This window comes from Microtus oregoni, unplaced genomic scaffold, assembly GCF_018167655.1.
Source record: "Microtus oregoni isolate MIOR12 unplaced genomic scaffold, Mior012 000181F_ref0000086, whole genome shotgun sequence".
NCBI lineage: Eukaryota > Metazoa > Chordata > Mammalia > Rodentia > Cricetidae > Microtus > Microtus oregoni.
The window spans coordinates 361,722-433,810 of NW_024544839.1; the positions used below are offsets into that span (position 1 = coordinate 361,722).

General features: G+C 43.0%; 2 protein-coding genes across 4 annotated transcripts; one reads left to right on the forward strand and one right to left on the reverse strand.

Annotated features, from left to right (window-relative positions):
* Positions 1 to 7,982: 7,982 nt before the first annotated feature.
* LOC121445376 (spindlin-1) lies at positions 7,983 to 57,483 on the reverse strand. Of its 3 annotated transcripts, none has more exons than XM_041647502.1 (6): positions 57,331 to 57,483; positions 35,275 to 35,481; positions 30,246 to 30,294; positions 18,090 to 18,343; positions 13,759 to 13,992; positions 7,983 to 9,484 (listed from the first exon to the last, which is right to left on the reverse strand). In XM_041647502.1, the coding sequence occupies exons 2-6, from the start codon at positions 35,324 to 35,326 to the stop codon at positions 9,285 to 9,287; spliced, it is 789 nt and encodes a 262-aa protein (XP_041503436.1). In that variant the 5' UTR covers positions 35,327 to 35,481; positions 57,331 to 57,483; the 3' UTR covers positions 7,983 to 9,284. The 3 variants fall into 3 exon arrangements, with proteins under 3 accessions (XP_041503436.1, XP_041503437.1, XP_041503438.1); XM_041647503.1 differs by lacking the exon at positions 57,331 to 57,483 and adding an exon at positions 56,809 to 56,981; XM_041647504.1 differs by lacking the exon at positions 57,331 to 57,483 and adding an exon at positions 56,585 to 56,751.
* Positions 37,747 to 38,051, forward strand: LOC121445377 (40S ribosomal protein S27-like). Its single transcript, XM_041647505.1, has one exon. It carries the CDS (start codon positions 37,747 to 37,749, stop codon positions 37,999 to 38,001), a length of 255 nt encoding a protein of 84 aa, XP_041503439.1. The 3' UTR covers positions 38,002 to 38,051.
* Positions 57,484 to 72,089: the final 14,606 nt, after the last annotated feature.

Here is a 72,089-nt window from a genome sequence, read left to right on the forward strand (position 1 = left end):
TTTTTTTTTTTAAATAATGTTTTGTTTGGATTTGGTATAACTGGCTTCATAGAATCAAGAAATGTATTCAGTTCTCATTAATGAACCATCTGAGGTAAATTTGTAATTCTTTATTCTTCCTGTCAGTTCTAGACAGGCCAGACCAAAAGGATCTAGACAGAGTCGTCCTGTCAATAGACCTGAAGCTTTTTCTTTCCAGTCCTCTTCATCTTCCAGAAACTCATCAAGAAGGAGTTCTGCAAACACTGTTTCCCTGGGATGTCTAACCTGGGTATCTGACAGGACAAATGCATCAAGACCTGAGAGGACAACCCCCAACCATCAGGTCTGGAGCTGATCCTGACTCAGGTCAGGTCTAAGCCACCACACTTCTTTCTCCAGTGTAAAGAAAATATGAAAACAGCCTTGGTTCTCTGAAGTCCCTATAACGTCTTTTCCCCTCAGGATGTATTAGCCTTTTTGCAGTGAGTTTCAGATCAAGCTGGCATCTCTACAAGTGGGAGTGCTAAGAAGGACGAGGATAAGCAGGGTAGTGCATCAGAATCCCTGTACAAAGGAGAGGCCGAGGCAGGGTGGGATAGAGTGAGAACCTACATCCAAAAGCAGGTAGTGGTGTTCAGTCACCTTGAATATGGCACCCAGCCAAACACACACCCCGGCACTTCATTCTTCTGACCCACTTGGATACAGTAAAACCAGAGTGGTTTTAAAGGATAAGGAAACACGCGCCAGCAAGCTGGCTTGGTGGATGAAACTGCTTGCCACACACGCATGAAGACCTGAGTGAGGAACCCTAGAACCTATGAAAGCTGGGTGCCGCTGGGTGTGGTAGTGGGCGGCACATCTGTAATCCATGCTGGGGGAATGCAGATGGGTGGGTCCCAGAAGCTTGCTGCCAACCAGCCTAAGAAAACAGTAAATTCTACATTTAGTGAGATGATGTATCAAAAAACAAAGATGGACAGTAAAGTGGGTTAAGAGAGAATGTCCCCCATAGACTCTAACATATGAATACTTACTCTAGTCAGTGACACTGTGTGGGTAAGTTTAAGAGGTGTGGCCTTGCTGAATGAAGTATGTCAATTGGGGGGAGGGGGGCTTTGAGGTTTAAAACACACGCCCAATTCCAACTTACCCCTCTTTGCTTGTGGTTCAAGATATAAACCTTGTTAGTTCAGTTGCCATGCCTACCTGCTGCCGCCCCACCATGATGTGATGGACTCTTAAGTCTTGAACCCTAAGCCCAAATAAAGCCCCTCCTTCTACAGGCTGCCTTCACTTTATCACAGCAACAGGAACAGAGCACTGTCGGGAATGCCTGAGCATGCTGGTGTGGAGGGCTCTGCTACTCTGCATCAGGAAGTGGTTGACTGCTGCCAGCACAGCTCAACGGGCCATCTATCCAGCTTGAAAGGCAGCAGTGTTGAGAGCTATGTGGGCTCTGGAGGCCTGGCTCAAGAGGTTTCAGATGGGGGGGGGGGGGGGGGAGACACGGACAACATTAGCAACAGGTTGAGACCACTCGTGATATTTTGGCAAAGAAAGTGGCTTCTTTGTGCCTTTGTCCTGAGAACATGCCCAAGGCTAAATTTAAAAATAACGGAGTAACCTTTTCAGTGGAGAAGAGCTCAAGATAGCCTCATATTGACCGTCACGTGGTTATTGGTAATCATTCTTATGCAAATCTATAATGAAAAATAGCAAACAGGACAGAAAAAGAAAATGTAAAATGAACAGACCAAGGAGAAAAAGATCACCAGAAATTTAATGCTGCACCGAGGCTTGTGCTGAAGGAAGTAAGGGATTAAGATGCCCAACATGTGACAGCAGCTGTGGCTCAGTGGGCAGAGTGCTTGTCATCACATCCCTGGTTTGAGTATCAACACCATAGAAACCTGGCATACTGGTGCACATTTGGGATCCCAGCACTAACGAGGTGAAGGCAAGAGGATCAAGGTTGTCCTTAGCAATATATATGTGTTCAAAGCCAGACTAGAATATATCAAGCATTGACTGTCTCAAAAGAACAAACAAAGTCCCCTCAAATGGTGCAAGAAACAATCTCAGAAGCCATTTCTGCTCACTGCCTCTGAGGGAAAATGGTCCTACACTTTGTCAGTTCACATTTATCTGTGGGACAAAAAGTAATCTTCAACATTCAAGTTGAAAATTCACAATGGAGACCTAGCAAGAATAGCCGTATTTATTTTGTTCCATTAAAGTTTTTTTAATTTCTAATAATTTATTTTAGTGCACTGGTGTAAGATGTCAGAGTTCCTGGAACTGGAGGTACAGACAGTTCTGAGTTTCTATGTCAGTCCTGAGAACTGAATCCAGGTCTTCTAGAAAAGCCCATTAAGATTTTAAGTGAATAAAACTATTTGCATATGCCTGACCTTTGGGAGAGAGCACTAGTAAGGGATGTAGCTCAGTTGGCAGGGCACCTGAATGTGATGGCAACACTCGTATTCTACCACAGGAGGTAGTTTGAGGTCGTCTGAGAATTGGAGGTGAGGGATAGGGATATACAAAGTGAAAAGGAGAGAATGAATAAACCAAAGCAGCAAACAAAACAGTTTTAGCATCTGAAGAGCACTGAAGTCACACAGGGAGACCATCAAGACGGCTCAGTGGGAAGGTCCTGGCTGACAAATCTGACACCTGACTTCAGTGTGAGGTCAGGACTAACTCCCACAAACTGTCCTCTGACATGCACATGGCTGCTGAAGACTTGGAGGACATTAACATCTGAAACTCTACCCTAAGCAAGTCTCAACAGTTCCAGCTGTGCTTTCTAAACCATGAAACTGTTAATCCTCCTGAGAGGCAATCTACTGTCTTCTCTTGCAAGGACCAAACATTTGCTGTTGCTGTTGCTGCTGCTACCTGCATACATGGTTCACATGACCAAGCCCCAGGGGAAGAATATGGCATTTTACAATTACACCTCAGAATTTTAAAATTAAAAAAAAAAAATTAAGCACTTGAGGTATCCATTAAATTAGAAAGAGACTGCAACAAAGCGGCTAGTTTTCCAGTTGGGAAGAGGAGAAGAGCCACAACAAATGCATACCATTGATTTTCAGCCATCAACATCCAATCTAAGGTAAATGTTGACTCAGGGAATTTTCTTCTAGGAGCTTCTAGGAGCACAAACTTTCAAACCTCTGCGAGGATGAGCTATTTGGAATCTACCAGAGGGCTGACACAATGGATCAAGGGGGATGCCGTGCTCTTGTGCCACACCTGGAGGAAAGCGGCTCTCCTCTAGAGGTCAAAATGCCACTCTGAAAGGCTTCGGCCTCTAGCCAGGTGCCCCCACTGTCAGCTTCCACAACTACCTGTGGCACAAGAGTACCTCCCCTTCCCCCACTAAAAACAAAACTAAAGGACAGGTTCCTGGTAAAGAGCACACACCCAGAGTTAACACAGCACCAAGACAAACTGCAAGAACAAGCTGCAGGTGCTGTCCCTCTTCCCGGCTGTCCCAGTGAATGCCAAACCTTACAAAGTCCAAATTCAGGGCAAGAAATTTCAATGCTATTTTGCAGGTTTGAATCTGTATATAAAGACAATTCAGAAGGCTGCACCCCAATCCTGAGTCATCAGCAAAGTTGTCTATGTGAATTTCGAGGTTTAATAATAGCCCCCAACCCTTTCTCATCAGTTCCAATGCATAAACAGAACTCTAAAGTCATGTATACAATGGGCCACTCTTACTCTAATGGACTTTGGGTAGTTCATGCAGTACCTAAAACCTAGTTCTCTGAGGAAGTACAAAGTGAAAGGAGCTATGACATTTCAACACTCAGCTGAGCAAGCCTACTCAACTATTCTGACAGCCAACGGATGTCAGGACATGCAGGTAGAGGATTGTTCATGCTGGGCTGGCAGGGACAATGATATCTCACTCGACTAAGTAGAAAACACATCATTTTAAGGCAATCTTAGGTGTCGAGAAAATATCAGACCCACCTGCTACATGGTTTACTAAATCCAGTCTTCAAAGGCAGCTGTCAATCTGGAATGGCTGCTTCTCTGAAACACTGCAGGCTGGAAACTGGTGTAGGACATAGGACAAACCACTCAGCATAAAAATTAGTACGAGAAGGCAAAGCCTGGGCCTAAGAAATTCACTTCTAATTATATGATATAAAAACAACACTGGACTAGGTATGGCGGTACATGCCTGCAATCACAGAACTCAGGAGGTGGAAGCAGGGGGATTAGGAGTTTGGGACCAACCTGGGCTACATGAGAGAGTCAAAAAAAGGGGGGGGGGGAGCTGGAGAGATAATTTGGTCTGGAAAGTGTCTGGCGCAGGACTTCAATCTGGATTTCCAGAACACATGGCCGGCTAGCCTAGCTGAACTGGTGACTGCAAAGCTCTTCTGTTTCAAACAGAACATGAAATCAAGATACACCCACCTGATTCCTACCTCCAGGTGCACCCCCACTAACAAGTACACACAGAACACACACAAACCCAACTGAAGAACACACACAAACCCACCCGGAGAGCAAACGGATAAAAAGCAACTTTGGAACAAGTTCTTAATAATATAGAGAAACAAAGGCCTGGATTCTAGAGACCAAGACAACTTTAAATTAAGTTCAAAATACTTTTTTTGCCAGGGTGGTGGTGACTCATACCTTTAAGCTCCGCATCTAGGAAGACAGTCATGAATTTAAGGCCAGCCTGGGCTAAAGCGAATCTTTGCCTCAAAATACAGACATACACATATGCATCAATTCATGTGTCTACAAAAAGGAGCTTTAGAGGATATCATAATACTGATGACTGAAGTGGTTGGCATTGAGAGAGAGAGCTAGACAAAACAGGCTAAGTCTGCACGCCCCTAAAATCCTGACACAGCCCCCATGCCTGTCCTGCCTTCCTCTGCAAAGGAGGAAGGAAAGGACTACTGGTAACGAAATGACAAAACAAGCTATCAGCGAGGCCCTTTCTAAGGATCCATTCAAGTCTTAGTGTCAAATGATTTCACCACCAGGTTTTAGCTGCACCAAGAGAAGAAGGGAGAACAAGACTCCAAGTTTCCCACAGGGTCACAGTTTACTCAAACACAGACGTGATTTTCACTGCCCTTCGGTACCCAACCTGCAGACTAAACTGTTCCTTTTTCCAGAAAACATTTACTGAGTTGCACCTTCAGTACCCATCAGTGAGCCATGTGCCTTCAGCAAAGAAAGTTATGAAAGCCAGACTGAATCCCAAAGCCCATTCCTTTCTCTCACTGCAGTTCCCCCACCCAAGAGCCTGGCAGGCCTGACCCTCAGCCACGCAGTAAGCACTGTGGCTATGGCAGCATCAAGTCCTGAAGCCACCAAGTACCAACTATTCTAACAGCAGAGGAATGCATGGATTTCCCCAACCAAGCCTTAAACACGAGTTCCGTTTGTCAGAATTAGTAAGAGACATTTTTTAAAAAAAAAAAAAAACCTATTTAAGAACATTATTAATTCTCTACTTAGTATGAATTAAAATTACCAAGAGACAGACACAGGTAATAAAGGCATCTTGTACTACCAAGTCTCAATGACTGGTATTTAAATATAAATGAAAGCACTATAGTCAGTAATCAAAGGATGGGGAGGTTAGAAAATATTCAAGACACATTACTGAGTTCTATGTATAGTAAATTTTTAAGTTTAAAGTCACAATTAACTAACATTTCTCATTAATATCACTTAGGTGCACGGAATGCTGACAACTTCCTTCCAGTGACTGGACTACTGTCACTGTTTAAGCAAACGTACATTTCCTTCTGTTGCTGTCAAGCCTGACATTGCCATGTGTGGAAACGCCATCTGACTTCAGAAAGAGATTCAACACAGCAGCACAAAGTTCAGTCAGAAGTTGCACATAAAGGGTTTATTTTGAATGTTTTAAGGAAGGATAGAGTTACATCATAATTATAAAAATTACTTACAGAATTAACAGTTGTACTGTGTATACTTCTAAATGCAGAGAACAGGGAACTGTCTACACGTTGTATAAAATAAAGTTAAAATTAAAAATGAATTCAAGCTCAAAAAAATGAGGTCATTTATCTAGTTTTAAACGTGAACACGAAGACCTCTGAACTCTACTCATTCATCCGAACTGCACCAATGAAGGAGAATACACAGAGTGCAGCATTCCCAAGGAACACAGAAATTTCAACCATGATTATTTTGAGTAATTTTTCCTGTGTCATCTTTGGAGGACTCTCATCTCTTGGACAATCAGCGTAAGTGTTTTCAGGCACTACAATCTGTGACAATCAGCGCAGTCTTCTTTCTAATGGGTCAACAGTGTTCAGAGATTCAGGCCCAATGCACTTCGGGGTTTGGCACATAAAACAAGAAAAGAAATGAAATCTGGCTTAGAAGCAACTGTGATTTTTAGAGCGTGCACAGTCCCTTCGAGTGCTGTGTGACATATACAACTGGAATCACCTTCTGTCAGCGCTACGACTGCTTCACCAGTGCGTCTTTACCCTACAACCACTAGAACAGCACAGTAAGCAAATATACAGGAAACCAAAAGCAAATCCAAAGAAAGAAAGAAAGAAAGAACCTAAGTCTCTTTAACATGCAATTTTACTTAGTTACACTGAACATTCTACTTAGAAGAGAGCATGCAAAAAAGGATGGTCTGCTTTAAGGTTCTTCTCTGAAGTTTACGTGGCAGCCTGACGTCACATACGCACGCACACACGATACGATACTAGAGCAGGTAAGTGAGGAAGGCCAATAAATTTTATACACAGATTCACGCCTTGTGTTGCCACAAGCCCCATAATTTTGGAAATTAATGTTGAACTCCTAAATGAGGAATCAACATTCAGATACCAGAACAATGCAAGCAATGCATGCAGATCTGAACTGTGAGCCTAAGGGAAGCCCGAGGTGGCAGGCTCAGGAGGAGAGTGGTGGAAGCCACCAAAAGAAAAGAGTGGGGGAGGATGGAAAAACAATAAAAATACAAACAAACAAACAAAAACCTTCCCCTTCCCTCAGCCTCACGTAAAGGCAATAAAAAGAATAGTGATCAAAGTTATCAACATCATCATGTTGTATTCCTCTGGACCAGGAGTTCACGGGTAACCAAACTAATGTGGGCTGCTTGCAGAAAACCACAATGCAATCATCAGATAACGGCAGACACGTCTAAACAGATCCAGCCCTAGGGACATTTCGAAATGAACACTCCTTTCCAGTCACCACACTATGTTCTGCACTCACCCACTTGTGGCACAGATGTCAGTATACGCCCTAGGAGTCAGACTCAGCTCAGATTTACATGCACGACGACACCCGGTCACATACGCTAGAAGCACTGAAGACTAGGGTATATCACACTGCATTGAGAAGCTTGTCCCTGGGTCCCTTTGGGAAAACACTGAGCACAGGGTGATTGCAGCCAGGGACAGAACTGAGGTACTGTGTTAACATGGTGAGCAGTTGTGACCATCCAGAAGCATGAGGTTGTTAGCCTCTGTGAAGACTACATACATGGGTATCCAGTAACCATGCTCCTTGAATCATGGAATGATTTCTTACATCAGGAAGAGCCCCAACAAGGTAGCAGACCTACACTAGGCCAAAGCTCTGGTGTGTGCTTGACAGTATCCACATCTGTCCAGGCACAGAAAGGATTTTCAAACTCTACAAAGAGACTGGTTTTACAAATCATCTTTCTCCCAGCTGACAGGTCACTGGGGATCTTCCAAAACAAGCAAGACCAAGCAGATGTTAGGTGAGCCAATCAACCACATTTTCAGTTCCATCTCAGCTTCAAACAACCTTACAGAACAAATCACAAATGCACCCAGTGGCCAAGAGCTGCTATTCACCCACAAGCCAGCTAGCATGACAGCCTTCCACCATAACATATAATGCACATGCAAAGCCCAGGGCCACAGAGGGAATAAACCCGCATGAACAGCACACCTGGAGCAAGAACAGACACCGCCACAACAGGGTCAAGGCAAGAAGCCATATTTGTCCAACATTCACTGGAGAGGGAAGGGCCAGGAGGAAGAAGAGCAGGAAGGGAAGGGGAGAAGAAGAGGCCTTCTGACCACAATCATATATCAACAGTAACAGTAATAAAAACTAAAAAGCCCCAGAGAACTTAGCAGAAGGCAACAGTGCCATACTTTAAAACTCACATTTCTAATACCAATGTACTGTTTTTGCAGGAATTTACCACATATACAAACCACTGTTATATTGTTGCCTTCTAAATCCATGTACTAAAATCCTGATGACTGGAAGCATACAAATAGACCAATGTGCCGTCCACAAGCACATTGACATTGTTCCATGTGAACCAAGGACCTGGGCTTTATTTTAAAAGTACTTATGATTAAAGAGTAACAACAGCAACAACAACAACAACAACAACAACAATAATAATAAAGGAAACAAGAAACAAACGAAACATAGAAAACAAAGCTTCGAATTGAAGGCAGCCTTTTACCCAGATTTCTTAACAGTTTACTAAATTCTACTGTGGGTTGTTGACGGTTTATGGCTAATTTATACCTGGACTCATAGCTAAAAGCCTCCAGATTAAAATGGTACTCTGAATTCTGACCTTTGAAACAACCTAATGTCCCTGTGTGCTTTCCGTGCCCAAATTTAATTTTAAACAAAGCCATATTATAAATACGACTGACTTGGGTCAAGCACTCCTGTTGAACTGGAGAAAACATTATCACCCCCCCACACACACACTCCACAAGGAAAGGAGTGCCAGCGGTGAGTGCCTGTGTGTGTGTATAATATATACATAGGCACACAGATGCAGATCTAGACAGGTAGCTATAGATACATAATCTCTCAAAAAAGGCAGTAACAAAAATAACAAACTATGCTTGCATTGTGGCAGCAGAATAAGACAGTGTGTCAAAGTGATGGGGAAAATGGTTACAACTTATCCAGATTTAAATGACTATAATACTAGCTTAACTTTTACCACCTTGCTTGTAACCCCCAACAGACAGCCTTCTTGTAAGGGGGAGGACCCCCTCACACAGATGCCTTGAAGAGGGAGGACTCCCCTCACAGATGCTCTGAAGAGGGAGTACTCCCCTCATAGATGCCTTGTGTTCGAATCAGTCTGCACTATTCAGAACAACACCAGCTCTGCTGGTGGAGATTGTGGGTTCGCAGGGACATCTAAGCTTTCATTAAACTGGAAAGCAATCAAGTCTTTATGTCTACAAATTATACATTTAATAGTTCCACAAATTTGGCAAAGCTTGTGATGACATCTAGGACGTTTTCACCAAATCGTAGACGTAAATATGGAAGTCATCATCAAACTTGATGAAATAGACAGAGGGTTTGGCCTCTACTTGGTGGATGACCATGCCAGTCCTTTTCGAGCCATCTTCTTTGGCATATTCCACTTGCTTGCCTACCAGGCTGTCCACAACTTCTCCTGGCTCCCTTTCTGCTGGAGGCGAATCATCTGTATTTAAAAGAAAAAAAAAAGTCAATATTTAGATATATCACTACTGCATTTAGCAACAAATATAAAGACTTAAGATATCCTGAGTTCATCACGATCTGGTCAACACTTTCTTAAAGGGTCACTCTCTAAATATTTCAGGCACATGGTCAACGTCCAAATTAGTCATCTATGAGAACGCACCAAAATGGCCAAGGCAGTCCAGAAATTAATAGCTGAGATGTACTTTAGCAAAACACCACTCACATGGTTTACTGTGAACCTCATCCAGACAGATAAATGAATGATTTTAAAATTATAACCCAAACTCCTTGGGATCAAATTAAATTATAACTGCAATTTTCTAAAATTAAGCTTAAATGGCTTTGAAATAGACTTTCCTGCAGGGCTTCCTGAGAACATGCTGCTCGCTTAAAATGTTGAGGCATCACTAGGGTTTACCTGTGAGTCTGAAAGCTCCTTCTCCTCAACTTCAATGCATTCTAACCATCTTCCACGCAGTTTCAGAATAATTTTAATAAAATCTCCACACTTTACAAGCAAGCACTAGGTGAACTCCACCCAGACCAGGAAAACAGAACAACAGATCTCTGAGGACGGCCCAGGTACCTGTACCATCCATCCACAAGAGCCTCAGGTTGCAGTTACCTCTGGGAAAACACAGAATGACAACAAGCCACCACTAACCAAAACAAAACAAAGTGCGGTGGGGACACAAAGCAGTCACTAGACATTTTAAAGCACTCCTTAGAGGTTCAGAGAAGAGCCACGCTTTTAGAGAAGCAGATGGGCTTCAGGCTGGCCAGATCTCAGGTGAGCAAACAGTCTCTGTGACCTCGGCATGACTGAGGTACAGAAGTCTACTAACACAGCTTCCTAGTGTGGTGTATGTAGCATGTCTACATTAACATCTCCCCTCCAACTACAGCAAGCCACTAACTCAATGACTATCTGAGACCCACCACAGTGATTCTGGTACAAATACACAATATAAACTAAACCCTGCACATGATCAGTTCTTTTAAAAGCAGAGTGAAAAAAGAACCTTCTCCTCAAAACTTCCTTTCCTGCAGGCGGCACTGCTCTATATCACCTCACATTTCCACAGAAACTTCCAAGTTTACCAAGGGATTCCAAAAGCATGATGCCAGCTGATTTGACAGGAGCTCCGAGGGTCTACACTTCTACTGAAGCTTACTTAGCCAGCAAAGGGACCGGATTCAAACCGCAAGGACATGGCTGCTTCAGAGTTTACCAGAACATCAGTACTATTCTAACAGGAGATAACCTCCACACAACTGACAAGAAACGAAGAAGTTTGGGAAGGCACGAGAAGATTAAGAAGTGGCTGGAAAAGTTGTAGCATTATGTGTGGAGGCCTTGCACGTCTATTCTTAGCACAACAGCACTTGTTTTGATGGATCTTCCTCTACAGTTGGAGAATGCTTTTAAAGAACACTCTTCAGAACATAAATCCTAGAGTATACAAATAATTTTCTTTGTAAAAATGAACAAACTTTAATAAAAAATTAAGTAGTCATTCCAGACCAGATAAGCGTTATCAGTAAGTTCCTTAATGGACTTCTTCATAGAAAAACGTCTTTTAAAAAGAAATTGAAATGACCATCATAACACTAACAGTGTTTGCTAACCACAATGTCTCAGGCCACGCACGGGTCCACATGTCTGAGGAAACAGTCCTTTCAGAAAAGGTTCAGCCTGATGTAGATGGAGGTTTATGCCTACAATCCTAGCTCTCAGGAGGCTGGGATAGAGAATCTTGAGTTTGAGGTCTTGGTTAAATAGCAAGACACTGTTTCGAAACAAAACAAAAACTAATTAATAAATAAACAGGATTATCCAAAAATCACATTAAGAAAACAATTCCACTTATAGTAACTTAAAAAAATTTCTTAGTGGCAAAAGAAAGGAAATGTTTAGACTCTGAAAATTATAAAACTTGGTTGAAAACCATCACAAAGCTCAAAGTTTTAAAAAGCATCCTCACTTGCAGACTGAAAGACTTGCTACTATTTATGAACATGAGAGGGCAGTATATTCTGCAGACAGACAACACCGATGTCATCAGCACCCCAACAGAATTCTTTATGAAAATTAGCAAACTAATTTTAAAATTCATATGCAACTGCAAGATACCGAGAACAGCCAGGACAGTCCTAAGAAGCAGTAGAGAGGGGTCTCGTACTTCTGATGTCAATACTTACTACAAAGCAATGCAATGAAGACAGTATGGGATCTGCAAGGACAGACATAGAAACGGGAGAACAGAACTGGGGTCCAGACACATTCACGTATCCACAGCCAAATGATTTTCAACAAGGTGCCAAAACCATTCTATGGAGGAAAGAATAGTCTTTTCAACAAGCAGAGCTAAGTCCAAGGGAAGCTACATGAAAAAGAATGAATTGAACTCTTACATCCTCACTTCACGCTATACCACATTTTAATAATAATAAAAATCCAGTTACAAAATTTGCAATGTTTAAGACACCAAAAGCAAAATTAACAAAAGAAACAGATGAACTGGGCCTGAAAGTTAAAAACTTGGGTATCAAAGATCAATCAAAGAAGTGAAAAGAGAGATGAAATGGCAATGCACACCTGTAATCCTAGCACCCCAGGGGCTAATGTAGGAAGATGGAGAGTTTGAGGCCTGTCTGGACTGTATGGCAAAGTGCAGGCCAGCCTAAGAGACATAGCATGACTCTGTTGCAACTCTGGGGGACATTGCCAAGTGAAAAGAGAGCCCACAGAAGAACATAATAAACCTGATTTCTAATAAAAGACTAGTATCTAGAATGCTGACTCTGAACAATCATATCACCAGAGATACACAAATGTACAGTAAGCACACAAAAATCCCTGTGATATCAGTAGTCACCAGGGAAACAAAGCAAACCACCCAGGAGACTACTTCATCCTCACTAGAGGAACTATTAGGATGAATTTTAAAGACAAGAGAGTGCTGGTGAGAACATGAGGAGAGCAGATCCTCACCCACTGTTGAAGGCAATGTGAAGGACACAATAAACAATGAAACCTGGAGTTGCCACTAAGACCCAGCAATTCCACTTCAAAATCCCACAGAGAATCTCAGATGCAAATGTTTATAAAACACCAATATCCATAGAAACCAAAACATAGTAACAACCCAAATATGAATCAACAGCTAAACAAATGAAATAGGGCATACTCCATATAATAATTTATACTTGAACACTATTTATAAAGGATGAAATCCTAAAGCATGGTCCAACACGAGGAAACCCTGGAATCATGTGAAACAAAAAAACTAAGTCACAAAAGGTCCCATAAAATCCATTCCCGTGGAGTCCACAACAAGAAAATGTATCCAGAAAGTCAACGTATCCACAGCTGCTTAGGCTGTGAGTAAAGATAGGGAGATGAGAAATAAAAAAGCTGGGCACAGTGGAAACAGGGCGATCAGGAATTCAACTAAGCAGAAAAATCAAGATGTGCCTCTCAAAAGGTGGGGGGTGGTGACGGGCGGTTTCTGATGGGACAGTGTTCTGAAGCAAAACCTGCCTGGGCACAGGGATGCATTCCTGTTAGTCCCAGCATTCTGGAGCCTGAGGCAGGAGGACTGAGTTTAAGGCCAGTTTGAGTTATAAAGTAAGTTCTGGGTCAACTTCTGCTACATGAGACTTTCTCAAAGAACAAAAACCAAGCTTCCAAAACCAGGTCACCCCACATTAGCTCCACCATTCTCACTTTGTCTGTGATCTAGCTGCTACAGAAAGTTCCCTCCCTGGTTCAGTTTTGTTTTGTTGTGTGCTAGGAATTCAACTCAGAGCCTCATTCATGCTTGGCAAGCCCCATCTGCAGCACTGAGTTAAGCCTCCAATTAAGTTTTCTGAAACTACTATTCTCTGAAGTCTAATATTCAGATTAAATTATCACTGTAGATGACCAGCTGCAAAATAAATCAGGAAGAAGTAGGAAAAGCCAGACTGACAGTGAGAAAACAGCTGCTATCTATAAACAATGGAATGGATTTACCTGATCCGCTACATGGTCACATACTTTCCACTAATAAAAAATCCCATTGTAGTATTTCTAAAAATTTAAATAACCTTTCCAAAAGACTTAACATTTTTATCATCTAAAACTCACAAGAAAAAGTTTGTACACACAAAAAACACACCTGCAAACCCATTACTCAAATACTTTAGCTAAAATATTAATTCCTTTCAAATCACCAAACCCAAAAGTTGCTGATGTGGCCAACTTACTAGAATCAGGCATGATGCGGAGATCGCCTTCTTTGTAATCATCTAGGAGCTGGTACATGTACAAGACAGGGTCTTTCTCATAGGTGATGTAAAACCATGTGTTCATGACAGGTGCCCGTGCCAAGACCATCCCCCTCCACTCATCTTTAGAGCCATCCTCTGTTTCAAACATGTGCTCCACTGCTTTGCCAATCATTGTGTCCGCTAAGTGTGCGTCGCTGATCCGAGATGTGGCTGGAATTAAAAGAGCAAAACACTTGAGCAAGTGTTTACTAACAGAGACAAGCTTTCCCCATGCAAATCATTAGTGAACATGAGCGTGGCCAAGAGATCTAAGCAGCTATCAAACAAAAAGGCAGGGCTGGCACACATGTGGACTAAACAGGAAGAAATCTGGCCTAAGGTGAACAACAATCTGTTTTGTTCTTATTTTTAGATTTAGTTCCTCAGTATTACACCTAAACCACAGGTCTTAAGTAGTTTTTGTTACTGCTTATTTTGCAGTTACCTAAAGCTATGAGTTAGTATCTGATTCACAGATAGAAAGAGCAGAGTTCCCACACAGCACATGGTGCTGACCCTTTCTTAGTAACATTTGATGAAGTCCTCTGAACTCTCCATGAGTCCACCCACCTTCACATAAATAGCAAAAATTAATAACACTTTGTTATTGTCTTTAAAGAAACTGGGAGTTCGCTTATCACTTTATTTTCATGTTCTGTAGTTATTTACTCTTATGCCTACAATCTAATCTCCATAGTAACCAGAGTGAACACTGCACTATCTAGAGAAAACTGTCATTTATCATTTAAAATTTTCTCACTTTGTTGCCATCCTTCAGCCCCCAAGTCCATCCTCTCTTCGAAGCATACCCCATCTACCCAGACAAATTTTCTTCCTTCTTCAGGGGACAGGCTATTTCCACAAGGTCTCTAGAGCTCAACAGGACAACCAGGGACAAATGGCACCACCAGTCTCATCATGTGTTGTTCTGTTCTTATTTAACAGTCCTCATTACCTAAAGCTGTCTTACTTTATGGATTTGCTGACATTGTAGGTATCTGGACACTGCGATGAAGCAGAGGCTTGCTCCCTGTTTCTAGCTCTTAGCAGTTTCAGACTGCCTGTGTGGTATTATGAGATAGCCCGTGTGTGTGTGTGTGTGTGTAAAAAATTGCCAGGCTTTCTGTTTGCGTGCTGTTTTTAATACTAGACAGGTTATAAGGGGTCCTATTGACATTAAGGTCTCACCAGTCCTCACATTCTAGACAACTGTCTTTCAAAATAATCAGATCTCCTCTCTAGTCACTTATCTAGTTTCTCTATTAAAATCAAAAGGAAAAGAAATTCAGATTTTCTAGCTAGGCAAGTATACTGCTACTCAATTTAATTAGGACACACACACAACCTGTTCATGGTGTTACATATGTAACAGTAATCAGAAACAGCACAAAATCACACACCGCCCCCCAGGACACTTAAAACATACAGGAGCACATACACATCAATGGCTTCTTCAAGCCAGCAATCAATAAAAACTATTAAAAATAAAAAAAACGTATTTTTGCAAACCTTAATACCTAGTTAAAATGTCTTTTTTAAAAGTATTTTTTCTTTGTGTATAGATGAACACAAGTATGTTTTGGGGTATATGCAGAGGCGAAAGAAGGATGTTGGAGCCCTTAGAACTGTTGTGATAGGCACATGCTGGATGTCTGTCCTCTTCAGTGGATATGGTCCTCTTAATTCTCAACAAGCATTCTTAAGTTACTAAGCCATCACTCTAGTTCCCTTAATGTGTATTTTTTTTAAAACAACTTCATTCAAACTATTGTTTCCAGTTATGTGAGATCCAGCCTCACAATGATGTGAGTTTCCCCCAGATAATTCTAGATGCTCACCTAATACTACAAAGTATGCAAGCAGTAACTCCCTAGGTCAGCAGCAAGAGCCTGAACCAATTACCATTAAACTCTTCAAACTGTTTAAGCTGTTACACTACAACTCAACAACAACAACCACACAAAATTCTTCTGATTAAAAATATGAAACTTGAAGAAACATTTCTCCAAAGATGATATACAAATAGCAACAAGCATGCAGGGACAACACAGCCTTAACTGTTATCCTTACACCTACAGATGGTTACTATCAAAACAGAAATCACTAGGTGATGGGGGCAGAGTTGGAGAGTTGAAGCCGCTGTGCATTGCTGCTGGAGCTGTAAGCCTCAACAACACAGGGAACACTGTGGCAATTCCATTAAGAAAACATGAATTATAAAACCCTATAATCAGACAAAACCACTTCTGGGGGAAACCACCCAAAGGAATAGGAAAGTTTCAGGGAAGTCACAGATAGCCACATCCACAGCAGCTTCCAACATGGAAAGGGTCATGGATAAACAAAATGAGGTACACAGGTTTATACCAGAGTATGACTGCCAGTGTTCAAAGGGAAAGCATTCCTGCCATGTGCTACTTTGTGGAAGGATGGAGTAAGTCACAGAAAAAAAAAATATCCAGAGTGGTCAAATCCCTAAAGACAAGAATGGAGAGCACATGTACAAAATGATGCAGACAATAAATTCTGCAATTTTCTTTATCAAGCTTGGTTCGTGTGTGTGTGTGTGTGTGTTGTGTGTGTGTGTGTCTTGTCTGTCTGTCTGTCTATGTGTGTATGCATGAGTTATGCAGACTTTTCCTGTAGAAGAAGGAACTCCACATTGCAACTGTGAATAACTGAGGGTAAGGAGAACAAATTCTTATCTTAATGTTGGGGAAATAATAGGGTTAGGGACCTTGAGGGTCCACAGACCTTGCCTTGGGAACCACTGACACCATCACATGCTCTTCAGTCTCTTTACCTGGCTTTTTCACCATCTCTAGTATCACTATAATTAAAATTCAATGTACACACTGAAGTGGGCTAGAAGACTGTTTCCTCCTACACAGAACACAAAAGGCAAGTAACTTTCTAGATTCTACTCTCATAGTAAACACAAAAGTTAAGAGTGCATGTCTAGTCAAGTATGGTTGTTTGCATCTATAATCCTAGCCCTCCAGAGTCTGAGGCAGTGGACTACTTACTAACTGTATTGGACACAGTATCTTGCTAATCTGAACCACCATTTGGACTCCTCTCTTCAAAGTGCTTTAATTTACAACTATAATCCATGTCCTCTGGCAAACGAGACAACCCAGATCTATAAAGAATACACACCACCCTTGATGACATACAGCCCGGGTGCTCACAAGATTTGCTCCTGTCCTATGAGTATTCACGAGAGAAGCTTTGCCCTAGAAAGCAGATAGACTGAAATCCTGGGTCAGAAGATGCCTACCACCACGCAACACCACCAAAGCATGCAGTTACAGTTTTCTAAGGAGCCAGTAAGGCATTTAACATCCACATTTCCAGGAGGAAGTCTGACCTCAGTTACACCAGGAGAAGTTGACAGCCAGGTGTGTGGCACATGCCCACCATCCCAGCTAGTCAGTCAGGAGGCCGAGACAAGAGGACCGACCATATGAGCTCATACATTAGAGACCATGGGGCTCAAGTGAGCTGCCCTATAAAGTGTTGTAGCCTTAGATCCTATCTCAAAAAAATGCTGAAAAAATAGGATGAAAATGTAAAACTCTGTGAAAATGTAACTTCACAGAGAATGAGAAGACTTTTCAGAACTGTGGGGCCTAATTTTCAAATGGCACAAAGACTTAAAGGCAACTTTCAAAGAATATACATCAGTATTTTAAGAAGCAGCAGTTAGCAGCAGCAAAACATTTTGAAACATATACTTTTAAGTAATACTAACTTGAGAATGTTCTACTTAAAATTGCCATCAATAATCATTACCTTTAACTTAAACTTTGTGCCTTAAGGAACATTTATAAGGTAACCCTGAGACCACAGGACAGAACAAGTTTTCCCCTTGCAAAGCTTACTGAAAAATGGACTCTCATCCTGGATGCTTCCAAGGACATTTAGTGTTTACCATAGACAACAAGCCAAAATAACCTACTATTTCCTGAGCTGTCAAGTCAAGGGGCCATGTCAGTGAGCCAATGAACATCACAGACAAAACGAGCAACTGGAAAACTGGAAATCTCTAGGTCAAAGATCCATCTTTATATCTGTCATAAGGCCCTTAACTGTGGTTTCAAATCATCTTCTCCGGGTCAGTTTCTGTGTTTGTAAGTGGTACATGTTTATCAGAGGTGTTTGAGGTCTGACAGAAGTAACAAACACTAATAATGAGAATCAAAAAGCATTCAATTGCCACTTTTTAAAATAATAAGGTTTTTAAAAGAATAACTTTAAAGACTTACCAACTCTATCAGGGAGGACTTCAAGTGCAGAAACTCTTTCATCTTTATTAAGTTCTAGTCCATAAACACAGTCAAATCCATCATACTTTATAAGATACAGGGAAGGATTCACGGGCACCTGGTCCAGGACAGTCCCCTTCCACTGGGTGATAGGGCCGTTGCCCTCTCTCCACCCATGCTGAATCCTGCAGCCTACGATGTTCCGCCGGGGCTGGGACACAGGTTTGCTTGGTCCCACACTGGTCCGATGTTTTCTGTATTCACACATATAATGTATTATTCTCACAAATATGCACATCTGGACTCAATACAGTAACTAGCTTGCATGTTCATCATTACACATAACCCTAAGGCACGGGCAAACTCCTTCTGGTGAGCCAGAATGACCACAAGTTTCAGGCCAGTCTGGACTGCAGAGCCAAATGTGCTGCAAAAACGAAGAGCTAAAGAGATGCCTCAGTTGGTAAGAGCATCGGCTAATCTTGCAGATGACCCAAGTTTGTTATCCAGCCATCTATATGGTGAATGTCCTCTTCTGGCCTTCTCAGGAATCAGGCACACATGGAGTGCACAAACATACCTGATGGAGGCACTCCCAAACACAAAATTAAAACAAAACAAAAAACCCCACCACTTAACATTTTATTCCTTTTTATGCCCTGGTAACCCTGAAATAAACTAATCAACACACAGTTGGACTACAGAGTTCGCTCAGAAGCACAATTTCCTCACATACTAGAATAATTCACAAGCACCTTATAACAGTTTATGACAAATAATAATGTAATATTAGAAATACTGCAGCAACATCAAACCAGTGATTTAAATATTTACACAAAATGCTAATACTTTGGTTGTTTGTGTGTGTACACACATGTACATATAAAAACATGTGTATCCATGTAGAGGCTAGAAGTTGCTACCAAGTGTCTTCCTCTGCTGCTTTCCACATTATTTTCCAAAACAGTCTCTCACTGAATCTAGAATTTGCCATTTAGGCTAGACTGGCTTATCAATGAGTTCCCAGGATCCATCTATCTTAGCCCTGCCCCTAAACTACGGGGATTACAGACACATGCCCCATCCGAGGACCCAAGCTTAGCTCCTTATGCTTATTCAGAAAGCACTTTACACAGTCATCTTCCCAATGCCCATCCTGGCTCTTGATAGGGGGTGGGAGGGTTAATTACACTCTGAAATACAAATACAAAGGATAAGACTTGGCTTGGATATAACTTGGGCCAAACCAACTTGACAGATGTTGCTGTGTGCCAAGAGCTGAAGAGGATCACATGGCATTTCATAATTTCTTACAAATTTACTGTCATTACAATATATTATATATATACATATAATAAAAAGGCATTTACTGTTTACAAGCACTTAGCCCTGACAGAGGTCCCGGAAACAGTGGGTCTGTTGCAAACATAAAGAAGGACATCTGAGGCAATTAAGCACTGAGCCGAGAGGGAATGAGAGCTGAGGCAAAGTGGACCAGGAAAGGGATTGAGGCCATGTGTAGAACCTCTAAACCAGACACTCCCACACTCTCCTCACCATCTTCTGCCCTCAGAACCTTCTGAGAAAGCAGCACACCTTCCTCCAAGGGAGGGAGAGTCATGTCCCCTGGCCATATGAGTACAAAAGCCTAACTAAGCAGGGAGTGACTAGAGTCAGGTAAGAAAGTCCAGAGACAGGATCACAGTAGACACAGGTGGTTAAAGGGAATCCTGTTTTAAAGAGGACACCCAAGCAGAGCTAAGGAAGCATAGGAACTTCTAAGGTCACCTCCTCTCCAGCCCAGGAATCCTGATGTACAATATACAAAAGTAGCTTAAAGAAGAAAGAAAAGAACATTCTTGATTGAGTTTTGATAGGTAGTAGAGGTTAGCCAGGAAAATATATCCATGTAGTAGATAAAGCTATTACCAGCACTAAGCAAATAACAGAAGCCAGGTAAGAGAAGCAGTCCAGATGATTGTGCCAACAGGTGCCTGTTTCTGGGGTTGTCTGAGAATGTTCTGGAAAGAGATCAGTATTTGAACTGCTGGGCTGAGGAAAAAGAATGTGTCCTCAGCAGTGCAAACAGGCTTCATTCAATCTGCTGAGGGGCTGCACACAACAACAAAGAGGAGCACACCATCTTTTTATTTCTGCTAGTGGACCCAAGCAGGAACATAGTTTTCTTCTGCTCCTGAACTAGATCTTCCACCAGTGGCTCCTGGTTCTCCGATTCTGCATCAGAACTTTACCATCAGCTCCATAGTATCTCTAGCTCACGGACTGCAAGGGAAGGAACTTCCTTGCCTCAATATTACATGACTCAACTTTTCATAATCTTTATTTCTATCTCTTATTGGTTCTCTTGCTCCAGAGGATCCTGACAGAGGAATATGTATCACAGAATGGAAAAGTTGAGAATGAGACAATGTGAATACAGCTAGGCAAGGTAAGGTAACAGACAACCTGAAGGTTTTGGTGATGAGACAAACAGAGAAGAATCTGGAGAAATGACAATGTGGGGGCTAATACAGAAATGAGTAGAGAAAGGCAGCAGGAGGCAGAGACTGAGGAATAAACACATGGCAGTGGGGAAGGACTTCAACAGAAGTTGTCCACAGACTACAATCAAATGCCAAGGACCAAAACTGCTCCAAGTTAAACATCTCAAAGACTATATCCCTGGGAAGTCAGAAAAAGAATGGCTCATGCTGAGACATGCCACATAAAACACATCCTTTGTACATCCAGGCAAAGACACCAAATCACATGTACAGTAAAACAATGAAATCTGGACAGCAGCATGTTATGCCAGAAGAATGAACTTGGGGCTCCTCTGGGAAAGAAACAAAGAACCAGAAGGGCAAGCTGACTTCCAAGCAGAAAGACCACAAGTAGAAAATTGTAAGCATGTCCAAAAGCAGGGAACACTCTTTTCATCTCTATGTGTCCCTTAAATGTAGCACTAAAGGCTGACACACAGCTCAACTCAGGACTGACAGGGAGTAACAGATACAGTCATTGTAGAACAATACAGAGGAAGAGAGGAAACAGTGATCCTTGAACAATGAAGGGGTGCTTAGGGAGGCACATGTCAACCACAGTTGACAACCCCCAAAGTTTCAGACAGTGTAGCACCATCCTTTAATTCTAGCACTCAGACTCTGAGACAGGAGAGTCAGGAGTTCTAGGATAGCCTAAACAATACAGTAAGACCCAGATGCCCCCCCCCCCAAAAAAAACCTTAGCCAGGAATGAAGACACCCTCTGTAATCCTAGCATCCAGGAGGCCGAGACAGAGGAAGCCAAGTCTGAGGCTAGTCTGGAGTACACAGGGAGCTCCAGGCTTATCCTACGAACTAGGCAAAGAAACTCCCACTAACTACCTTTCTAATAATACCAACATTAACAGCATATATGCACACAAGCATGAGCACACCACAATACATTTGTGGGGGTCAGAGTTGGTTCTGTCCTTACACATTACATAGGCTTTGGGAATTAAACTCAGGCCACCAGGCTTGCTTAGCAAGCATTTGTTCCTTCTGAGCTACCTTACTAGTTCCCACATGATCACTTTTTATATTGCTAATTCAGGGAAAACGACTACACCCTCAAGAATGAGCAGCAATGGAGGGTATGATCCTGGCAGAACTCATAGGATTTGAGCTCCCCCAGCAGCAAGAGGAAGTGGCTGAGACGGCTACAGTAGCACAGCAGCTGGCTCTGATGGGATTACAGTGTGCTGTTGCATGCTGAAAATAGTAATCTTTAAAGTCCTTTTGTGGCCAGGTGGAGGTGGCACACGCCTTTAATCCCAGCACTCAGGAGGCAGAGGCAGGTGGATCTCTTGTGAGTCCGAGGCCAGCCTAGTCTATAAGAGTAGTTCCAGGCTACAAAGAAAGCCTGTCTCAAAAAATCTAAAGGGGGTGGGGGCTGTGAAATTTTAGTAGCGTGACTCACAGGTCAGTCTCATAGTATCTGAGAAGACAAAAAATATGCAACTGCCACCTATTCTGACACTGATTTAGCACAATTCCCGACCTCTCTCTCACAGAACCAAGATGATAAAAAGAGAAGAAAAGCTTCAATAAAGCTGTCAAAAGTTTTGTAACTACTAAACAACACTCAGACCCTCAGACCCAAGAGGACTACTAAATACGTGCAGTTTCTAGGGACAAATATCTGCCCTTCTAAGGGATTACACTTGTCTTAGAACACCAGAATCTTCTCATCGACACTTTTTACCTTTGTCTTCATGCAACCCACTCACAAGCCTTCATTCAATTTTTATAACCATGTCCCAGAGAACTCCCCTGTACAGGAACAGGCTCACAACAGAGGCTGTGGGAAGTACTTCGCCGAGGAATGGATGTGAAGGATTCCACCAGCACACATACCACTTCCTAAACCCTAAGTAACAGACATTGTTATTTCCGCTTAAAATTGCTTTGTCTATTCAGGATTTTTGGTACTTCCACATGAATCTTGAGGGTGTTTTTCCAGTTCTGCAAGGAATATCACTGAGATTTTAATGGGGATTGCACTGAATCCAGTTTTTTACAGGAGGAATTCTGTCAGTCCAAGTAAATCATTAAATAAAACAGGAAGTCAGTATCTAAAGGTAGGTAGGCCTTTTCCACCTTATTCTATTTCACTCCAAATGTTTATTCTAATGCAAACCATAGTTGGGCACCATTTTGTTTTATTTTTGATTTATGTGCACATGTGTGGGTGTATATAAGCCATGTTTGTGTGTAGAGACCAGAGGATGGCTGGCAGGAATTAGTTCTTTCCTTCCACCATGTGGATACTGGGGACAGAACTCAAATCATCAATCAGGTTTAGCAACAAGTGTCTCTTTTGGCTATGCCATCTCACCAGCCCTTTTCAATTTTTAGAGACAGAGGGTCACTCAATAGCCCAGGCTGGCCTTGAACTCACATTGATTCTCATGCTTCAGAGTCCTGAGTGCTAGGAGCACAGGTATACAGTACAATGCTGTGGACGTCTGAATCAAAATGGCCCCATAAGCTCATATATTTGATTGAATGTCTGGTTCCCAGTGGATTACTTAGGAAGGATTAGGAGGTGTGACCTGGTTGGAGGAGAGGTGTTACTGAGGGTGAGCTTTAACTTTCAAAAGCCCATGTCTCACTCTTTCTGTTTTAGGTATGTAGATAAGATGATGCAAGCTCTCAGCTACGACTGGTGCACCTGCCTGCCACTGCTCTAGCATGCTTGCCTAACCTGCCACAACACTCCCCACTATGAGAACCAGGACTAACTTCTGAAACTTCAAGTAATTTCTCAAATAAATGCTTTTGTACAATAACTAAGACATATGCTCAGTTCAGGGTACCATTTTTTATCTGTTTACAGAGGGAATCCTTCTCCTGGATAAGTAAGGCACAACATACCAAAGCCTCACCATAAAAAACAGCAATACCTCAAGGAATGTGACTAGGGCTTTACTGAAGGATAATGTTCAGCAGTACATCTTACTGACCAAGTAATTAAGGTCTATCCCTACACTGAAATAACTATACAACTATTAAAATTATAGGAAAAGAGACCCGGGATGGAGCTCATTGGTGGAGTGCTTACCAAACATACACAAGCCACAGGTTTAATCACCAACTTTATGAAAGAAATCTAAAATTATAAAAATTAAAAGATATTGTCTCCATTTGCTTGAAACATTTTTTTTTTAATTTAAAGATGTTTTAAAAACACAAATGTAAGCCAGAGTCTGCTGCTAACTCCAGGGTCTTTCTAAGGAGGGTGGAGATGTATTCAGAGTCTGCTGCTAACTCCAGGGTCTTTCTAAGGAGGGTGGAGATGTATCCAGAGTCTGCTGCTAACTCCAGGGTCTTTCTAAGGAGGGTGGAGATGTATTCAGAGTCTGCTGCTAACTTCAGGGTCTTTCTAAGGAGGGTGGAGATGTATCCAGAGTCTGCTGCTAACTCCAGGGTCTTTCTAAGAAGGGGAGAGATGTATTCAGAGTCTGCTGCTAACTCCAGGGTCTTTTTAAGGAGGGTAGAGATGTATGCAGGTTGCTTGCAGGCCTTGTTTGAGGGTCACTACCCTGTTCAAGCAATTTTTTGCATCTCTGTGCTTTGTCTACTATATAATGAACTCCAGACAAAGAAGAAACAGAAGGGATCCAAGAGAATGTAACATCTTGTCCCAAGAACTAAGCACAATTTAGTAATCAGATTTGTTCAAAAGCAAAATGGATAAGAGGCTATCAATCTGAGAGGGCTCAGGGGTAATGGGATAGAGGATATGGATGGAGAGGGCTGGAAGAAGAAAAAAAAGGGGGGGGGAGTGATGTAACTATATTTTAATTATAACTACATTGCATAAAATCATCAAGTAATTAATAAAAATATTGTTTAAAAAAGAGAAAGACAGCTGGGGGAGGGGTACACATCTTTTAACCCCAGCACTTGGGAAGTGGAGGCAGATGGATCTCTGAGTTCAAGGTCAGTCTGATCTACAGAGTAAGTTCCAGGACAGCCAGGGCTGTTACACAACAAACAAAACCCAAAGAGTCAGAAAAAAAAAAAAGGAAAGACAAAAGAACTCAAAGTTGGAGTGTAGGGAAATGAGGGTAGAGAAGATGGATCTCTGGGAGGGGAGAATATGATCACAATACATTTATGAAATTCTCAAAGAATTAATAAAAACTAATAACTTAAAAATAAGCATTGAAATAGCAAATTAACACTGAGATCTGTTCTAGAATCTAGTGGCTAAGAGACGACCCGGTGGGTAAGGAGCCTCCTGAACTAGCAGGGGGGAAACAAGCCAGCACTCACATCCCTGGAGCAAGATGGCTAGACTAACTGAACTGGCAAGCTCTGGGTTCAATGAAGAACTCTGTCGCAATATATAACAGAAAACACCAGCACCTACATGCACACACATTCCCCTCCCCAAGCATGTTGCCTATACATACACAATGCTGCAGGACTGATGCAAGAATATTTGCTCTTATAATGAAAGAAAACTCATTTCTCTCAATATTGGAAACAAGTGACAAATGAACAGAAAGCTCAGTATGAAGCTCTCAAAGGAGAAACCTTTGGGGAGAGAGTATCTTTCAAGTGAGACAATGTAATACATAAAGGGGAAGGAAATAATGGAACAAGAAGGATTAAATGGGTCAGGGATGAGAGGGCAAGGTAGAGAAAGGAATGTGAAAAGGAATGATGAACATTAAAGGCCTTTAAAAAACCATTTATCTTACATGTCTGTGTATGTGCATGAACCCTCGGGGATCAAAGAAGGTAGTCAGACTCCCCAGGAACTGCAATTAGAAGCATTGGTCCTAATCCATGTGGCTGCTGGGAGCTAAACCCCATTTTCTAGCAAGAGCATTTAGTGCTCTTAATTGCTGAGCCATCTTTCCAGCTCCAAAACCAACTAAGAAAAATAACCCAGCAGGTGGAAGACTTATACAGTGGAAGCTTTATAAGACCAAAGACATTAGAGAGTAGAAAGATCTTCCGTGCTCACAAACTGACAAAAATCACACTGTGAAAACAAAAGCTGCTTACAGACTCTGTGCATTCCCCATCAAAATCCCAGTGACATTCCTTACAGAATTAGAAAAAGCAATCCCCAAACTGATATGGAAGCAAACAAAGGTCCCAAATACCAGAGCAGTACCACCTAAGCAAAATAGTAAAAGGTCCCCAGACCACACTCTTTCATATGTGGTCCCTAGATTTTAAGTTTTCCATCTCTGAGGGAGTACAGCTAATACTAGAAAGTAGACAGTGAGAGAGGCAAAAAAGAGATTTTTTTTTTAAAAATATTTTTATGGTTTATTTAACTTTATTTTATGTGCATTGGTGTGAAGTGTCAGATCCCCTGGAACTGATCTTCAGACAGTTGTGAGCTGCCATGTGGGTGCTGGGAATTGAACCCAGGTCCTCTGGAAGAGCAGTCAGTGCTCTTAACCACTGAGCCATCTCTCCAGCCCCCAAAAAAGAGATTTTAAGAGTAGATTGGGGACAAGAAAAAAATACGGCATAAAAGCTGAAGAAAGGGGTCTGAGGGAAACATGGTAGGGGAGGACAAGAATCAAACAAAATGAAGTACATATGAAAATCCCAAAATAAAATCCATTACTAACTCTAAAAAGAAAATAAAAAAGGAAGCCAATATTTAATATACCATGTGTATACAATAAGTTCTATTAGTCAGTCTGCCATATACTGAACTTGGCTGCATGGATGAATTACTGGTGATTCTTTCCAGTCTAGTTGGTACTGTTATGCCAAAGCAATTTTTTCTTTGGATTCTACAAAATTTAGAAGAAAATAGTTAAATAAAAATTGTGGTCTTTTTGACAGATACAATTAGAAACTTGTTTCTCTGGCGGCTGTTGTTTTATGTAATTTCTAGGTGTAAAATAACAGCACAATAGCAAGATGAAATAGAAGTTATCTTCATGAAAGTGACTATCAGTTCATCTACACACTGAGGAACACCACTGTACATGGAGTTAACTCAAGGTGACAGAACGGTTACATGTTGTGACAGATTGAAGACCATTAACATTGTTGTCCTCCCAGATACCTTGGATACCTCGTGGTTGCCTGTCTAACCTTAGTATTTATGACACAAATAACCCATTTTCAAGATGAGGAAGAAAGCAGAAAGCTCAATGAATACAGTGTGGTAGTTAACCCACTTCTAGACATAGCTCAATTATTGATTAGTTGTCATGCTTCAGACAGGTTTCTTAATCTCTTTGGGCATCAGTTTTCACATCTGTAATAAGAGCTCATGACTCCAGCTCGACAAGGGTACCATGAAAATGACATGAGACCACACCAGAGATCAACAAGGAGGGGTAGTGAGTGATGCTCTCCATTAATGACTGGTGCTTCCATCTTATTTACAATTTGCTCCTTGAGTATGTATATTCCTGTAGGTGATACATATGCCTGAGCATGTGCATGCACATGTGTTAGAAGCTGACACCTGGTGTCTTCCTCTGTTTTGAGACAAGATCTCTCACTGAACCTCCCCTCCCCAGCACTGGGCTTACAGATGTGCACTGCTGCAGCTGACTTTTTACAAGGGTGCTGAAGTTAAACTAGGGTCCTTCCTATGCTTGCTTGCAAGGCAAACTTTATAAGCAAATTAGTGGATTGGGTATGGTAGTGCACGCCTTTAACCCCAGCACTTAGGAGGCAGAGGCAGAAGGATCTTTGTGATTTAGGCCAGCCTGTTCTATATAAATTGCAGGTTAGCTAGCGATTCATACTAGAGGGACTTTGTATTGGGGAGGGGGGATTAAACAAATTAGTAAAACACATGACACCCCTTTTCAAAGACAGTTCCTTGAAATGGAGATCTATCCCCCATTCAAATGGAGGAGGGAGAGTTAACTTAATATATAAGAATAAAAACAAGCCACTGCAACTAAGTTCATTCAGATGCTTTCCCAACTGTATTTTCACTCAAGAAAACTTTAACAGCAGCCCAAACAACTTTATGGAACAAATTCCAGAAAGGTTTGCTTGATGTTAGCCTCTTAAACCCAGCAGGTATTCAGCACACAACTACTACACAGATGATTTCCACTAACATCAAAATGAAGAACACAGCTATAGCAATTGCCTAGCCTGTTAAGGCCCTGGCTTAGATCCCCAACAGGGACAATGATCAAAAGACACACATGCCATTTCCTCTGTGGAGATAACTCTTGAATTTTCCTAGCATGGCCTGGGTGAATGTGTGTGTGTGTGTGTGTGTGTGTGTGTGTGTGTGTGTGTGCGCGCGCGTGCGTGCTGGCTGCAGCTCTCCTGATTTTACCTCAGCATCTAACTGTAAGGGTCGCCCTGAGTCTCCCCACACTGTGGAGAAGGAACAACAGGACAGGGACTGTTGAGGATGGAGGAGCGAGAGCTGAGGAACTCAGGTTCTGTTTTGTATTTGGTTTTTATTAAAAAAAAAAAAAAAAACCTGTTGTAGGAAGAAGCCTATGTTGAAAAAGCGAACCACTCACTGATCTGCTTCAACCCTTGATTTCAGATATGGGCAAGCTGTAGCCATAACACAAAGGAATCTGCAAAGCTCTGTGTCCCTGCTGACTCCATCCAAGATCACTCAAGACATTAATAGCCAGCACCCAACAAGGTAACTTTGGATTTGCAGTGAAAATTTCATTTCACCTTCTGGAGTACAACAATGCACTCAAGGCTTCAAAGCTTCGGATCTTAGCCTATGAAGGCAACAGATGACGTTCCCTACAATGTGGAACAACCAACATGAGTTTTTTTGTTGGTATGCCTATGGACCCTAAGCTGTGCGCTGGGGGAGGAGGGGGGATAATTTATTTTTTCACAATTTCATACATGTCTACCATGTATCTCAACCAATTACATTGATAGTTTTAAGCAGTTGGTATTTATTTCTTGTGCCTGAAGGGGTCAAACCCATGAGACAATAAGTGCTCAGCATTACTTAGGAAAGGCAACAAGAAATCCCTTCCATGAAATGCATCCAGAACACAACTATGGAACCAAACAAACGTAGTCCGACTTTCATTTGGGCTGCCAGCTCACAAATAACAGGTAGACTTATTATGAAAGTTTGGCCTTTAGTTTAGGTCTGTCTCACCAGCTCTTATAATGTAAATTAACCCATTTATATTAATCTATGTCTGGCCACATGGTGTTACCTCTCTTTCCAGCTTACACCTGGTGTTTTCTCTCCTACTGGCTGGCAACTCTGCCTTCTACCAGTGTTCTCTCAATCTCCAGAAGTTCTGCCTAACCTCTTTCCAACTACTGGCCATTTGGCTCTTTACTAAACCAATCACAGCAATATATCTTCACACAGTATACAAATATCCCACAATAAACAAAAGTCTAAGGTAAGTCAGTCAAAGTTTAGCCAATGGTAATTACTTAAAATAAACACTGTACCTTAATATTCTTAACTTCTTTTAGGTTATTCTATTCTGAACGAACTACTTTGGTCTTACAATGGTGGTATTTTACTTGTCCCTCACCTACTCACTGTCTAATATTTGTGGTTTGTATTTCTGCCTTACTGTTATTCTCTATTTGAGGCAAGATACTGCTTACCATTTATACCACACTAATGTGTAGAGACACCAAATAAATGATCACATCACTGGGTACAGCAAAAGCAGGAAGATGATGAGACAAGGTAAGGTCAATTCTGTCCTCAGGGAATGGCACACTTACCTAACTTCCAAATTTTTGTTTTCTAGGTCATTTCCTAAGATGACCATTATATTTATATTATGCACTCATCTGAATGAGAGACAAGTCTGGTTCAATCATCAATCATTACTGAGGGAACTCTTGTTTTACGAGACCTCCCATGGCCAAGAGACCTCCTATTCTCTTCAGCTCCACTGAGGCAATGAGGACTCAAATATCCACTGTGAATCACTTGGGAGCAACTGCTGCAGGCTGCTTATGCAATGGGAGGAGGAGGAGGAGGGCCTTCATCAGTAACTTACATCCCTTACACTCAAGTCAGTTAGAGTGGCACATCCGTGACACAGGCGTACAGTCACCACTTCATGGCGACTACAGAACTAGAACACACTTGGCTAAACACACGTCTACTGCTGGGCCTGAGGACATATGCTAGCACATATGTAACCACAGCAGTTTGGAGTCTGAGTCAAGAAAATTACAAGTTTTAGGCCAGCTCAGACTATACATTGAGAAGATCATTAAAAGAAAAAAAGAATAGTAAAAAGATGTTTAATTCTATTTTAAATGAATATGCTTTCTATAAATTACAAGTACAAAGAGGAACATGGTAGCTGGTTAGGTGGACCCTAGTATCATATATGTCTGCTCAGCTTCTTGGCTAACAGCTATCAAGACCTGTAGAGGTCTTAACATGTGCGTATCCGTGTGTATGTCGCCCCCTCTCCGTCCACCCATGCAGCTGGCTCGCATTAAGATAGAGGACAGCCATGACTCAAAGGCTTTTAACAGCTGAAGTGCATAGCTGACACACTTCATCCAAACCAAAGACAGGAAGTGGACAGGGGTGATCACACACAATTACAAGACTTTAAGAGGAGGTGAGCTAAGAGGTAGTCCTGGTGCTAGTGATCCAAACACAGATGTGAGCGTGGCTTACTTGTGAGATGTCCTCTTCTTCATCATGTTTACAGATACTCCAGCATGACCTGCAAGAGAGGCAAATGACAGTCAGCAAAAACTGGATTAAAAACAAAAGCCTACTGCATAAATCCTAGAACAGGTCATTAACCCCCAACATATTAGAGCCACATGTTTATTTGACTTCTGAAAAGGAGATACTGAGTAGACACAATGACAGTCCCAATGGTTCTTTGCTTCCAGATCAGACATAAAAATAAAGCCAGTTACACATACAAAATTAATAAGTGACAAGCCTGACCACAGGGAGAGCTACTTAGAAGAGAACTCCAAACCTCAGTGAGCTGGGGAGTTAGCAAGGGTCCACACTCTGGCTAAACAGGAATCTGGATGTAAGCAAATCCTGAGAAATCACAAATCGATAAAGCTATTCAAATTCCATCTAGGCACTTCTTGGACTAATGAGGCAATCAGAAACAAAACAAAATAAAAAGACTGAAGAAATTCACAGCAGCCTACACAAACAGAATATCAAAAATCCATCCTCAACACTTGCTTGATAAACTTAATGCTTTTTAAAATGTAAAATATCCAACTACTTCTCTTAAAAGTTATAAAACAAAAAAGGTCTAAGTATCTAACTCAAGACTGTCAGTTTGCTCTCCAACACATAGATACACACACAGTAACCCAGCTTGGTGCCACAAGCCAGCAAGGAGGTTATGACCAAAACAACATGTTTAGTTGTTTTTGTTTTACATTTTAAGGATATTAAAAGGTAAACACATCCAACTGATCCCTAGACTCAGGAAGTATCAAGAAAACAAGTGAAACCAGGATACAGTAAGTCACCCCCACTGAAGACCCACTGGGGTGACTAGCAGGCTATGTAGATCAGTAAGGTCAGTCCACAGTGACGCAAACCCCCCAAACTTACAAAAAGAAATAACTGAGAAATGAAACCAGCCCTAGAGATCCAGATACCCAGCACATGGGAAACTAGACCGCAATAAAGAGGAGCACGGGAAGCAATGGCAGATGGGGCTGTGATGAAGCACATGCGTGCAGGCTGATAGACAAGCACAAAGGCAGCTGTGCACAGTACCCCTAAACTAACTTCTGAAAACCACTGGTGATATTTTCACAAGTGCAAAACAAACAAAAAACACTTCTAAACAAACACATAGGTACAGGGAAATTAAGATTTGCTGTAAAAAAAAAAAAAAACCAACTTAAACCAGACAACAGTGATTCAATCTTCAACCCACCTATTGAGAGCCAAAGTATCTTTCTGTCCAGCAGCACCAAACAAGGACTGAGATAGATTTAAACTTCAGGACAAATAATGTCACCATGGATCACAAAAGACACTTCAAAAGTGGTATGGTTAATTAGTCAAAAAGCCACAATAACCTTAAATACACACAAGCCTAATTACAGAATACTAAAATCCATGAAAACAGGAAAAAAAATCACATCTACATAATATACACTTAGTTATGTAAACTCTCTTCTCTTGCCAGGTGGTGTTAACAGGTGGGGAGAAAACCAGAAAGGACAAACACCTGAGCACCACAACAGACAGCTTGAAACCCATGTCAAAACGTATTTCCTCTGGATCCCAGAGCAACATTCACCCAGATACACTAGCCATATGCTGAGTCAGATGAGTCTAATAATATACGTAGGTATCCTGAAATCATACAGAATGTATTTGCTTACCAGGTCACAGTAAACTACATAGAAACAAAACAGTCCTGACAGTGGAACGCGTGTTTCGAGCAGAATAAACACACAGACTGAGCTTAGGGGCCACAAAGCGTAGCACTTTCACTCGTCGGATGCCTACGTAAGTGGGGCCAAATATGAAGAAGGTGTCAACACAAGGCAGAAGAATGTTTTCTGGGAGGCTTCTTCACTCTGTGCAAACCCCCTTCTCCCTTCCTTAAGTGGAGCCTCTACAGCTTTTCAACACTAAAGCAGACACTGCAGCTCGCAGAGACAAAGTGGCATGTTGGGACCTGGTGCCAGGAGGGCCACCTGGACTCACTGAGGCAAGAACAAGATAACAAGAAAAGGAAGTGTGTGAGAGCGACAAAGTCAGCCAGAGTCAGCCAGAAGTGGGAGCAAACATCCCAGGCATGTCCCTAGACACCTGTGACCAGGTGCAAAGGAAGGATTCCTCAAGGTATGCTAGAACTATATGTAATGTACCAAACATTCCCACCCCTCTCCCATCCCATAGTATCCCAAGCCTCATAACCCATCCCCACCGCTCATGACCCTACTCGCGGCATGCTGGCTTCTAGAAATGGGTACCTCAAATGCCACACAGCCAGGCCACTGTCTCTGACCCTTGAAGAAAAACTTCACTGAAGCAGGCTTTCTTGGACGGCCAGACCCCAAATGGTAACACGGAGACTTTTTAATCTATGTGCTACCCTGGGGCTCATGTACCTATCTAAGTACTTTCCATCCCGCTTTCTCCATGTCTGTCCCCTTTCCTCTCTGCCCACCAGCCCTGACCTAATCAATCAGGTATCTCAGGCAGGCAAGGAGAAACAACAACACATCTTTACATAATAAACAAATATAGCATAAACAAAAGCAACACATAGTTGAACAATTATTCTGCAACACAAACAAATGTAGCAAATTTTTACTTATTAAACAAATACTCTATTCCAGAACAGTTCCCTGTACACCATGTATGATGTCAGTGTTGACTTTCTCACTGAGACCCTGCTTTTTCACTGGGTAAGAAAAGGTAACTAAGCATATGCCAAAATAACTGTCTAATCCTAGATATAAAGAAATGGTTGAAGCCACACAGTGAGACTGAGGCGCTGGAGAAGAGCAACATGGCTGCCTGGGATCATCTGAAAAATCAGAGGTGACTGGGAACAGTGCAGTCAAGGGACTGATGACGAGTGAGAGACCATGCAAGGAGTCCCTAAGCTCCTTAAAATTAAATTGCAACCAAGACAATCGGGTCATGCTCATAAAGAGTTTAAGTTGCTCCTCTGTCCTTATCACAAGCAAAACACTAAAAATCTCAACAGTACTTCTTAGACTGAGCAGAGTTACAAGACAGCAACTGTCCATAAATTAGAAAGAAGGAGAGAAACAGAAGATGGCACCTAGGCAGTAAGACCCCATCCCCCATCCGGGAAACTGTGCAGGAGGAACCTCACAACTGATGCTGCTGGAGTTACTAGAGCCCGGTCAGACAGTGGGACTGAGGCTTACTTGCTCTTAAAAAGGGCCTAGACTTTAGTTTACCTCTAAAGGCTGATAATCTGGACAAGCTGCCTTGTGCTCCTAAGGCAGGGTGGCTGAGATCACACACGGCATTCATGCCCAAGAGGTTGAGCAAATCATATGACCAGGGAATGAACTAATGGAAAGAATGAACAACATACAAAACCAGATAGGTAGGAGATGAGATGAAATCATTTTTTAATAAAAGAAGCCAGGCATGGATGCACATCTACAGTCCAGAAGTTGGCAGCAGGGGCAGGAAGACCACATGTCAAATCAAGATCAGCATAGTCTACATGGTAAGTGCAAGGCTACCCATGGTGACATCTGTAAAAGCTGGGCTTCTTTAAACTGAAAACACTCTGCAAGTTGGTCACAGGCCTGAGCAACAAGTTCTGGAACATAACCTCATTTAAACTTTATCATGCACTTCTTTCAATGGTCAAATGCCTAGAAGGTTACTACTCAAGAATTTTATTTATCAGCACAGCAGGTTGGTAAATGCCTTTGATCCTAACCCTAGGGGCCATGGACAGGAGGATCAGGATGTTGGCTGGCTCATTTACTAATTTGTAAAACATTCTGTAAGGTTATTTTGTTGTTGTTGTTTGGGGAAGAGAGGGTTTTAAAAATCAACATATTTAAGCTGGACAGTGGTGGCACATGCCTTGAATTCCAGCACTTGGAAAGCAGAGACAGGCAGACCCCCAAGTTCTCCAGGCCATCCGATCTACAGAGCAAGTTCCAGAACTGCCATGGATACAGAGAGAAACCATGTCTCGAAAGTCCACCCCCCCCCAAAAAAAACCCTACACTTTTATTCTTGTTACTTTCTTTCAGCCATGTGCCAAGAGCCCCCCCCCCCCGCAAAATCAGAACAGATTCCTGTTTCAGGGCAAGGGTGCAGGCTTAGTTTTTGGTTTAGTTTTGTTTCTGAGACAAGATTTCATGTAGCCCAGGCTGGTCTGGAAATTGCTATGGAATGGAGAATGGCCTAGAATCCCTGGTCTTCCTGACTCCACTTCAGAGTGCTGGAATTACAGAACTCTTTCAGTTTAGATTCACACCAGTGGACTTGTTCCAAATAAACATTCGAAAAAGTGAGTTAAGATCCCCCTTTCATCCCAAAGCTACTCAATGTCCTAAATCTCACTAAATCCAACATCCTAACATTTCAGTTTCTTCGAGTAAAAATATTCGGGAGGCAGAGGTAGGCGGATCTCTGTGAGTTCGAGACCAGCCTGGTCTATAGAGCTAGTTCCAGGACAGGCTCCAAAGCCACAGAGAAACCCTATCTCAAAAAACCAAAAAAAAAAAAAAAAAAAAAAAACCTTGATTTTATTCTATTCTTAAACAGAATCTTGAAATTCACTTGTTAATTTTGCCAGTTACCTATAAATTGCTAGGTTATGCAGAAAACCGTATTTAGCATGGTGGTTCCCTTTTTAGGAAATCAAAGCTCTTCCTTCACATGCAGCAAGGTATAAAACACCAGGAATGGAGAAGAACACACTGCCAGGTACTATGTGAAATCGCTGTTCTATGTTCTAAAATGTACACCAGGCCGGGCGGTGGTGGTGCACGCCTTTAATCCCAGCACTCGGGAGGCAGAGGCAGGCGGATCTCTGGGAGTTCGAGGCCAGCCTGGTCTACAAAAGCTAGTTCCCGGACAGGCACCAAAGCGACAGAGAAACCCTGTCTCGAAAAACAAAAAAATAAAAAAATAAAAAATAAAATAAAATAAAATGTACACCACACTGAAATACATACAGAGCTCCACTACTTACCTGCATCAGCTCTAGACCGCTGGCCAGGTGTCTTCCCGAATGGGGTCTTCATTCATCTGTATTTATGTGAGCAGCAGAGCTGCTGGACTAGGGTGAAAATCCAGTATTTTCAGATATGAAGCTTCCCACAGGTCAGTATTCTTGTTAACCCACCATCCAGGTGTCTCTTTTACAAGTTCAGCAAAAACATGTGGATTCCCAAGCACTCTGTAAAATAAGCATCAAGACAAGAAAACGCCAGTGAGCCTCTAAATATGACAGAAAATTAAAGCACAGTTCTCAGGTAAAGGGCACTAATCCCTGAAGCAATGATGTGGTTCCCAGCAAAGGCAACGAGTGTGAAGGGGAAACCTGGGCCGAGTGCAGACCCAGTGGGGAGAAGAGTCTACACAGAGATGAGAGCTCTTTCCTGTTATAGCCAAAAACACCTTGCTGCTAAGCACCAGGGCAATGAACACCAGGATGTACTAGAACATAGCCTTTTTCCTGGGGGCAGGGGCAATAGAAATAGTGCAGGTACTCAGAAAGGGCAGATGCAGCTGGGAAAAGGGGGATATAATTTGGCTTCTCCCTTCCTGCTCCCAACCTCTCAGAAAAAGATTCCACAAACCCAAGAGAACTCCCGAAGAAACTTTCCCACCCACACAGATGCTAAATCACTTCACTAAAGTAGTACCATTTATATCAAATTTGGTTCCAGGAACACTACAGTCCAGGTAGTAAAACATTACCATAGACATCACAATCAGACACTTTTTTATGATGTTACTGGCTTAGATCACTGCCCCTGTGGCCAGTCTTTTATTTTAGAAGGCTTCTTGTACTGCTAAATAAACAATTCCAGAGATCTGTGCACCATCACCCCTCTCCCCACTGTTTTACCATCGTTCCCTATTCAGTCTCTAGCGGAGATTACAAGGAGGGTTCATCACAACCCAATGGTCGTCAGCCTTCCCTTGCCCGGCACCCTTTCTGCTGAGCTTACAGATAAAGCACTAAACGTGAAGGTAAAACATGTAAGTTTTTATGTCAAATTCTCTTGTAACCTGAGCAGCATTCAGCACTGCTAGTCAGCTTACCACATGCACTGCAAAGAACTTCCCACCACCCCAAGTGACAGCTGCCCAGAGCCCCTTGTTACTATAACACAGATGCAATGTCATGAGCCCTCCAAGCTCAGTCCTGTCATTGGGTCAACCAATTCCAACGTACCTCTGCATGAATTTTACCACTAGAGTATTGGTGGCATACAATAAACAAGATATAGTGGCTCCCAACTCTGAAAGCTAACCCCTGGGGCTGGAGAGATGGCTAGGCCCCTAAGAGATCTCGCTTGTGCCACATTTAGTTTCCAGCAACCACACAGAACCCACATTTCCAAGGGATCTGACACTTCTTCTGACCGTGGGCCTCAAGTGCACAGGACAGGAAGGCAAAACACTCACACAAAGCAAATTTTTTTTGCTTATTTGAGACAGTCTTATCTTAAGACAGCCCTGGCTAGATTCAAACTCAGAGACCCAGATGCCTCTGCCTCCCAAGGGCTGGGATTAAAGGCGGGTGCTACCACATCTGGCTAAAACTAAATCTTAAAATTAAAATAATAATTAAAAAAAGCTACCCAGACCCCACCCATCTTCTCTGTTTTTATTTACAAAACTTCAAAAACTATGAAAAAATGTAACATATACATATTAACAAGCTCATTCCTCATATGAAATTTAAGGTTACTAATGTTCTGAAGTGTATGTGTGTCCTCACTAGGAGGTTATGTCTATCTTAGCAACATTTTCTGTTGCTATTTCAAGATGAATTTAACAGATCTTTAAGAGAGACTGAGGAGTTCAAGCATGGAGTCTTCTGCTTTCCCCTGCATGCAGCACAGGTGGGCAGAGGTCTGAGGACAGCCTGGGCGAGAAGCTTCCCCCGCCCTCTTTCAGTCTGTCTCTGTTGTTCTTCACCTACACCTGACCAGTGCTTCCAGGGTTTCTCCTTCCCCTTCTCTCCATAGGACAGCTGGGATTAGACACCCAAGCTGTATCTGCCTTACATGGCCAGCACTCTTCACCACTGAGTCATTTCCCCCAGTTCTACAGGGGACTTTTGGAGCAAAATAATGTGCATATAGTTCCTAGAAGAAAGTCACACCCACCGCTGACTAGACTGAACTTCATGGATTGTGGAATGAGCTGGAATGCTACAGATCCAATCTTAGCCTATCTTTACAAACCATTGACCATTCGCCTAAGTGTCTGTTCGAACATCCTTATGACTATCAGATAAACCTTTCTTGTAATGTATAGAATGTCTTCATATAGCACCTGAAACCTTTAACAGACTCCTCCACTTTGCTGCAGCCTGCCTACCTGATGTTTCCACTAAAATGTCTTGGTTTATAACTTCATTTTGTTCCTAAACTATAAAAATTCCATGAAACCGCCTTTCCAGCGGTGACAACCTCCCTACGAGAACATGCCTCTCGCAAAGGATCTCCTTCATCCCTCTCCAGAGGAGGAAAAGAGGAAACACAAGAAAAAGCGCCTGGTGCAGAGCCCCAATTCCTACTTTATGGATGTGAAGTGCCCAGGAGGCTATAGAATCACCACGGTCTTTAGCCATGCACAGACGGTAGTCCTGTGTGTCGGCTGCTCCCCTGTCCTCTGTCAGCCTACATGCGGGAAAGCAAGACTGACAGAAGGATGCTCCTTCAGGAGGAAGCAGCACTGAAAAGCACCGGATTCGAGATGAGTGGGAACCATCCCAATAAACAAATTTTGGATTAAAAAAAAAAAAATTCCATGAAACCAATTCCATACTGACTTGGAACAGTGTTTGGAATAGCCTTAATCTCTATACGTAGGCCAGCTGTAGGAATTAACTCATATTCCCTTTGAAGTAAGAGTTGTGTTTAATGTTAATAACAAGGCAGCACGTCTACATTCTTGAGTTACAAACAGTGCATACAGTCTAATCTCATTTGAACTTGTTTAAAACCATCCAAAAACGCAGCTGGCTCCCCAAGATACTGAGTATAGCTGCTGGGCCCTGTTCTTATCTGAAGAGAGCCACCGGGGGCTTTGAAAAGCCAGTTAAAGAAGGGCATTCTGAAAAAGAACTGTTCTTTTGGCTGGAACTCATTTAATTCATTCACATTTTCTAAAGATACAGATCATCTTTAAGTTATTGTATTATGTGGTTAGTTTAGTAAATAAAAACTGAAGGAAGAAGTAAACAAATCTAGTCCTTTCTAGGACAGCAGACACTATATTGGTCCCCTCTCCTACCCCAGTGCTGTAAGAAACAGTCAACTAGTGGAACTTACTTATAAGCCACTGAAAAAGATGAGGAGGCTGGAGAGATGGCTCAGTGGTTAAAAGAACTGTTTGCTCTTCCTGGGTTAAATTCACAGTACCCATATCAAATACAGCTCACAGCCATCTGTAACTCCAGTTCCTGGTAACCTGACTTCCTCTTCTAGCATCTTCTAGCATGTGGTACAAAGACAAGCAAAACACCCATAAATATATTTAAACACACACACACAGACACAAAAGAGGAATGGGGAACAATCCTGACACAAACAAGGGAAAGGTTACCTGCTAACTCTCCCAACACACACACAAACACACACAGTGGGGTAGGGGTGAGGGGGGGCAGAGAGAGGTTTTACAGTGGAAACAGGGTCTTCATTTCTGGGAAATAAAACAAATGATTATCCTTTAGTAATGATCCCAAAGTCCACTGTAAGATGCTGAAGCGATTCACAAACCCTGTACTGACTGGTCACAATATGGCAAACACTACTGCATGAGCCTTCCGTGGACTCTGTCTTGCCTTTCATACAACATGCTGCATAGACCACACACCACTATGGCATTGTTCTGCAAACGGAGAGGCCGCTGGAGTACAATAACCTTGTCAAGGTCACACACTACTGCAGCACTGCTGAAATAAATGCTCTGCTGTAAAGAAATAAATAAGCAAGCACATAAGCAGGCATGGTAGAACCTACCTGTGACCCCAGCACTGCAGGTGCTAAGGCAGGACACAGTGCCCTCAAGAGTCCGGACTGCAGAGTGATAACGTGGGTTCAGTGGGCACACCACACACCAAATGACATGTATTCTACCTTGAAGTTAAGAAATGAGTATTTTGCCAGGCGGTGGTGGCGCACACCTTTAATCTCAATCCCAGCACTCGGGAGGCAGAGGCAGGCAGATCTCTGTAAGTTCGAGGCCAGCCTAGTCTACAAGAGCTAGTTCTAGGACAGGCAGCAAAAACTAGAGAAACCCTGTCTTGAAAATTAAAAAAAAGAAATGAGTATTTCAAGACACCAAGCATGATGGCTTGTGCACCTATAATATGAGCACAAGAGGCCGAGGCAGGAAGATTTCAAGTAGTAGGCCAATTTGGGTCCAAATTAACAAGCAGTGACAGTCATGTGTGAAGAGGGGGCATGAAAAGGCTTCTGCCAGCTGCTATCAAAAAGCTATTTTATTTATAAAAAGAAATCTGGTAATTGCTGACGCACAATCTTAACTCCAGGTCCCCTGGTGAAGAAGCATATAGAAGTACTAACAGGTCCCCTGGTGAAGAAGCATATAGAAGTACTAACAGGTCCCCTGGTGAAGAAGCATATAGAAGTACTAACAGGCAGAAACATATGTCGACTCAAGTCTGAGCTGTTAACGAGCTGTGTTAAAACACGGCGTGGTGAAAGCCCTTTCACTTCATGAGATAACTGAAGCACTAACAGGTCCCCTGGTGAAGAAGCATATAGAAGTACTAACCAGGTCCCCTGGTGAAGAAGCATATAGAAGTACTAACAGGTCTCCTGGTGAAGAAGCATATAGAAGTACTAACCAGGTCCCCTGGTGAAGAAGCATATAGAAGTACTAACAGGTCTCCTGGTGAAGAAGCATATAGAAGCACTAACAGGTCCCCTGGTGAAGAAGCATATAGAAGTACTAACAGGTCCCCTTGGGTGGCCTTGGGATGGGAGCTGGTTCCCAGAATGGCAACTACCAAGATGAGAGGTTAAAAACTTCCAACTTCTAACGTAAACCTCCAGAGAGGGGAAAAGGCTAAAGACTAAGTCAGTTACCAATGCCCAACAATGTACCAATCTTGCCCAGGGAATGAGGGTTCACTAAAATCCAATACTCAGTTCAGTTTCCATGTAGGTGAGAACATACAGGTATCTGAAGTAGGTATCCCAGGGCATTTGTAATAAACCAGAAACCTAGCAAATTCACGCCTTTCCTGTGGCCCAAGCTATTCTAGCAAATTCTCAAACTTCGTAAGGTACAGCCTATGGGTTAGAAACAAAGACAACCTAGACAACACAACTTAGCATAGAGTGTGTGGTCTAGGGGATCTCATACTGCATCTCCATGTAAACAGTGTCATAACTGAGTAAAACTGTAAAACCAACCACCAATCCTTGTCCACAGAGAACTTGCAGCTATGAAAAAAAAAGCACACACACACTGGGTGACAGAAGCATTCTATGCTGAGTGACAGAGGGGAAAAAAACTTTTCTTTCTAGCATGGTGGGAGGAACATACATTATCAAAAACATTTACACGACAAAGGGCAACTGGTTAAAAAATCTAAATACAAGATCTACCAGGAAAAGAAGGAAGAGTTATTTTCTTAGGTTATGGCACTCATTTACAAAGAGTAACATATTTGTCTTAAAAATGCCATGATGTCTGCAATCTAAGATAACTCTCAAAATCTTTGGTAAGGTAGGTAAAGTTGCATAGCAGCAAATGTAATCTTGATGAAGAGTTCACAGCTTGGATCACAAAGAATAATCTCAACCCTTCCTGGGCAGGAAATCTCCCTTTGACAGACAGTTCCAAGCCAGTAAGGGATACATAGGCCCTACCTTAAAAACAAAATCAGCACAGGCACTAGTAGGGAAGCACATGCTGTTGGTTCCACAATTGCAAAAGCCTGATGATAACGTGATGACCTGCTAATAGTGCTGGTGTTGGCTTTGGTCAGAAGGTGCTTTCTGCAGTGGACCAGTTACCACAGTGATCCCCGCGTGGTCAAAGTGCTGGTATTAAAAGAGTACCGAATGCTGAACCCTAAACAGGACATCTTTATCATTCTCTCTGCTACTGAAAGAATGTAAACATTAGAAGGGAGGAGTATTATAGAACACTTCTGGGCACAACGTGAGTGTTTCACTCTTGAATTTTAGCAGCTGTCTGCCTCAGATCTGCACAAGACTGAGCCAACCAGTTATGTCCTAGAGGGGGAAAAGCCGTGAGGTGTGAGGCCTAAGAATTCTAAGAATCTACAGGCCATTAATGTTAGAGAGGAGAAAATATTCTTTAGTGATGATATAGCCATTGATAAGTTGCCCATGCTCCTGTAAATGACCCTTTACCTCCTTGAGGTAACCTAAGCCTAAATAAACTCGGTGAGTTGTATAAAAGACATGAAAAGTAGAAAGAAAACTAGTTGGGAAGAGGAAGGCAATGAGCAGAGTGGGAGACAGACAGGAGAGGGTGATAGGAATGAGTAAGATACCTCATAGACAGGTATACAAATGTCATAATAAAGGGGTCCAGCAAGATGGTTCAGTGTGTTAAAGTCCTTGCCTCTCAAGCCCGATGAAGAAGAAACTCAGTGGTAGAAGACTGAGGACCCAGCCAACTTTAGAACTGGCTTCAGCAACACAGGGGACTATGTTTTAAAGAATGTAACTTACTCTTAAGATTTTTTTTTTTTTTTTGAGACAGGGTCTCATGTAGGCCAGGATGCTTCTGAAATTCTGATTCTCTTGCCTCTCCCTCCAGTGCTGAGGTCACAGATGTACACCATAACTGGTCTTATAATGAGAAGGAAGGAAGCCAGGGCCACATGCATGCTATGTGTGCGCACTCTACTAAGTGAGCTACATCTCCATTCCATTACTCCTAATATAGTTATTTTTAAAAAACTGGAGCTAGCAAAATGGTTCAGTGAGTAGAGACATGGGCTGCACAAGCCTGGCAATCGGATTCTAGCCCCACAACCAACATAAGATGCAAAGATTGCCCTCTCACTTCCAAATGTGCACTGTGACATGTGCACAAATGGAATCTGGAAGGAGCATGTACATGTATTTACCTGTTCACTTCAGTTTTGAAATTTCCCACCACAAAGACAAGCACACTGGAGATGGAGTTAAGAGGTCACCTAAGTCCAGGCGCCAGCTTGGATGAGAGACCATCACTTTGGAGAATACAAAAGTCAAGAGTAAAACGGGTCAATGGGTTTTAGATTCTGTAATTCTGAGAATGCAATTCAGAACCTTCTTAGGAATTAAATAACATTTACTAGAAAATCCAAGTAAAACTGTTTTGACAGATGCTGCCGAAGGCTAAATAACTGCACATCCACTTCAGTGTTAACGTGAACAGTCAAGGGAGAATACAGTACCTCAATGCCAGGTCACTCCCATGTGCAAAACCCTGGCTTTGATTCCCAGCACCACCAATAAACAACTAAGTAAATAAATATACAAAAGGGAGAAAGTGGTTAAATTATTCCAAGTTGCGAGAAAAAAATGGCCATCAGTGGATTAGGGCTGCCAAGACGGCTCAAAGATTAAGAGCACTGACTGCTCTTCCAGAGGTCCTGAGTTCAATTCCCAGCAACCACATGGTGGCTCACAACCATCTATGAGATCTGATGCCCTCTACTGGTGGGTGGGCATACATGCAGGCAGAACACTGAATACCCAATCTTTAAAAAAAAAAAAAAACCATACATTTGTAAGTAGTTATCTAAGTTCTTCAAAGACTAAAATACTCCTACCAATTTAAACAAATTCATCATTCAGTGTAAAACCAGAGACACAGGCACCAAATTTTAACAATGAAGCTCTTAAGCATGAACAAAAATCACAAGGGCCAGAAACTGAAACAGGAAAAACTGCTACACTTTTTTTTTTTAAATCCCTTCTGAACTGAAGGGAGGTTGGCCACACCAGGAAGATGAACCAATGGACCAGAGGCTGGAGCTATGAACTCTAGACAACAGCCAAGTATCTAGTGAAAGGAGGCACTAAGTATCAAACCAATCAAGATGACATGCGAACCATCAATAGTCTGGACACACAGGCTCATGTGAGCTTGGTTGACTGACAGCTCTGCACGCTGTTATATATATATAATAGCTGTGCCAGGAGTCATCTGACCTGACTCCACAGGAGGATGCCCTCAGCACCTTACCCTGAAGACCTCCTCTGGCTGGTCCTTTGTATCCTGACACAAAGCTATAATCACGAATTACTGTACTTTCTCTGTGGCTCCTTTGCGAATTATCGAACCACAATGATGCAACGAGTACAGAGCAACGGTGAGGTTTATTTCAGGGCTTCCTCAACTTTTGCGGGAGAAATTTTCACGTGACCCTGGGTACAAGGGTATAAAGTACTCAAATCACATATGCTGATTAAGTCATAAAGAAATTTACTTTGGAGCAACTATTTAATATACTCTAATTTTATTAAAAATTAGAAGCCGGGCGGTGGTGGTGCACGCCTTTAATCCTAGCACTCGGGAGGCAGAGACAGGCGGATCTCTGTGAGTTCGAGGCCAGCCTGGTCTACAAGAGCTAGTTCCAGGACCGGAAACAAAACAGCTACAGAGAAACCCTGTCTTGAAAATAAAAAAAAAAATTAGAACAAACTTTCATACTACTAAGAAGAATGTTTTAGGGGCTGGAGAGATGGCTCAGTGGTTAAGAGCATTGCCTGCTCTTCCAAAGGTCCTGAGTTCAATTCCCAGCAACCACATGGTGGCTCACAACCATCTGTAAAGAGGTCTGGCACCCTCTTCTGGCCTTCAGGCATACACACAGACAGAATATTGTATACATAATAAATAAATAAATAAATATTAAAAAAAAAAAGAATGTTTTACTCAGAATGGAATCTTAGCGGACATGTTTGAGACTGCGGGATGAGGAACATCACCATGTTTTCACCACAGACCAGGTTTCCTAACTCTATAATCACTGCTGAGAGCACAGCATCACAGAAGGGCACAGAACAAAGAATGGTGCCACTTCAAAAATTTTTGAAGTTCAGTCCTAACCCTAAACCAAAATCTGCTTAGTGATTTTTTATAAAATAAAACAATCCAAACAGCAATTTAAAAAATCAAATGCTAACAAAATATAAACCAAGACTATATATTGATTTGATGTTTATAAGCTAAGAAATGACAACAGGAAAATAGCACCTGTCTTCTGCAAGAGCAGAAAACCTTTGCGTGTACAGTGAAAACACCGTGATTCCTAACCTACAGTGTCTCTTACCTGTGTGGGGTGACTCAACCAAGAGCAAAGGTGCAATGTTTGGAGCCGGACACAATGAAGCTGCAACACCAACAGGTGAGCACTGTCCAATGCCCCGATTCATTCACTGCTTCACTCTGAATATTTCTGGCCTTAACACACTCGGAAACCTTTTACTGCTACTAGATTTTCCCACCCCCATGCTGTTATATGACCCTGCATGAAGAGTCAAACTTCCGGAACAGATGGTCTTCAAAACTAATTAAGTATCTACTAGCTACTTTTCTCACATCTTGGGGGGGGGGGCAGCTAAGATGAATGAAAGATTCCATACCTTTTACTTCCTGCTTTAAGTAGGGCTCTGCCCCTGGTTATGGAAGCTGACACCAAGGTTTGTTACATTAAATTTCCAACAACCAGGAAACAGTTATAACTTCCCAGATCTGCCCTCTAGCAACAAACCCACTTCCCTCTAGCAAAGCCCTGCACCCTTAAAGATTCCATAGCTCCCTAACAGTGCCAGCTGTGGACACAGTTCAAATGCATGAGCCTCTGGAGACACTTTATAGTCACACAATCACAGATTCAGTAAAAACAAAGAAATATAAGCAAGGAAGTTTGATGCAGTGGCATATGCCTATTATCTGAGTGATGAGGGTGGAGATGGGAGCAGCTGTTCAAGGACAGCCTAGACTAATGTGAGACCTTACCTTCTCTCTCTGTCTCTCTGTCTCTCACCACATCATGAAAATCAGAGACAGAGCCCACAAAAGCACAGTAAAAGAGAAGGCTACAGAAAAACTCACCGGTTAAGGGTGCATACTTCACTCACAGAGAACTCTGAATCAGTTCCCTGCATATATGTTGGGTGACAACTAGTAACTCCTGCTTCAGAGGATCCAAGTCATGTTCTGGCCTCAGAGGGCAAATGCACACATGGACTCACAGAGATATACATAATTAAAAAGAAAAATCTGAAAATAAACAAGAGTTCCCGTTCACGGCTCAACTATCAACTGACAGTACACTCACAGAACAGCAGAAACTGGAGATGCAGTTCCAGTGTCTTCTGACACTGCAGATTAACAATCAACGCACAATTCTATACACATCAAAAAAGACTCTTCAAACAGAGTGTGATGTCGTATGCTTAAAACCCCAGCACTAGTGAGACTAAGGCAGGAGGAGGGAAAGTTTCAGGCTAGCCTGGGATACACGGCAAGACTTTCTCAAAAAACTCAGAAGGTCACATGAATGTAGCATGGAGAACAGACAGTTCCGCAACTTGCTTTTGTTCTACAAGTGTCAAGCTTCTCGCCCAATACACTGTGTTCCTTATCAACCTCAGGTACTTAATGTATTTTAGACATGGTCCCCTATATTCCAAGATGGCCTTGAACTCTAAATTCTTCTTACTTCCCCTCCTGAGTGCACCACCAGGCTCACTGTATTCAGTGTTGGGGAATCAAGCCCAGAGCACCCCACATGCTAGGCCAACACACTACCTTCTGAGCTACACTCCAATCCCAATCTCTCATTTTTGATAAAGGCAGGAACATAAAGGATATAATGACCTTTTATATTACATTAACTCCACCACTGAACAACTGTCCAAGATTCTTCCCTATCACAAACATGGCCACGATGAAGAACCTTACACATACTCATCTGTGCACATGCCTAGGAGTGTGCTACTGGGAAACAACATATATGCACATCAAACTCTGTGAAGCCATCCTCTAAAAAGATTCTACACCAAATTAAGATACCACCAACCAAAAAGACTTTAATCTTTTGCTGAAAGATTAAAGAAAACTTTAATTGAAAAAAAAAACCCCACAGGACTGAACAGTAACACCTGAGTAAACAAATGAAATGACCTGTAGCTTTCAACCATATTAATTCAAAAATAAAGAAAATCTAATAGGCTTCTACCCTTATTTAACCAAGTGGATTTAGGTGTTTAAACAATGTTTAACTTTTTAAACTTGAGAACATTAGGAAAGAGAATACTGGAAATACTGAACAAGATTTCTGCTCAGAATCCCTTTCATTAAACACCAGTGGCATCTGCATGCAGATCACTGTTACATAAAAGAGGCCATCAGGATGGCTCAGGAAGCCTGAGTGAGTTGAATCCTTGGAACCCATGGTGAGAACTAACTCCCAAAAGTTGTCCTCTAATCTCACAGGTGCCCAATTCACAGACCCCTGCACTCTAAGAATAAATAAAATAAATGCTTAAAGTACCAATGATTATCAAAAGGGAATAAAGAACTTAAAAACTCAACCTAAGAACTAGTTTGAGAGACTGATATTCAAAGGGACACACCACCTTGAAGGCAGAGACAGTAGAATCAGGGGTTCAAGGTTATTCCTGTCAAAAGAAACTGATACTGAGGTTCACCAGTAGGGCAAGAATGGACAGCTATACACTAAAGATACCAGAGTCTGAAAATCTCAGTTCATTTGGAGTTTGAGACTAATTTCTGCACATGCTGGTCAAAAATACTTTAGATTTAACTAATTTCATCACCACTACAATTAAGAATTTTTAAGAAGGGCTGGAGAGATGGCTCAGTGGTTAAGAGCATTGCCTGCTCTTCCAAAGGTCCTGAGTTCAATTCCCAGCAACCACATGGTGGCTCACAACCATCTGGAATGAGGTCTGGTGCCCTCTTCTGGCCTGCAGACATACACACAGACAGAATATTGTATACGTAATAAATATAAATAAATATAAAAAATCCTTGATTAACAAAAAAAAAGGAATTTTTAAAAAGAAAAGCCAGATAAATTCAAAGTCAATATTTACATACGGAGAAGAGAAAATGAGACTAAGGAAAATTAAGGTGCCTTCCAGGGCAGGCATGGCCATGCTGGAACACAAGAAAGCAGTTTGACCTCCTGGCTTCCAGCCTGTCTGGTACCTCTTGCCTCACACAATGGGCAATCTCCCTCAACAGGACAGAGCAAGGGCAAGATCCTTTCTACCATAAGCAACAGTGACCTGTTAGGATGGAAAGGCATTTAGGCAACTCCTGTTTAAGCACACGAAGAGAAGGTACTTTCGCTTAATAACTGCTTTCCTACTCTGCCCTGAAACTGAGCTCCAAGTCCCATTCCCCTCAGACAGAGGAACCCTTTCTGCACTAGTCCACCAAAATCTGACTTGGAATGCCTTGACAAAGCTATTCCTGCTAGAGACCTGGGCCTTCACCAGCCACCACTGAGTTTACTCTTGCACATTAGATGCTGTTTTTAACTATTTTTCAGTTCCCCTAGCCAGTAACATTCACTCCTGGAGAGCTGGTCACAGGACTCAGGAGACAACCTTCCCTCCCAACAACCAGGAAAGAGGAAAGAAAATAGTTGACCAGGGTGGGAATTCTTAGTGGTGGAGCTGCAGAAGTGACCCAAGCTCTTGTAAAGAAACCCAAATAAACTCAGGTTCACAAAATCCTTTCCTTTGGTCTGTTGGCGCCCTCTTAGCTGGGAGGAATGCATCTTTACATCTAGGAAAAGCTGTGCAATACCATCAACATTCCATTTGCACCATCACATCAGCTAGAACGTCTACCTCGGTTACAAAAAGTTCTGTTTTTGCAGGCCACATAGGAGCAAGGTCAGAGACAAAAGGAAATGGCATGAACACTGTCAGCAGCTCCCAACAGGCTCCTGCTCTCCCACTTCCCACACATCTATCTTCTTTTCCAAATGCGCCTGTGGGCTTCCAACTCCAACAGAGGACACAGAGACACCTGTCTCCCAGTGGCTTCTCTACTGTCTCCTACACTGCCAACTCAACTTGCTGTAACAAACCCCTGGGAGCATACCCCTCACCCACCTACCTATCCTAGTGATTCTGAAGTACTGCAGACCAGAGGCAGGCTCAGAGGCAGGCAGAGTGTTAGGCATATAGGAAGACAACATAGTCAAACTCCAATTTTGCAAAAAATAATAGAAGCTGTAACTGTTTACTTAACCATCACCACACGGTGAATACCTGTACGGTAGACTCCAGCCTTTAAAGTCACAGCCTTGACTTCCTTTACTTTAACCCTAGCTACTGCACTCAAAGTCCAGTGAACTACTAGAAAAGTAATTATGGGGAAACTAAATCTCTGCTTTCATAGAGCACAACCGTTTTGAGAAATTTTATCAAGCAAACACTAATTTTGAAAAGAACCAGGAGCATTTACTTCAGAGAGGCCAAGAACTGCAGAAAACTGTTGGGAGCTGTAATGGGCAAATTAATAGCTCCACCTTAATTCATACACAACAAAGTGAGGCTTGAGCAGAACACCCAAGGGAAGATGAAGAATTTAAAGAAGGGCATTCCAAAATACCAAGATCCCTGAACTTCTCCTAAGTAAAGAAGATAGCAGGAAAGACACCCAGGCTCCCCGCAGCTTCAACCACCAGAGCAACTGAGGGCTGAAAACATACAGTATAAACTCTACACTACTAAACAGCAAGATAAAATCGTGCCCTATGCTGCTCAGAACAGTCATTACCCTCCTTCTCACTACCCATGCTGCACACTAACTACCCATACATGAATCACTCGGTAGGTACCGGGCCCTCAGATCTCCTATTGCAGCACCCGAGAACTCATGTTCACATCTTACTTAGAGTACAAATACAGTGATGTTTCCAGTTTGAATATGCTAAAGAAGTCACAAGTACTTCTTTTATCAAAAAGGTAGAAGTTCTAGGCTTAAAGGAGAAGAAAAAAACAGAACAGTATGCCAAAACTGGCAGGTAAGAGTGAATCTTCTGGGGCTGGAGAGATGTGAGCCACCTAAAAGCCAGGACTGCTCTACAGAGGGCCCAAGTTTGGTTCCCAGCACCAACACAGGGTAGCTCACAACTGATTCTAACTTTACCTTCAAGAGATCTGATGCCCTCTCTTTGGCCTACATCAGGAACCACACACAATATACTGTCATATCACAAACACATTTCTATGGAAATGAAAATAAAAATAAATCTTTTTTTTAAAATCTTCAGTAGCCAGGCAATAGTGGTTCACACCTTTTATCCCAGCACTTGAGGCAGAGGCAGGTGGATCTCTGTGAGTTTGAGGTCAGTCTGGTCTACAGAGCGAGTTCCAGGATAGCCTGGACTACATACACACAGAAATTCTGTCTCAAAAAACAAGCATAAGATCTTCAGTGCAATTGTAACAGATTCATGCTAATTTTGCTGCTGAATCTCAAACTGCAAACGTTTGTCACAGTGCAGGGACATGCTCAGTGAGCGCAGTGCAGAGTGAAGCACTAACCCTGTCGATGGAGAAACAAAAACAGCACTTCCAACCTGGCAACACCTCAACTGCTCCAGAAGACTCACCATGGGTCCCTGAATTGCTGACATCAAGCAACCATCTACCATACTGAAAAAAAGAAATAAGAATGCATGTATTTCTATTTTCAAAACTCCAACACCCAAGAAGCAACAGAAACATATTTCTGGGGAAGGTGGGACTGATAAAGAGACAATGGAAATGACACTATGACTTCTGAAAATTTTTCTGATTCCTGAATTACATAAATGTTCACAGGAATATGTGACACAGACCCTACCTCCAAAAAGGCAAACAAAAAGACAGCAAGAAAATTAAAGCAAGCAGCAGCAGTGGCCCAGTCTGCAATCCCAGAACTGGAGGAGCTGAGCCAAGAGGGTTACAAGACCCTCTCTCAAAAGACTGACAGTTAAAATCATTACATTAACCGTTAAAGCTAAGAAAGTTTAAGCATTTAATGCAAATAAACTATCAAGCTGGTAGGACAACTGAAATTTTCTTTTCAAGGCAGTATTGGTGTGTGTGTGTGGTGGGGGGGTTGATTTCTCCTACTGTGAGACGTAGAGATGGAACTCAGGTCGTCAAGTTTGACTGAAGAAATAGTGTTTTTCAGTACTTCTTCTTACCAGCCAGCTAATATTTTTAAATGGTTTTAAGATTCAGAATATCAACAAATACATCCTATGCAGTTAGGTTTGTAAAGGCATAAAGAACTGTCAAACATAACCTACTGTTGCTCTACTTAATAATTTTTTTTCAAATGTCTATTATCTGTGTTGTAGAATAATGCAATTGCACTGATGTTGCTAAGACTACACATTTCAATATTAGAGAAAAAAGGATGCATTCAGTGTGAAACCTTAAAAAAACTAACCTTGAACTAAAGGATTTCACATAGCATCAAAATGTATACATGTCCCAAGTCAGCCCAATGGAAGTGGGACAGTAGCAGTAGCACTAAGGACATAACAGGCCTAAACTCCACTCCCAACCACAGGAGCTAAAACAACATCCACATTTTGAGTAAAAGTATCAGGAAGCAAAAGCCAAAACAGGTTTTTGTCATGGCATGTCAAAGAAAGGCCCAATATAGCCACGTTGGGATAAACTGTAGAAAAAGAGTAACTATACGATTAAAATACTGGATACATACATACATACATAACAAAAGAAAAAAACTCCATCAGTCTACAATAACCTAGAGGTAAGCAAGTAACTACCCCATAACAGCTATTGCATAGCATCATAGTTTCTTCTGTTCCTGTGATAAAATACCCTGACAGAAGCAACTTGAGGGAGAAAGATTTGTTCTAGGTCAGAGTTCAAAGGTACAAATGCAAATTAAGGTAGCAGGAGCTTGAAGCTGCTGGTTACATGGCAACTACAATCAGGAAATAAAAAGATGAATTCATCTGCTCTCTGCTCCCTTTCTCCAGTCCAGAATCTCAGTCAGGGGTGGGTCTCTCCCACATCAATTAACTTAATTAAGATAATCTTGCACAAAACACAGGCAACTCAGAAGCCTGTCTCCCAGGTGACAGTAGCTCTGTCGTGGTGATAATTCACAGGAACCATCACAAACAGGAAAAAGAATATTCTCTATCACCTACGTTAGGACCCAACTCAAGCTACTTGTAGTAATTTCAGCATACAATCTTAACATAAAAACATAAAGTCTGGATCTTGCAAGGATGTAACTACAGGCAAAATGCCAGGTGTGGCAGTGCAAACCTGGGATCAGCACTTGGGAAGTGGTGGTAGGAGGGAAAGAAGCTTGAGACCAACCTGGGCTACATGGGAGCCTGTCAAAAAGAGAAAAGCAAAAAAGGAAAGAAAAAAAAAAAAGACAATTACAATCTTTAAAAAAAAAATCTCAAAGAGTATTTTTTTAAATAGTTACTAGTTCAACACAAAACCTGATCTTCAGCACTTAGAAAAAATAACCTTTGGTTTTTCCACTTAATCTGCCAAAATGTGGCTAAGGCCTACATGGAATGACATGAGTATGATGAACCCTGACTTCAGTAGGCTTCACCACTTGCCTAAGAGGTCAACCCACTTCCCACACTGCTCTAGAACTCAAGTCTAGTACTGGTCCTACATTAAGATGGCTTCCTGACATAATGAACACCTGGCAATGCATAGAGGCTTGTTTCTTTAATTCCCACACTTACAAGATCTTTGAGTTCTAAGCCCTATATAGTAAGGTCTATATAGTAAGTCCCTGGTTAGCCAGCACTATAGTGAGACAGTATCTCAAATAATACCAACTACTGTCTACTACAAATATGTAACTACATTCATGTGAAATATGGTATTCAACATCTTTTTTGAAATTTATTCTCATACAAATCAGCCACAGGAAACCCAAGGTGATGATGCAGTTCAGTGTCCACAAAACTGTTGCAGGATATTTGATAGCACTGTGAACCGGAGACTATGTTAATAAAATTAAACTCTGGGGGCAAAGTCAGCAACTAGTTGACAGGAATCAGCCAGAGAGGATAGAAGGATGGAGGAACCAGGAATAGGAATATGGACAGAGAGAACACAGGAAGGAGGAGGGAGAAACTTTAGGGATTTGCTTAAATCTTTCTGGTTTGGAGGAGTGGAGAGAAGTTTCTCTTGCTGGGTCTCTGGCAAAAAGGAAGGCCAGTTAACTGCTTCTCAGCCTCTCTGATCTAGTAGGTTTTCACTCCAACATGTGACTCCTGAGTATTGGTAAACAAATGATACAGACTTAATTAAAACCTACATTTGGTGGCTGGTGCTGAGCCAGTGCTAGCGGGACAGGAAATCTCACCAGGCCATGGTCTGAGCAGCCAGGTGCTGACTGCAGACAGTAGTTAAAATATAAGTAGATTAAGGTGCAGCCACTAAACTGACAGGAAAACAAGGAATAAACTGTTATGAACTTTAGCCTATTCCTGATAAGGTACTTATGCCTCCTAAGAGTAAAAGGTAACATCTAACTTTTAGCTGAATATTCAAAGCCTGAACAGATGGAAAAATTTCTCCCACTGCAAACTATTAACTCCTACCAATGTCAACTCTCTTTCTGTCCCCACCCACTCTTTGGACTTCTTTTCTTTCCTATTTAAATACTCTTAGTCCTGTGCAGGAAATCTTTCTCTTCTCAGGTATTTGTGAACGTGTAAGTCCATCACACACACTAAGCATATACACCTTCCTAATAAACTATTAGATTGGAAGCTGGAGAGATTAAGAGCATAGGCTACTGTTCCAGAGAATCTGGGTTCAATTCCCAGGACCCACATGGCAGCTCAGAACTGTCTGTAACTCTAATCTAGGGGATCTGACACTCTCACAGACATGTAGGTAAAACACCAATGTACATAAAATTAATTATTTTTTTTTAAAAATGTTATACTGCAGACACATTTCTTATCATGTACGTAAGTCCTAAAGGACTCGTGGAAAGAACCTAATACAATCTATCATTTTTTTTAAAAAGATTTACTTCTATCTTATATTCGTGGGTGTTTTGCCTGTATGTACATATATGTGCAAGCAGTGTCTATGGTGGCCAGAAGAGGGCAGTGGAGTCCCTGAAACTGGAACTACAAACCTCATTGAGCTGCCACATGGGTGCTAGGTACCAAACAGGAGTCCTTTGCAAGAGTAGCAAGTGCTTTTAACAGTGAGCCACCTCTCCAGGTCTGACTTAGGAAAATTTTAAGTTAGGCACCCAATAAGGACTTAACTTAAACTAGATTCAATATTACAAGAGTGTGAAACAAGCTGTTTACTTCCTCATAAAGACAAGGCACTAGTAACTGTGGCAGAGCAGAGAAGGAAGGGTAAAGGATCAACACTGACTTGTCCAGCTGTGTTTCTGGAACTACACTGGGACAGGCTTCCTCCCAGTCTGCAGCTCAGGAATTGAAGGCTTTAAAGTCTCCACTCCACATGTTTGACCAGTACTGCAGAGGTGAGTTCAACACAAGAGGGGGAAATCCTGACTTCCAGCCACACCACTCCAAAACATGCTTTTCATGACACCAGGCTTCCAAACTGAAAAAAAGCAGCTAGTTAAAACAGCATCTTGCAGCTTCTCATTTAGAAAGAGGAAAAGAATATACATTTAGCTGAAAATTTGTATTTAAATGTTCCTCAGCAAACTGAGATTCTACTAATGGGCATGCAGATATTTCCAACCTCTAAATACCCCACAATAGGTCTATGTTGCCTGAGACTTTAGTGTTCCTGTCTCTTCCATCCCTTAATGTTGGGATTAGAGGTGTGTGCCACGCCTGACTCCCTTCATGTATTTCTAACATACTAGAAAAAAAATACTGCAAATAATTAATACTGCAGTTAGCTCAGGTATAACTGTGTTAGCTACCCCAAGGGTCAGACTCTACAAACGAAAACTCTTCCCAGGAGACTGACTTATCAACCGGTAAGGGTAAATTTTGGGATCACCCACAAAACAAGAGAGGCACACACACAACCATATCAATCCCAACACCACCATTCCCAAGTAATGGGAGGCACTACTGCCTAAGATACAGCATAAAGACAGTTAAAAACAAATAAAAAATAATTTTAACAAAGAGACAATGTAGCACGATTAATAAAAACCCAAAGACAGAAATTGGGGTTCAACCTGAAGGGCAGAAAAGCAAAACAGCTAGCCATTGGCTCTTACCTCTACCTCAGTCTGAAATGGTGATCCTGCCTCCAGGAACCTCCAGGAACTCTGCCTGAGTTGTCTCCTCCCATCTTATACTCCTCTCTATTGCTGAGATTAAAGGCAAGCACCACTATCGCCCAGTTTCTATGGCAAACTAGTGTGGCTTCTGGGACTAAAGGTGTGTGTCACCACTGCCTGGTCTGTAAAGATGATCAGTGCAGGCTGTTTTACTCTCTGAACTTCAGGCAAGCTTTATTTATTAAAATACAAATGAAATGTCACTACACCATGGTCTTCAAGCTCAATCTTGCACTAGGCTTCAACAGACCAGATTACAAATCAAAATGGAGTCACTCCTACTGAAGTTAGCCAAACTGAAACTAAGTTATATGTCCTTCAGAAAAATCAGAAAAAAAAAAAAAAACAAAACAAAACCAATTTCCCCTAGCAGGCCCCTGCACAATGAGGTACCCTCAGTTTTAAAGCTTGGTAAGCCCTGCCCTGAAGCGATCTGATGTAGTACTAGTAGGTTCTCTATTGACTTCTCCCGTTTTCCACTTAGCAGAGGAAGTAACTTTAAAAATCCACCAATCCCCTTGTCTTTTGTTTTCAGCCCTTCTGTGTCCCGTAAAAGTAAGTTCCAAGCCCACAACGGCAGTATTTTTCAGAGTTCCCCAAATGAAAATGAGAACTGTGACCCTAAGAAAGACAGAGAATGGCAGGCACCTTGAGCACACACTTCCCCAAGTGTGACTGGCATTCTGTACTGTGGTCTGCTTGGAGCCTGTAATTAAGGGCACTACTGAGTCAGTCCCTCTCGATCCCAGCACCGGTGGCAACGGGGAGGAGGCAGGAGGCAGGTCAACAACATGAAAGAAACGACTTCATTCCCTAAACAATCTGCACTACTCCCAGAGAGCTACAGGGTAGTCACTTTGTTCTCCCAGAGGCAGAACCAGGAGTCCACCACGCAGGTAGGAATTGCTCTACCACTGAGCTCTCCCCTCCAGCCTCCTTCCGACTTTTACCCAAAATGGCCTTGAAGTTCCCATCCCTGCCAACCAGTCCTTGGAGTTACTCGCCTGTTGTTGCTAGGTCTGGTGATGGCACAACCGAGTGTAAAGTCTAGATGTGGAGCACAGGACAGCAACCTCACACTACCGTCTTGAGCTATCCCCCATCGCCTTTGAACACTAAAAGTGGAATCAGACAAGGTCTACAAATCAGTTAAAGTATTTTTTAACAATCTTAAGCAGGCCTCAGCGGTTAAGCGCACTCACTGGCTGCTCTTCCAAAGGACCCAGGTTTGATTCCCAGCACCCAGATGGCACTCAAACTGTTAACTTCAGTCCCAGGGGATCAGAGCCCTCTACTGGCCTCCCTGGGCACCAGGTATACATGCAGTATACATAAAACAAATATGCAGACAAAGCACCCATTCACATATATTTCAAAATCCCAAAGTATAAAAATATGGTCCCTCATGACAGCGCGGCTTGTACTCCCAGCCAAGACAGGATATTGAGTTTAAGTCTTCAGTCTAGAGTACAAGAGACTTCATACAAATTAATTTAGACTGAAATCCCTTTTGCTCGATCCATTTCATAGGCATTTTAGTAAGATTTTAAGCTAATTTCATTTTACTTATTGTAAAAAACACCACACATTTTTATAACTATATTAGGTAACGTTAACTGTTATCAAACCTGTTAATGAACATCCTATAAATCAGACATCGATTTTTTTTTCCCGGTGAATGCTGAAGGGGTGAAAAAGAAGGCTAAAGACGAGCCTTCTCGCCTCTATCCAAAATTTCACCACCTCAAAAGTATGCTCAGAATATGTAGGTAAAAACGACTAAGATCGGGTTTCATTTTCACAGCCTAACAAAAGCTACGCAGAAGGCAATTACTCTCCATCAATCCTCTCAGGCTGCAGTTTCTTCCAGAAAATTCCAAGCAAAGTTACTGAGGCATTCGCATTTCGGTACGGATCCCATCTTCCGCACTAGACACATTGAAATCCTTTACACTTAAACGTACCTTGTACGGCTTGTGGATGCACACGATGATAAATAAACCTTTAAGCCAGGAGTAAGACTTCAAGCAGAATAACCCTTACAAAACCCAATTCGCTGATTATAAAAACCAAATCAATATAAAAACAATTGCGTAAACAAACTTTGTGATGCGCAGGCAACGACGTGGTTGACTGAAGCCATTTCTCAACCCCACACCCCCTCCTCCCGGAAAGGCCCAGAACGCACCAGCCGTGCAGGAAGCCACCAGGGACCGCGACCCCCAGCGCTGCGCAGCACCCGCACCGCGTCGCGCTTCACCCCGGCGCGGACGGGAGGCAAACCCAAGGTCACACGGGCCCCAGCCCCAAGCCCCCTAGGCAGGGCGTCACCAGGGTGACCCGCCGCTGGGGTCCCGCCACGCCCCTCCCCCGCCCGGTTACGCAATGCCGCCGCCCCCGCCCCCCCGCACGGCGCGGAACAAAGCGCGCGGGAAGCGGTCGCCGGGCAGGGGCAGGGACCCCACCAGCGCCATGTTGGCGGGGGCGGCAGGGAACGGGCGGGGGCGACAAACAAAGGAACTCGCGCACGCCCCGGCCCTAGCCCGCCGCGCCCCGGCCCCGCCGAGCCCGGCCGGCAGGGGGCGCTGAGGGGCGCCGCCCGCGGACAATGCGCCCGGGGCCCGCGGGCTGCGCTCACCTGGGTCCGCGCGCCGCGAGGCCCACCCGCTCTCCCCTCACAGCCCTGCGCCAGGCCCCACGCCCGTCTCACCTGCGGGCCGCAGAGGCTGCCCACGGGGCCGCCGAGGCTCGCTCGTGCTCCCCGCCAGCCCAGCCCGAGCCAGACGGCGCCTCCCCACCCCCGCTCCTCGCCGCGGACGCCGCCCGCCCCCCGGCCGCCACGGCGCACGCGCACTGCGCCCGCCGAACTGCGACGGCCGCGCCGCCCCGGCGCCCAGCGCCGCCGGAGGTACTGCGCAGGCGCGGGTAAGAGGCGGAGCTTTGCGGTGAGGGCGGGGCCTGGCGCTGCTCACCTGGAGGGTGGGGCGCGCACCCGTGGCCGCCAGGTGCGCGCCGGGAAACCGCAGGCCGCGCGCAGACCCGGTCTCCCTTAGGAGCGCAGCAGGATCAGTGAGGCGGACGGCGAGCCGCCGGTGTCCGGACGCCGGCATTTGCACTTGCACAGCCGAACGGGTTTCTGGAACTATCCTTGCTCTTTGTCCTGGGACGTTACATTCGCTGTCTCCCGGTCTGGCTAGCTGCGGAGATGCGGGGGGGGGGGGGGGGGTGAGTCACGTGACCGTGCACAGCGCAGGTGCACCCTCGACCCTGCCGAGCAGCAGCCTTGGATTGCAGGACGCGAGCCCTTTAAAAAATATGGATGGGCTCGCCAAACTCCCTCGAAGACACCGCCTCACTGCACGCCGCACTGCGCCGAGGCCTGGAAGCTTGGCTCAGCTGCAAAGCCCAGGGCCTCCTTGCGAACACCTGCTGAGAGCACCTGCTCCAAACATCTGGCCTGGCCTCGCTGCAGCCACTGGCCTAGAAGTCACCCCGAGCTCCTCACGAGGCAGCAAGCCAAGACTTCGCCCGATCGCACGTGAATCCGTGCGACTTTGGTTCGAGTTAAGACGCCTTTTGAAGATCTGCTTGGCTGTGTGCAGAAAGGGAGAGAGAGGAAACATCCAGAATGGTTTGGTTTGGAGCGGGTGGGGACCTGGTGGTTCATCTGGATCTCACCCAGCCTGGCGTGCTCCTGTCTCCTAACCCCTAGCCGAGTCCGGAGCCAGGCGGTCACCGACCTGGTTCCTCGAGTGCTCCTGCACTGCCGCATTGTCATAAGCCAGAGTGTTGTCAGGTCGAATTACAAGACGTTATTGGAAAGCCCTTAGCGCACTACAAACCTGCAGCACGGTTGTTAGTTCGCAGTGCTCTTTTGGGCACCTTTTTTTTTCTTTAAGATTGATACGTGCCTGCTCAAATTAAAGTATTTGTCTCAGATGACACTCTTGTCAGAAGCAACCTTGTCAACCGACCAACGGGAGGGCTAATTTCAGTCGAGACACAGCCAGCCTCGTGAGCATTGAGAGATGATTACCTTTTGTTGTTGTGTTGAATGTTTGATAGTGAAGGCTGACAGGAGCAAGGAAGAGTGTGATGGGAAGGAGGCTCAAGTGGTTAGTCTGGAACACTTTGTTTCGTTGGTGAAGCTCCTGCGTTTCTGTTGTGTTAGGGTTCTCTAGAGGAACGTGTGTGTGTGTACACGTGTGTGTACACGTGTGTGTACACGTGTGTACATATATATGATTTATGAGAATAGCTTGCAGATTGTGGTCCAGCTAGTCCTGCAATCCAATAGTTGTTCAGTCCACAAGGCTGATGGTCGTCAGTATACACTGATAGCCCAAAGAAGTGGGATCTAATGTCAGTGAAGCAATGGACTTGCTAATGAGAGCAAGAACAAGCATACAAAGACAACACGCTTTCTTCTTCCGTGTCCTTTAAATAGACAGCTGGCAGGTGTGCCCCCAGATTAAAGGTTTATCTCCCTACCTCAAAAGATCCAGATTGTATCTTCTCGCCTCAAAGATCTCAATCAAATGATGTAAGCAAGAATCCCTCGTGGGTGTGCCCAGACATGTGGTGCTTTTAGTTTTAGATGTAGTCAAATTGACATCCAAGAATAGACATCACATCTGCCTAGCAGTATTGATTATTTGGGACCTGGTTATTGGGAAGAATAGAGTTTTTGCGTTGTTTTGCTTGAAACAGGGTCTCGCTGTCTAGCTGACCTAGGATGTGTTAGGTAAAGCCCAGGTAGGCCTTAACTTAAGGTCTTCCTCTGTAAGCCTCCCCAGTGCCTGACTGGATGACAGGGTTTAAGGATGATTGCCCTGTGCTCTGTAGGATGGCATCATCCCTGGCTTCTACCCATCTGAGGCCACTAGCAGACACTCCCCTCAATACTGGCCAACCAAACTTCTCCCCTGTTTTCCCAACCCCTGATTTAAATTTGCCTCTACTGATGATCTCCAGCAAACTGTCAAAAATATATAAGCCACACCCTAGAGCTGTGGTTGCCTAAATTGGATCTGGGGACAATGTTAGTTTGTTGTTTTTGTTGCTGTTGTTGTTGTTAGTTGATTGGTTGTTTTTGACGTTTGGTTGTTTGGGACAAGATCTCATATAGCCCAGGCTGGCCTGACCAAAGACCATCTTGAACTCCTTCCTCATCCACTTGCTTCCTCCTCCTAAGAGCTTGGATAACAAGCATATGCCACCACATCCAACTCAACTTGAACTTTCCTGGGTGGTGGTGGCACATGCCTTTAACAGCAGCACTCAGGAGGTGGAGGCAGCCTGAGTTTGATCTGGAACCCACATGCTGAAAAGAGAAAAACAGCTTCTGGGGGTTGTCACCTGACCGCCTCACCTGCACTCCGCCACTCACACCAACCCAAATAAAACAGAATCTAAAATGTTTTATTAAAAATCTAATAAACTCTAGCTTTGCTTCCTACTGACTCTTCTTAAAATTGTCTTCTACAATGAAGTCAAGGATCCTGCTTTATATTCCTGAGGGCCTCTTGAGGATTAGTGAACTCCTCGGGCTGCTGGCAGCCATTCTGGGCTGTTTTGCCTGCTGACAAGGATTCTCACAGTTAAATGGTGACCTACAGTAAAGTTCCTGCTAACTCCACGACTGGCACCAGCAGCTATAGGTGTACTGATCTGGTCAGGCCCCTCTCACTAGAGGATCTTGGTATAGCTGGTCTCACAAGGACAGAGACAATTCTGTTGGGCCTGCACAGATACTAGGGACAGAATTCTTAGAGCCCACAACCAGTACACTTTTGTTGAATTGGACTTGGCCTAAAACTACCTCTATACTAAGGATAAATAAAGCTTGGCCTAAAACAGCCTCCAAAATAGTGAACTGCACCCTTGCTGTGTGAATAAGGTCTAACCTAACATGAGCGCGCTCCTGTTTGCAATCGAATCTCAGCTGCATCCCAGCTGAGCCTCTGCTGGTTGCAGATTACTGAGTGCACCAAGCTCTATAAAGCAAATGTGGACTCTGAGTTACTAAGGTATTTTCTGTCTGTCATTGCCTTTTCTCTAGCCACAGGCATAACGTGGATATATGGTAGGGCCAGGCATACTAAAGCAAGTTTGGTTCAGAGTGGTGCTTGGTTTTAGAACTTCTGCCTTGCTCATTGACCACTTGCTTGATTGCTTGACTATAATGTCATAGTCTAAGGCTATGCTTCCAACTCATTATGTAACCAAGGAGGAACTTGAATTTCTATTGCAAATGCTTCTACCCTCAAGACTGTTGGGATTACAGATATACAATACCACAGCAAGTGTGTTCACTAGTGGGGATGGATCCCAGGACTGTCAGCTTAGCTGTTGACTTTTAGCAACTCAAGTTTTCTCTAACACTCATTACAAGGGCACCATGGGAGGTGGGAGTCTGTGAAAGTCATTAGATCTCAGATCAGAAGGCTGCAGTGTAAGAAAATGAGGTCAAACATAGTTGGGCATAGCCACCCCTAGCAGTATCTCTCCAGGTGCCTATCACTCTTGGTATCATAGGAAGCTGGAAGAGGTTAGGATGTGTACCCAAGGCTAAAGTTATGTTTCATGTTTCAGTTACTGCACTTAAGAGAAATATAAAACAGAAATGCCTCTAGCCTGGATGCGCCACTTGCCCAAGAAAGATAACATCCTGGAATGTGGGGGCTGTTTACATAAGGTAACAAAAAGTCACCTGTTTTTCCTTTTGTAAAGAGCTCGGTTGCCACAACTACACAGAATGTTCTTGATCATATGTGGTGGGAGGTATGTCAGGATGTATGTTTGCCCCTGATTGGACAAAGGCAGGAATTGCATAGCCTTGTGAGCTTTGCCTTTATAAGCCTAATGTAAGTTAGTGCCATTCTCTGGGAATCCCTGGTGTGGACCTGGCCAGTGTCCATCATCATGGCCAGTATTTAATAAAGCTTGCTTCAAATTCGGTTCAAAAAATTGTGGTAGTGGTTTTATTCTCACCCAGTGGGATTAATAGCCTCTGTCTCCCAGGTCTTTTCCTGTAAGCACCCTTGTTTCTGTCTTCTGCGATATCTCCAGTGTCCAGACCAAAGCTGTGCTGAGAGCAGGTGCTAACCCTGAATCCCCCCACCAGCAGTTGTCTTACTCTTCTGTTGCTATAATAAAACATCCCAGCAAAAGCAATTGAAGAAAGTGAGGGTTTGTTTTGTTCACAGTTTGAGGTGCAGTTCCACCATGATGGGGAAGTCAGAGTGAAGGGAACTTGAAGCTGGTGGTCACAGTCAGGAATAGAGAGAGCAGTGACCCACAGAGGACAAATCTTCCCAGACTCCAAAGCCTTTCAGTTGACAGTAACCCTATCCAGCCCTGATCTTACACATCCTTGAGAACAGGATGCCTGTGAGCCCAAGTTCCTCTTCAAGTAGGCTGACTGAAACTAGTTTCAGCCTAAGATGGCTGCCAGGGTGACGTCATGAAACTTCTAACTTCATTATAACCCCGTCTGCATGCAGACGACTTACCTCCAAAGCCCCAGTAGTCGACAATTGCCATGACAACAAGGAAGGAACTACAAGGAGAGAAAAAAAGAACAGGGTCTGAATGCTAGGAAAATGTCCCCCCATTTCCAGAAAGATAGCTGTTCCTCCCCTTACTAGCCTATCACCCCAAGGGTTGAGAACTTGATGTGTGAGACAGTCTCTCTGCTACTCAGTTGATCTTGGTCCACATTTCCAATCAAAGGGGACAAAACTGGGTAACAAAAGGGTTCACTGACGACTACTGAAGGCCAGCTAGAATCTGTAGATGGATCCTCAGGTATATCCCACAGAGGCAGAGGCAAGTTAGAAAATAAGGAACCATAGGGAAGGACATGGGAAGGAAATGGAGCCTCTTTCCCCTGCCTGCTGAGAACATAGCGAATATTCCATAAATCTCTCCCATTTTGTAAAGCTTGTTTTAGGCCTGCCATACCCCTGGAATTTAATGGTCTCCCCAGTTTCCTTCTTATCCTTTCTGCTGCTTCTTTTAAAGCATTAAAGATTGGGAGACCAGACCCCAGTCTATAGGAAACAGATACAACCTTCACCTGCATTAGAATAAAAGCCAGGCTAGCTTTCTGCCCCAGTTTGCCTGCTAGCATGGTTTGGGCTATGGAGGGAGTTGGATCACAGGCGTGTTCCACCATACCTGGTGCATGCAGTGCAGAAGTGAACTCAGGGTTTCATGCATGCGGTTCACACCAGAACTATATCCCCAGCCCAAAACAGTCATTTTCTATCAAAGCTCAAATGTCTGGCTATTAGACATTGTGCAGACACAGATACAATTCCCAACCCCTCCAGGATTCCCTTTTGCGGTGGTTTGGATAGGAATGGCCCCATAGACTTGTGTTTGAATGCTTGGTCACTCAGGAGAGGCACTCTTAAGAGGTGTGGCCTTATTGGAGGAAGTGTGTCACTGGAAGTGGGCTTTGAGGTCTCAGAAGCTCAAGCCAGGCCTAGTGACTCAATTCTCTTCCTGCTGCCTACGGATCAAGATGCAGAATTTTCAGCTCCTTCTCCAGCACCACATCTGCCTGCATGCTACCAGGCTTCCTGCCATAACAATGAACTAAACCTCTAAACCAGCCCCAGTTAGATGTTTTCCTTTCTAAGAGTCGCCATTATTTTGGTGTCCCTTTACAACAACAGAAACCCTAAGATGTCCCAGCATCACTGCTAAATAAAGAAAGCCACAGCCCTTCCACATCCTGGCCAAACATATGTCAATGAACCACAAGAGATCTGGAGGCACCATCCCTGGTAGGGGACACTAAGTGTGCATGTTCAGGCATGTTTCTGCTGTGTTCAGGGACTATCACATGGTGGTGGGGATGTTTACTGAGTGGAGGAGAACTCTAAGTTGTACACAACAATAGCATGGTCCAGCCCTTCCCACAGCAAGCTGACTTCCTTACATGTCCCCTGATACACTGCCACCACCCGGGCTACGTCTACACAGCACACACACAGATGCTTTTAAGTGCTCTCCTTAGAGAAGCTTCCCCTGACAGCACGCGATTGGCTCACCCTCCCCACTTCTCTTACCTATATTGAATGGCACTGATCCCATCTGTTATGCCAGCGTTGGGTTTTTTGCTTTTCTATTTCCTGGGCCTTCACCCCATTATAAAGGTCAAAGGACAGGCATGAAATCTGGTTTTATTGCCAGTCCACTCCCTAGACAGCAGTTGGGAATTAACCCTTTTGTCATAGATGGCTGGGAATACCCAGTCACATGGGTGTGTTAGGCCATAGAACCTAAGAAAATAGTGCACATTGGGTTAAGCTTTTCTTATTCACTCTTAAGGAGTTACATCAAATATCAAAAGTTCAGATGGTTAGTGAGACGGTTCAGTGGCTGAAGCACTTGCTGCACAAGTGGGAGGATCAGAGTTCAGGTCCTCAGCACCCAAGTGCAAGCTGGTGGGCATGGTCATTGTCACCACTGTTTGTGCTCACTGAGAAGTTCACCGTTCCAGAATTTTAAGCGGGTTGGACTGAAAGCATTCCCAAGGCCACTTGTCTAGGGATAGGCTGGCCAACCTGAGAAAGAAGAGCAAAATAGTCCAAAACTAAAAACATTATGTCCTTGAGAAGAGATAGAAAGTGAACCATCCAACAGAGGTTACTATTGTTTAACATAGGTTACAAACGCACTTGCAGGGAGGACGGGGCAGAAATTTGCCCCTGGAAAGCCCAACCACGGAGGGGAAAACTCAATTAGAAACTCAGGTGACTGCCTCAGCTTCCCCAGTCAGCTTCTACTGTGAGAGGGGAGCACAGGGTTTGAGATTATCTCTGTCTAGTGCTGGTTGTTCTTTTCCTTGGAAGCTTCCCTGCAGGGACACTGCTCTGCCTGGGGATTCTCAGTTGTGAACTCCAGCTGGCAGTCTCCATGAGGCTTCCTCTGTTGATGTCTGTGGGATGTTCTTAATGCCCAATGTGTCTGTCTACCTAGCTATCTCCCCAGCTCTTTTATTTACTCTCTTGCTTCCGCTTATTGTACACCTAATAAACTCATTCGAAAAAACAAAGTATGGCTGGTGTAGGTCATTCTCCACACCCTACAGAACACCCTTTGTGTTTCTGTTCACAGTGCCTGTTTTATGTGTGGGCATACGCTTCAGGCCCAAAGGAAACTCCTTTTCCCCAAATTCCAAAAGGCCGAAGGGACAAATGGCTAGCGGTGGTGCCTATTAGCACAGCAAAGCCCATGCTGGCCCCCAGACTCCCTCAGTATCACAAGTACTATTCCAGGGTTCGGCCCCTACCCTAAACTTGTCCAGATCAAGGGTTCCCCTTCCTCACAACTACTCAACCTCTTTTTACTGCTATTATAGGCACGTTCTCTTGGCTGACTTTGCCTCTCTCCTATCTGATCATATCAGTTGAGATAAAGGGGACTGAGGAGCTGGCTCAGATGATAACACGTGTGTCCCACGTGTATGAGGACCCAAGTACAATCCCTAACATCCATGTAAACAAATCTGGGCATGGCACAGGCTTGTAGTTCTAGGGCTTGGAAGGTGGAGACAGGAGGGTCCTGGAGTTTCCTGGCCAGCCAGCCTGGCCTAATCAGCAAGCTCCAGGTCCCGGTGAGAAACTATGTCTCAAACAATGAGGTGGGTGGCTTTCCAGAAGAATGACACCCAAGGTTGACCTTTGACACCCCTGCCTTCCCAGGTGCACGCGCGCGCGCGCACACATACACACACACACACACACACACATAAGAAATCCAAGATCAGGTTTGTCTGTCAACAATTTTCCTTTGAGCTCTGTAATATCTGCAGTTAGCCTGGATTTGAAAACTGCTAAAAAGTTAGGCAAGAGAGCCAAGACAGGCTCTGATATGCTAATGAATTAACCTAAGGTGGCTATGACATGCTTGTTAGTCAGCCAACCCAACGCTGTGAACCCTTACAGCACAAAGCTACTGCCCAATGAAAGGATACCAACGTTAGGGGCTGGAGAGATGGCTCAGAGGTTAAGAGCATTGCCTGCTCTTCCAAAGGTCCTGAGTTCAATTCCCAGCAACCACATGGTGGCTTACAATCATCTGTAATGAGGTCCGGTGCCCTCTTCTGGCCTTCAGGCATAGACACAGACAGAATGTTGTATACATAATAAATAAATAAATATTTAAAAAAAAAAAGAAGGATACCAACATTAAAACTTTGGAAATGGTCTCTAGGATCACACTACCACACTCCCAAGACAAGGTTCCTCTAATCTCTGTGGTCATACCCATTGGCAAGAGGACTTGCGATTGGCCTCTTTATGTGGTCATGGCAGTGACCACTGACGTTCCAGCATCTTCACTGGCCTTACATATGCTGCCCTGTCAGCACTAGCAACTTTTGGATCACCATCAGTATGCCATCTTCCCATCCTGCCACAGCTCACAGATGTCACAGCAGAGCCAAGCCTGCAAGCTTCTGAAGGTTCTCACCAAAAACTTGTTAATCCCACCGGGCGAGACTAAGACCAGAACCACAAGTTTTGAGCCAAATTTGAAGCAAGCTTTATTAAATACTAGCCAGGTCCCCCGATACTGGTTAGCGCCATACCCAGGATTCCCAGAGTATGGCACCAACTTTCATTAGACAGAGCTTCTAAAGGCAAGACCCACAAGGCTATGTACTTCCCTCCATTGTCCAGTAAGGGTAAACATACATCCTGACGTACTTCCCGCCTGTGTGTGATCCAGCACATCCTGTGCAGTTCGGATGATCAACCTTGTTTACAGAAGGGGAAAGGTGACTTTATTTTACGTGAACAAAAGCCCCCAGTATTCCAGGAAGTTACCTGTCCTTTGGTTAGTGGGGCTTACAGGTTAGAGGCATTTTTGTTTTATAGATCTCTTAAGTGAAGCATGATTAATAAAAATTTAGAGACAGATACTGGGGTTCAACCTGAAAACCAGAGAAGCAAACCAGCCGGCCACTGGCTTTTACCTCAAAGTCAGTTCAGAAATGATGATCCTGCCTCCGGGAAACCTCAGAATGAGACTGGGATTGAGAGCTGTCTCCTCCTTTTTTATAACGCTCTCTAGCTCTGAGGTTAAGAGGTGCACTACTCCTGCCTGGTTTCTATGGCAAGTTAGTGTGGCTACTGGGATTAAAGGTGTGTGTCATTGCTGTCTTGTCTGTAAGGAGGGCCAGTGTGACTGGTTTTCTTTTCTGATCCTCAGATAAGCTTTATTTATTAAAATACAAATGAAATGTCACCAGAGGTAAGCACAGTAATTTAAACCTGATACATACTTTTAGCCCACCCCCTCCCCTTAAGTTGTATTCTGAGTCAAATCCTTGATTGTGTGGTAGGACCCTGTTTACAGTGGGATCTAATAATCATCAGCTCAGTGCGCCTAGACAGGATTTATCTATCCAGTTAAGGCATCAATGACGCAACGGCCAACAGTAATTAGCAGAAACAGAAGGGTCAAAGTCCCTGCCATGGCTGATGTTAGACTTACCCTCCAGGAGGAGCCTGAAAATGAGAATGGAGAACAGTCATTTATTTTATATCAGATCCTGTTTTAGCAATTTTATTTTTTTTTAACTACAGCCAAATTATCACTAATGATTCCCAGGTGGTTTACATAGAAATGGCAATTTTTTCTTAAAACCACATAACCTTCTTGTTCTGCAAAGAGCAAGTCATGTTCTCTATCATATTATAGAACTACTTCAACTAATGAATCTACCTGTTGATAGGCCTGGGTTCTATTCATTTTTAACAGGTACCTTTCTGATAATCAGCCTAGAGGCCAACATGAGTCCTGCTATGCCAATAGGCACTATAGGTAGGTATTTTCTCCCCTTTGCCAGGGAGTTTGTTTTGGACCTATAATTCAAGCTTTTAGTTGAGGATACGGGGCAATGTACTCTCTTCTGTAACTACTTCCTGCTGAAATTAGGACATCACTGTCAGGGCCCAGAAAGTCTGGAATGCTAGTCAAAAGTCAGGAGGGGATTCAGGCAGTGAGGCATTCATCAGCAGCATCTGGTTCACTGACCCAGATGAAGAGACAGGGAGCATTCGCATCAGCTGTACTGGTTCGCATCAGCTTTTAGCAAGTCCAGGGGTCACAGCGATCTGGAGCAGTTTGTAGTCTGCATCTGTCTCCTGGATGGTGTCTGTCATGTTCCAGGTAGAATCTGCTGGACCAGATATAGACTAGGGACAGAAGTTAAAGTTTAGGAACTTAAAGGAAATCTTACATTTGGCGCTTCCAGGCCCATACTCCTGGTAATTGGGGGAGGGAAGGAGTCCCAAGACCAGGAGAGAGAGATCCTACACTTAGGAATAGGAATATGGGGAAACTTAGGCTGTTCACCTGTGAAAGGTAGTACCAGGTTTTACAACTCCCCTGACTTCTTAAAACTTACATGAATTTTTTTAGTTTACAAAAAGAGATAGAAGTTTTAGGTATATTATCATTACCACTTTTTATAATCTGTACTGAAATCCACATTATAGAAAAAACAGCTAACTGTCTTTTAAACAGTTGGAGGAGACTCAAGTACGAACATTCTTTCCTCTGTCCAGAGGATTGGATATATAAACAGGACAGAGATTTTTTAGCCCAGTGAGAAGCACCTTTAAGTTTATACTTAGAAAACAACTAAAGGAAATTTGAACTTTTGAGCATTTGACTATCATATAGTCAGTGATCTACCAGGGTTAGATTAATAGCTTATCATAACTCCACTGATTAATGTTAAAACTGAACTTTTGAAGTCTTAGTATAGCAATATCATGGGGGCGGGATCTGAAACATTTTTTTATTACCTTAAATCACTTTCTTATACCTTTACAGCTTACATTTATATACCTTAAAAGGCTTTCATAGAACCTCAGAACTTATATAAACTTAAAACCTGTTTCATACAATATTTACTGTGAGACACGGGTGGTTGATTATTGAGAGCAATAATTGCAAAGCAAGTTTCTTTAAATAAAGTACTAAAAAAGTTAAAGTCGAAACCTATTTATTCTTTAATATGAAGCCTATTAGCAAGGCAAACTTGTCTGTCTTTCTCAGCAGGAGACCTAGTCCCTTTAGAAAAAGCAAGCCCTGATTTTTTTTTTTTTACTTTTTTTGCATTTTATTTATTTGGTTTTTTTTTCGAGACAGGGATTCTCTGTAGCTTTGGGGCCTGTCCTGGAACTAGCTCTGTAGACCAGGCTGGCTTTGAACTCAGAGGTCCGCCTGCCTCTGCCTCCCAGGTACTGGGATTAAAGGCATGTACCACCACCGCCTGGCTTGCAAGCCCTCATTATTACATATGACATGAACTAACAAGGTAGCTCCAGTCTTGGGGAAGGAGCTAGGTGCCTTCCACTGCCAAACTGACAAAACTACAGTTAGCCATCAACAACATCAGAGATCTGAGAAGGATAGCTCATAGCAGGAAAAACCCAACCAACCAATTAAACAAATGAACAACAAAAACAAACAAAAACAAATGGTCTCTGTATCAATTGAAATGATAGAGACTTATCTACCTGGATGATTACCCGATGAGGATCAAGTATTAAGTATGCATGATTTTAAACAACCTACCTTCACTTGTTTTTTATTGTTGTTGATGTTGCTGCTGTTTACTTCAGCTGTAACCTGGAAAACGTACAGGAGGTTAAATAAAGCTTACTCCCGTAATTAATTACATTTGTACTTCACATGACTATAAATATAATTCCAAGAACATCAAAGAATTTGATCCTACTGGGCGGTGGTGGTGCACACCTTTGATCCCAGCACTTGGGAGGCAAAGGCAGGTGGATCACTATGAGTTCAAGTCCAGCCTGGTTTGCAAAGTGAGTTTCCAGGAGAGGCCCCAAAGCTATAGAGAAACCCTGTCTTGGAAAGAATGTGGTCCTGTATGAATTGACTGATCATGAGCTTGCATGTCTTTATCATCTTTAGCAGTTTATAAGTTAGTATCTTTAAGAAAATTAACCATTTTTGAATTGAAGCTCTTTTAGTATCAAAATAAAACTGTAAATTGTGAACACGGTCTGTGGGGAAACAGGCAACTTCACTTTCCTTAACGTTTCATAGTGTGCCATTACAGAATATTCCAGTTTCTGGTCTTTAATGTTTGGTGCTTATAGTTGTGGACCTAACTCTCCAGCCTTTTGTTTATTTTTTAAGATTACGGATTAATAAAGACATCATAATATAAAACATTTTATAAACTTTAAAATGTTCCATAGCCTTGTAAATTTAAATATTTAAAGAAAATATACAGTTTATTAATTTAAATTTTTATAAAACCCTAAAATTCTTTTTAAAAATGTTTCAAGTCAGCCAGGCAGTGGTGGTGCATGCCTTTAATTCCAGCATTTGTAAGGCAGAGACAGGTGGATCTTTGTGAGTTCAAGGTCAGTCTGATCTACAGAGCAAGTTCCAGGACAAGCACCAAAGCTTCAGAGAAACCCTGTCTCAAAAAACAAAAAGACAAACAAACAAAAAAAAACAAATTTTAGAGTCTCTCAACTGTGGGCTCCTACAGTATCAAAAAATGAATGAAGTACCTCTTTTACTACAAGAGGGAAGAAACAGGGCACATCTATAGTCCGGACAAGGCAAAACAAAAATCCATCAGTGCAAACAACTCAGTGCTCGACACCTGAGATTCACTCAGGATGCACTGCGTTGCCCCAGGGGGCTCAGGTCACCTCTCAGACCCCACCCTCAGCAGCACATACCACCTGACTTCCAGACCCCAACTTGCTCCATTTCACAATGTCTGTTGTTCCTGGTGGCCATCACGGGGCACCAGCATCCCCGAAATGGATGGGGTCCCTCTTCTGGGCTCTCTTTAGGAACGTCAGCCCTTCTGTACAGTGTCGAGCCTCAGCTGCTCTCCATGACCCTTCATGCCTTTGAAACCAATACTACCCAGGTGACTCTTGTAGCAGGTCTTTTTTTGAACTGCCAGCTCCAAAACAATGACACAGAGACTTCTTTTTTTTTTTTTTTTTTTTGAGACAGGGTTTCTCTGTAGCTTTGGAGCCTGTCCTGGAACTCCCTTTGTAGACCAGGCTGGGTGACTTCTTATTAATTATGAAAGCTTGGTCTTAGCTTATGGTTGCTCCCAACTAGCTCTTAAAACTTGAATTCACCCATTTATATTAATCTACATTCTGCTATGTGGCTTGTTACTTCTCAGTTGCATACATCTGACTTCCTTCACATCTTGCTGGCAAATTTCCTGCTTCTCAAATTCTTCCCAAAGTGTAGGCATAGAGTGCTCATTCGTTTCCTGATTGCCCAGATTCAAATAATCACACAGATATTATATTAATTACAACATTTTTTGGCCAATAGCTTAGGTTTCTTATTAACTAACTCTTACATCTTAAATTAACCCATTTCTATTAATCTGTGTAAGAGCATGAGGCTGTGGCTTACTGGTAAGGACTCGGCGTCTGTCTCCTTCGGCATCTCTCTGACTGAGCTTACTCTATCTATATATCTCTGTCCAGATTTCCCACCTGGATTTCCTCTGTTAAGCCTTTAGCCAAAAAAGCTTTATTCACCAACCAATAAAAGCAATACATATACAGAAGGGCATCCAACATCATCTTTCCTTTTCTGTCTAAATAAAAAGGAAGGTCTATGTCACCACTAAACAATTAGTAGCAAGCAGTTCACAAACCCCATTTAAGTGCAGGACTTCCTAAAATGCCAGAGTATTGTGCTACCAGCACAAATCAGGAAGCCGGATCTTAAAGAAGCCATGCATTTTTTTTTACCACTAACACTGAGTCAGGAAAATTTCTCTTAAAGTAGCTGTGCCTCTGCTTGCCTCTAGCAAAAAGTCTACCTAAAAAAAAAAAAAAATGCAGCTACCAAGAAGCTGTGCTTAACTCTATTCTTTTGTGTCTAGCCTACTTCGTAAGGATGATGGGCATTGAAGAGGCTCCTTATGGAGTTAGTTAGCCTTTTGGGCAAGAAACTGCTCTTGCCTGGACTGCTTCACTGGACATGCAGGACCCACAGAGAGATGACTGCTGAACTTGCCTAAAGGTAACATGATCCTTCAGGGTTCCTGCTTCATGAAAGAGTCTGCAAGACATTCTGCAGAATACAGAAGAAAATGACTGGCTAACTGCCAATATAGGCGGAACTGTCTTTGAAATTTCCTATTTCATGGAAAAGTCTGCTGGATACTATGGGCCTGTAGGCTGAAGATGGATGCCCCAACGCTACAGAAAAACTTTGGGTGACTGTCCAGGCGCAAGATGTCTCTGTCAATTCTAGAATTTTGGAAGTTGCTTGCAATACACTTCCTGTTTACTTAGGTAATATTATATCCTTCTGGGGTCTTTGATGGAGTTGAAGAATAGTTATTATTCTATTTTTCCTCAGTTATGATAAAAGATAAAATACATATAAATATTGTAACTGTAGTTTTTG

Excerpts from the sequence above, each read along its gene's own strand:
- LOC121445377 (XM_041647505.1), top strand. The coding sequence starts at position 37,747 with ATGCCTCTCGCAAAGGATCTCCTTCATCCCTCTCCAGAGGAGGAAAAG.
- LOC121445376 (XM_041647502.1), bottom strand. The coding sequence starts at position 35,326 with ATGAAGACCCCATTCGGGAAGACACCTGGCCAGCGGTCTAGAGCTGAT. Across the intron at positions 13,993-18,089 it reads AGTCCTCCCTGATAGAGTTG|CCACATCTCGGATCAGCGAC; the intron begins GTAAGTCTTTAA and ends TTTTAATTCCAG. Across the intron at positions 9,485-13,758 it reads CCGCATCATGCCTGATTCTA|ATGATTCGCCTCCAGCAGAA; the intron begins GTAAGTTGGCCA and ends TTTTAAATACAG.